A 53,446-nucleotide genomic window follows, 5' to 3' on the forward strand; every position below is an offset into this window, starting at 1 on the left:
ACAGACGCCATAACTTTGTCTCATTGGTGATTACGTGAAGGTGATGGGTGTTATGTTATATATATATATATATATATATATATAAGGGCAATCTATTCAATTCTAAGTATTATATTTTAATCTTATGTAAAACTTATAAAAGAAGTGAATATATATTATCGGAAAGAGTTTCTAGATTGACGTGGGAAAAATGAGATTAAAGAAGCTAGAATAGTTGGAAATAAGGAATATAACGTAGTATTTGTAAATTGATTAGTGATTATCTGAAAGTTTAAATATATTATTTTGGAGGTTGTCAACTTATTAGTATATATGATTCATCAATCAAGGCAAGGACTTTGATTTTGAAGCCGCCATTGATAGATATTTAATTGTGAAGGTTCGAACAAATTTAACTAAGAAAATGTTAGAGTACAATAATGTAGTGTTGTTTAAGTTTAGAATGGTTTCTTCCTCTTAAATTAGTTCTAGTTTAATAATAGCTCATGGAATTTATATAATAATTTTAGGATTGGGGTATCAAATGATTATTAAATTATAAATATATTAAAGTTATGAAAATTATTTTTAAAATATTAAAATTTGTTCAATTTCTTCTCATTTTATTAAAGACGTGGCAGTCCTTTAATAAATAATCCGAATTTTAAATTGTCTAAATAAAATATTTAATAATAAGTGGTTATTAAAAGATGTAACTAATTATTTCTCTAAGTTACATTATTTCAATTAAAAAGAAAAAGGAAACAACTTATAGACAATATTCCACTTTATCACAAAAGTCAAGTTGAAAAAAGTGTAAAAGAAGATAAAACATAGTTGTTCAAAAATATGTTCTCGAAGAACTACTCCATTATAATCCTATTAGATGCAGGTCTCTATCAGAACTTCAGTGTTTTGGGGCTTAAGAGAGGGATTTCTTGTTTCTGCATATGATTTATGAGTTTAATCTCTATTCCTTTTGTAAATTTATTTTTAGCTATCAAATACAAAAGATTACATAGCTTCTTTTATTTTTTTGCAGAATTTATATTGCTATGTACATATTTATATTACAGATTTCAGAGTGTACCAACTCATGTTACCAACTCATATAACAATTGTGAGCTTTGAGAATAATTTGTAGTACTTGATGAATATTTTTTGCTAGTTTTTCTTGACTAATACTGTATTTGAATTTAAATTTTAATGTGTATATTTGTTATACTTTAATATAATTTAGTTATCTATAATAAGTGTTATATCTATCTTTTATAGCTGAATATAGATAAACAAATACAATAAAATGTAAATAATTGTGGTTGAAAAAAAAATATATGAATGCATAAATGATAAATGAGTAAAAAAGTATTAGTAATTTAAAAATCTATGGAACTTAATGGAAATTTTGAAACTTATGATAATTTATGAAAGTAATTATTTTGCAGAAGTTCTGAAACTCATGATATTTTACGGAGTTTTTGAAACCATGATATTTTTTACAGAAGTTTCAAAATACATGGTAGTTAACCAGAGTTTTAAACTCACAGAACTTAATGGAGGTTTTAAAAACCTTCGTTCAATATAAGAGGATAAGAAACCCTTGCAATTGATTGAGATTCGTAAAAATCCCGACAAACACATTTTCCAAGAATAGTTTAGCGGAAAAAATCGAAATCCTGAATAAATAACTTAACAAAGGTTTTAACCCTGATAATATAAAAACAAATCTTTGTTAAAACAATTTTTTCTTGTACTGATGTGTCATCTTGCAAATTGTTGAATAAATTAATTTGATCATTTATGCATATATATTCTTTATACAGTTGGATATCCACATTGACTAATAATAAAACTAATTTACGAAATATAAATGGACCAATCCTCTTTTTACAAAGTTAATTTTATAATATTAAGCCTAACTTTAAAGTCTAATCCTTAACCTGTATACTTGTTGGAATGTTTTTTCGTGAGAGAGGTTAAGAGATTGTGCACATAAAAAAATCCAACCATATTTCCAACATAAAACTTTAAAACACAATATTATTTGGTTTTTCAATGTGTCACCCACCTTTTTTTTTTTTGTTACTTAATTTGAGAATTTCAATTTATTCTCAAATTCTTAAAAAAATAATATATGATGTGTTAAGGAGTTACCTGAATTCGAAGGGAAGATACGAATTTAACCTCATTGAATATTTCTTCATTTGTGGCTGACCCAGTAACTATTGAAATTATTTAGCTATCGTATTTCAGAGGCTTCATGGGAAAGAAATCAGAAAGTTTGCTTAATGATTTGCTTCGTTACTATTCATGGCCACCAAAGTCCTCCATCATGAAATTCCAAAAACAGCAAGTCATTAGACATATGCAATGCAACATGATTCATCACCGATCACTTCTCAATTAAATAAAACTTCCAACAACAACACTTAACTAGTGAATAAGTAAACACATATAAGTACCAGGTTATAGGTAATTTTAATTCAGTAACTGAAAATTAAAAGTAAAAACAAATGAAATCATTTTTTTTTCTTTATTTGTTTGGATGAACATAGTGTTAGGTTTATAGAGAAAGTTTTATTAAAGAAATATAACATTAATGAGATCTGAGTCCAATTACATAAAACATTAACACCATTTTTAATCCACCAAAACTTTTAAGACAATAGATTTAAATATAGAATAGACAGCTACTTTGATCTTATTAGTCAATAGTTACTGTTTGAGATAGTTTTGAATGCCGTGTCTTTTGTAGTCAAATTGAAGAACGACAAATTCAGAAGTGAAGAATATGGTAAAAAATATTATTATGTGGAACTGATCTTCGAAATGGTGTTTGAAATGTACTCACCCTAGAACTTGGACCTGAATCTTCAAATTGTTTAGAAAAATGTCGCGTTTTTATACAGTGAAAATATAGTTATACAGAAAAGTCACACCTCATTAATTAACGTAAGTATTTGTTTTTCTAAATAACGACTAGTGTGGGTGCCTCTCATTTTACTTTAAAATTTAAAAGAAACATAATTCTACTATAAGTTATGATGTAATAAATGAGAAAAAATAATTTAAAATATTGAAGAAAGTATCTTAAATTGAATAAAATATTATATACCAGGATAGAATTTTAAAGTGATAGTACATGAGAGAATAAACATTATAAGGATGTACTTTGTTATTCTAATAAAGATTAGTAAAATAATATAATGTTAGCATATTATATGATAAAAATAATGTTATGGATTATGAAGATAAAATATATATATATATATATATATATATATATATATAAATTTAAAGCATATTGTATGATAATCATATAATAAATTTTCTTTTAATAAGACTGAAATAAACATTTCGTGTCAGTCAAAATTCAATAATAACAAATAAAAATCAATGTTAACTAATTCACTATAAGAAAATTTTGGATTATCATGGTAAAACTTTTCGGTAATCCAAAAATATTGTTAATAAATAAAAATTTATTGATAAGTGACCAATGATAGAAAATTCATTAGAAAAATGGTTGTCTATAAATATAAATTTTACCAATTGATAGGAGAAATCTGTTAATAATTACTAATTACAAATAATAAAAATCCATAAATAAATATTAATGAGATTTGGTAATCAATAATTATCTAATGATAAATGTTGTGATTTAGTTCTTCTCCTCCTTATCTTTCTTTTCTTATTTTCACCCAACTCCAATTATTTATAAAAATATATCATCCGATCTTGACATAAAATTTGACATTCACTTTACCAACAAATTTTCAAAAAATTTTAAAAACTTTATCGACATATTTTACCACAAAAGGATCAAAGCTCAAAAGAATTTGTTGATAGACTTTACCAACGTAAATATTTGTTGATAATGGATATTCAAATTATCAGTAGAATTTATTAATGTTGTGTTACGTGGTAGTTTCAACATTTCTTTTGAAGAGAATTAAAAGTAAGAGAATGAAACGATACGAGATTTATCAATTTTTTTTTGTTAGGAATTCAAGTGTGATTCTAAGTCTTACATTAACTATAAATGAGAAAGTGGAGCACTATATAAGAATAAAGACCCATAAATCAATTGCCTTAAGGTTTTGGGTTGAGAGTGATGTCAATGACTTATGTGGTTGGGCTCAGATCTCATTGGTGTTGTATCTCCCCAGTGAAACCCCCTCCTCTGTAATCCTAACAAGTGGTATCAGAGCCAATGGTTAAAACCGACTAAGACGAGTGCAGGTCCTAGTATCGAAAGTCTTCCTGGCAAGGGCTGGAGGGGGCTGTACCAATGTGGCTGAAGGGACTCACCCTTGAGGGAGAGATTGTTAGCTAGAAATGAGAAAGTGGAGCACTATATAAGAATAAAGACCCATAAACTCATTGCCTTAAGGTTTTGGGTTGAGAATGGTATCAATGACTTATGTGGTTGGGATCAGATCTCATTGGTGTTGTATCTCCCTAGTGATGCCCCCTCCTTATAAACCTAACATTTTTCGATCTTGCGTATTGGGAGGTCATATAAGCTTATTCATAAATGAAATACAATTTACCCTCTTTGGTTGAAGAGGTGGATCTTATCCCACCTCAAATGAAACATATTTGTGTGGGCATAAAAGTGAGAGATCTGATCATACCTCAAATGGAATGGATCTATGTGGACGTGAAAGTGAGAGATCTGATCCTACATGACATGAAACATATTTGTGCGCTTTAAAGGGAGGGGATTCAATCCCACATGTGCAGATCGAATCCTAAGTACATGAACTTTATGTTATCATGTACTATTGGTGGCTGCTTGATGGGTGAACCTTATTTTTCTTTGTTAATTTTGTTTTTTCAATTTTACCGGTTAAAAAAAGTTTTACTCATATAAATATCAATTTATACTGCTTATTACATAAAGAGCAAAAATCGTAATATCACAAGTACTCCTATTAAAACATATTTTTTATTTTATCACACCAATCAAATATCTCACAAACTTATAAAAATCCGTTTTAAATCTACTCACAATTACCTCTAAATTTCTTTAAAAAATAACATATAATTCACTCTTAAATTCACTCAAATCTGTCCACCTCTCAAATCTTGTCTTTCAATTGAACGCAGCATAAAAGATAGTTCTGTTGCATGAAAAATTAATTTACTAACTATTGCTAACAAATTCATTGTCAGTGAATATTTCTAAAGATATTTTAAATTTCATAATCTGTCAAGAAAATTTTTCTTTTATCGATGAATTGTATTTCGTTGTACTGAATAAAGAGTTATAATTTCTTGTTTTTTCCTCTTTTACAATTGTGATTTTATTTATGTGTTCTAAAGATTGGAAAGGGATGAAATCATTCGATATATAATTTCATGTTAAGTATTAAAAATTTGCGCACTTTGATAAGATTCTAGAAGTGTTTTGAGAGGCGGCTGGAAAATGTAAAGTTTTGGTGATGGTAACAAGTTGCAAAAACATATATCTCAATCTTTGCAGGAAGCACTAATAAACTTTTTAAAATTAGTATAATGCTCTATTAGTTAGTACTATTCTAATTCTTTCAATCTCACTTTCCCATCTCCATTTTACAACATCTAATTAAATCACTTTGAAAGGAACTGAACTATGGGTGGTGACTCTCTGCTATAATATACTTGAAAAAAATGAGTACTTTTATACGGCTTTTATCAAACAGATTTAAATGAATAATAATAACAATGCTTGGAATTAAATAGATTGCTATAAATTCTTTTGATGTCACTAAGTGCCGTGTGTATTTTTTCTTCACATGTCTCCTTCAAATCTAAAGAATGCTTCATGCTTCACTCTGTATGGCATTCACAGGTTTCATAAATATTTTAGTAAATAAATAGTTATCGCCATCTCCATCAGAGGGTCAGCTAGGAAAGTTATGCAGTCGTCTTTTACCATCAAAATTAGGCACAACATTTCTACATTGACTCTGTCTTCCTTCAATATTAAATACTTTCTCATCTTTTTTACTGCCTCCACCTCCCACTATATATACACCACTGCACCCGTGCCTACTTCGCTACCCTCAATCTTTTTAGTTGCACATTGCTTTCTGTTCATAAACAAACTACACCCTTTGATTTCGCAGCCACAAATTAAGCATGCAGATATCAGAGTCATCCGTTGAACAAATTCAGCCTCCAACTTATGGAAACTTGGTAACCATTCTTAGCATCGATGGTGGTGGCATCAGGGGCATCATCCCCGCCACCATTATTGATTTCCTTGAGTCTCAGCTTCAGGTATATGTATATCCAAAACCTAATTCATTACCCATCAAACTATACTAATTATTCATTAATCAAGTTCCATTCATGAGAAATGAAATTAACTGACATGTTAAATAAATAATGATATTGATATATACATGTACACGATGAAAATGCAGGAGTTGGATGGTCCAGAGGCAAGGCTTGCAGATTATTTTGATGTGATATCAGGAACAAGCACGGGAGGTCTTGTAACAGCTATGCTCACTGCTCCAGGAAAAAACAATCGACCACTTTTTGCTGCCAAAGACATCAGGCCCTTTTACTTGGAACACTGTCCTAAGATTTTCCCACAGCAAAGGTCATTGTCGTTCATTAATGTTGTTGCATCATGCATGCATCTCTGTCTTTCCTTATTCATTTTTTTGATCATTTAAATGTACTTGTATATGCAGTGGCCTTGGTGGGACTATAATAGCAAACTTGGTAAGATCTTTGGGAGGACCCAAATACGATGGCAAATACCTTCATCAGGTGGTCAGAGAGAAACTTGGAGAGATTCGATTGCATCAGACTCTCACCAACGTTGTCATTCCCACCTTCGACATCAAATCTATGCAACCCATTATTTTTTCTTCCTATCAGGTTAACCTTCCTCTCTCTTTCTCTTTTCTTTTCACTTTTCAAAGGAATTTTCTTTCCACTTTCCTGGTGTTTGGGACCTATATATATTTATTTGTTTATGGTTCTCGTTGGACTCCTGGGGTTGAAATTTTGACTAAACAATTTTCCCCTAATAAAACAAAAATAGTTGTCTTTCAGTTTTTCAAAATACGTTGATGATATCAGTTTAGGAAAAAGTAAAACTAAGTTGGTTCCGGTCTTTTATTTTCCCTTTTTTTAAATGTATATGTCAATGTTAATATATATATTAACACCGAAGAGAATTAAATTGATAGAAAGGTGAGAAAGAAAGTAACAGAGTAAGGTTTGAAATGAATTGATGCAGATGAAGATGTCTACTTGCTTGGATGCTAAACTCTCAGACATATGCATAAGCACTTCCGCTGCACCAACTTATCTCCCAGCACACAATTTCAAGAACCAAGATTCTGAAGGGAACATACACGAATTCAATCTCATTGATGGTGGCGTCTGTGCAAATAACCCGGTACGTATAACCATAATTATTCACTAATCAATTCTTGTTTTCACATTTATTACTGTATATTGGAATGTATCAGTAACTTGTTTTGTTTTCCGAATTTGACGATGATGCAGACCTTAGTTGCCATGAACGAAGTTACAAAGCAAATCATGAAGCAAAACTCTGATTTTTTTCCCATGAAGCCTATGGAATATAATCGGTTCCTGATAATTTCAATAGGCACTGGAACAGCAAAAAATGAGGAAAAATTCAATGCTAAAATTGCAAGCAAATGGGGGTTGTTGGATTGGCTAACCTACGATGGCAGCACTCCCTTAACCGATGTTTTTACTCAGTCGAGTGCAGATATGGTTGACTTCCATTTATCTGCTGTCACTCAAGCACTTCGCTCAGAAGATAATTACCTTCGAATTCAGGTAATTAATTAATATTTTTATGAGCATGCATGCATAATTGGTCAAATACTATATATATATATTATGAAGCTAATGGATGAAGAACATAAATTGCAGGATGACACATTGTCTGGAACGGATTCTTCAGTTGACATTGCTACGAAGGAGAACCTGGAGAAGCTTAGTAGAATCGGTGAAAATCTGTTGAAGAAAGCAGTCTCTAGGGTTAATTTAGAGAATGGTCTCTTTGAGCCACTCAAAAACGGGGAAACTAATCAACAAGCTCTTACAAGGTTAGTTCAAAAACAACAACATTGTTCATAACAACTACATTCATCTGGTTGGTTTAGAATGACATCGATTGTTAATGGTTTCTGGTTTTCAAAAATACTGTCGCAAGAGAGGAGGCTCCGTCAAATGAGATCCCCACACACTAAGAACCCCTTCTAGTTCTCTTCATTCTGTACTCATCATGTTTTTTTTTTTCTTTCTCGTAACTTTTCTGTGGCATTTCTTAATAGAACTCGTGTTTGACGTAGAGGGAAAAAACTATAACCTCAGGACTGGTTTATTATCTTTTTGTTTTTGCTTGCCTTTTGTACATCAGTTGTAAATCAACTGCAGTAATATAAATTCGTATATATTATTCTTGATTTCATTGTTATTCCCAAATTCTTAATTCGGTATACCCTAAAACTAAATAAAAAACAAAATTAAAAGTAAAGTAAACCAACATTATGAATTATAGTAGTTATATAATAATTATTAGAATAAAAAACCAAAGAGTTATTGAAAAATTGCACAATCTAAAATTTTATTGAAAACCAATGCAAGCATCATCATTTTGTTCAGAAACTATGAAAAAAAATACCGGTAACAAAATGAGTCCCTGACCCTCAAACTTTTAAAAACCTTAATCTTCAACTAATTCCTTTGTCAAAACCTTAATGTCCAATGCAACTAAGAGAAAAGAAAAGCAGAAAAATTAGCGGATAAGCAGAAAAAAAAAATGGGGCTACGAAGGTTGATGTATAAATCACAAAGGACAAAATAAGTAATTTAAAAAATCTGGCGTGTACAAGAAAATCTGGGGTACAAAAAGAAATTGATAACATTCTAGTACTAACAAAATTTATAAATGGGCCGTTTTTGCATACGGACCCAATTACCGTATGAGACTTTCTTTTTGATTTTTATTTCTTTTAACAATTTCTTGATCGAAACGTCAACGTAAGTCGTATTTAATCATATCTCCGTCTTCACTGAGGAACCATAATTATCAGTAACATAAGGATAGTTTCCAAGAGAGGAAGCAATCTTTGTTTTCGTGAAACAAAAGAAAACTAAGATTTGAGGTTCTTCTAGCTTCCATCATCATCATCGTCATGTCGGGGATGGAGAGGCTTCAGAGGATGTTCGCCGGTGCAGGCGGAGCCCTAGGGCACCCCCCACCAGATTCCCCCACCCTTGATTCCTCCGAGCAAGTTTACATCTCCTCTCTCGCGCTTCTCAAAATGCTCAAACACGGTACTTTTTTCTTCTTTCTCGATCCCTTTTCTTGTTTCGTTAGCCCGAATTTATAAAAAACCCTAATTTTCTGTGCAGGAAGAGCTGGGGTACCCATGGAAGTGATGGGTCTGATGTTGGGGGAGTTCGTGGATGAGTACACCGTGCGCGTTGTGGATGTGTTTGCGATGCCTCAGAGTGGGACCGGTGTGAGCGTTGAAGCCGTTGATCATGTTTTTCAGACTAATATGCTTGATATGTTGAAGCAGACTGGAAGGTACTTTTTGGGTTCGTTTAAAGTTTCGTTGTTTTTGTGAGAGAGGATTTGCTTGTGGTACACATATGGATGGTTGAAACGCTGTTGGTTTGTCGTTGCAGGCCGGAGATGGTTGTGGGGTGGTATCACTCGCATCCGGGATTCGGGTGTTGGCTTTCTGGAGTGGATATTAACACCCAACAGGTTTTTGGCTGGTTCTTTGATCTTTAGTTCATCATGGTGGCATATGTTTGTGCTTAAAAGTTAAATTTGAAACTAAGTGAGCAATTAATAGGTGTGTATGACATTTACTTCCTTTTCTGAAATGAAAGATCTGTAATTGAGCTGACTGACACTGTGTTATCCATATAACATTTGTTTTCTTGTTGTTCTTTACGAAAAAATGAGGCACATGCTAATTGTGATACATCTAAGGTTTTAAGCTATGATCTCAGTCACGGTTTTGTTGTGATCCTTGATAGTGCATTAGTTGTGAACAAATATGTTTTTATATATTTATACAAATTAAAACTTTATTTATGTGGAACTTGTGATGTAAAAGTGAAGATGGAAAATTACCTTTTGTTATTGGTAATATGGATGTATAGACAAGTGATATCTGTGCTTTGGCTCAAATAAAGAAGCATTAATTGATTAAAACTAATATATATTAAGTAGATGCTTGGGAAGTGCTAATGGGGAGAGGGATGGATTGCTTGGTGTAGGATTGTATGTGTATCTCATTGCATCCCAATCTTAGATTGGAATGATTCTAGTTGTGAGGGTTGGAAACTCGAGAAGAAATAATGCTCGAGTCATAAAACTTTACTGTACTTAAATATTGATAGAAGAATGCTTAGTATTTTCATTCTTGCAATTTAAGTAGGTACAATGGAATTAAGAAAAGTTAGCACAATATACTCTGTGATATGAATGAATGAATGAATGAATGAATGAATGGGACAATTAATGGTTAAAACTTAATGTGGTTTTAGACAGGTTACACATGGGATTTGGTTAAGTTAGCCATTATAAACCCTTGTTCCATTAGGGATTTTGGTTTTACATAGTTATATGTAATATGTATGTACTTTCTAATGCAGAGTTTCGAGGCTTTAAATCAACGTGCAGTGGCTGTGGTGGTGGATCCCATTCAGAGTGTTAAAGGCAAAGTGGTAATTGATGCTTTCCGGCTGATTAATCCACAAACTATGATGCTGGGTCAGGAACCACGACAGACAACTTCCAACTTAGGCCATTTAAACAAGCCATCTATCCAAGTGAGTGTTCCTTTACTTCCTTATGCTGCTCTGTTTTTGCCTTTTGTTGTTACTTATTGTTTTTGCAATTGTTTTTGCAATCTCCTTTTTAGGCTCTGATCCATGGATTGAATAGACATTATTACTCCATAGCAATCAATTACAGAAAGAATGAACTTGAAGAGAAGATGTTGCTTAACCTTCACAAAAAGAAGTGGACCGATGGTTTGACACTCAGACGCTTTGATTCACATTCGAAAACTAATGAACAGACTGTTCAGGTTAGTTAAGAGTTTTCATTGTGAAATATGAATGTAGATCATTCAACCTTTTAATTTCTGTTTTCTTCTCCCCAGTTTAACTTTTTATTTGTTTAATTTATTGCATACATGAGCCTTGCACAAATAATACACAAGACAAAATACTGTTCAAATGTTACCACGCACTTTCTTGACTTTTCACACTGCAGTAAAGGATTGATATGGCTCTCAATTGGAAATTCTGTGACATGGTTTAGTAAATTTCAGAAACTTAGTATACTAATTGGTTGATTTTTTTATTCTTTCTGTCGTTTCCTTGTCTCTCAACTTCTTTTCCCCTCTCACTCGTAAAGAGATATAAAATAAAATGGTTTTCACTGATTATTGTCGTATAAGGTGCATGATAGTTATAGAAACATTTAGGAACATGAGAATACAAAATTAGCTAACAAACTTTAATCTCCCTATACGAATGAAAAGGACATTGGATGCACTACATTAAGTTATGGTTAGGTATTGAAGGAAACAAATATTAAGCTGGTGATAAGTGACACGACCACAATACACATTAGATTAAGGGGAGAAGGGGACTAGTTGTGGACATCGATTTAGTGATGGGCATGGCATCAATCAATGTGGCCACATAGCTTTATTGAGCTTATAAGCATGGTTCAATAAAGTTAGATCAAGGAAACCTATTGGTTAGTCTGCTAGACATCTATCTTCAAGGAGAGAGTGCCATACAAAACGTTTTTGTTGATGTCCATTTGAATTATATAAATCATTCTTGTTAAAGTGCAATTCAATGAACTATACCAATAGGTTGAGGTCGAATGACTGGACGAACTAAAGGTGTTTTGAAATAAGAACAATAAATTCATCATACATTGTTAGCTTTGTTTTAGAATTTTCTTTGGTGCTGTTGAGACACATAGAGTTTGGAATGGAAATATAGTGATTTTGGTATTAAAAGCTCCATCCTCGACATGAAGATGTTGCAATAGCAGTGTAGTGGTGCGGAGCAGCCTTGTTCTGTGACAGAGTACAGACACTTATTAAGTGTTAATTTCAAAACGTTGAATTAAATATATAATATATTTGAAAAGAAACAAGATAAAACTCCTGCTGCCAGGAAAATATTCTGTTATAAGTTGAAACCTGCTCGTAACGTATATATAAATACTGCCTGGTTGAAAAAAAAAATCAAGGAAATTATCACTTTTCAAAAACTCGTTAAAAGCTGACAATTTCAAAATAAGTTAAACTACAGGTTGGGATTATTTTTAGGAAATACTTGCCTTTATTTCAAAGATCCTCTCTCTGATGAGTAAAGGGGGGGAAACTAGCAACCGTTTATTCAGAAAATAAGCTGAATGAGAAATTCAGGAGATAATGTTTTTATTTCTGGTGATGCAGGAGATGCTAAATTTAGCATCCAAGTACAACAAGGCAGTGCAGGAAGAAGATGAGTTGCCACCTGAAAAACTCGCAATTGCAAATGTGGGAAGGCAAGATGCGAAGAAGCACCTGGAAGAGCACGTTTCCAATTTGATGTCATCAAACATTGTTCAGACTTTGGGAATGATGCTCGACACTGTTGTTTTCTAGAGTTAGCATTGTCCAATGTATTCCTCCTTACAGCAGCATTTCATTAAATACTTCTGACAAGTTTGTCAACAGAAATTGTTTTATCACGGGTATTCGTATTTTTGTGTGTTCTTTAAAATGCAGGAGTTACATGTTAGAGGATGAGAAAGAAACATATTTTAATCCCTCTTCTTGATCATGAGCTAAAAGTTTTATTTATTTGTTTATTTATTATTTGCCAAGAGTAGGATCTTCTACATAAACGTGTTGATTCAGGTGTATCTGGAAACACGGATCCATTAAAACTGCATTTGAGCTTTAGTTCAGTCTTTGAAATTTATAAATAGTCTACTACTAATCAATTTTAGAGACATTTTCACAGTTTTGAAAGCATACTTAAAACACGAATGAATTGGAACCAATGCATTAAATTGAAGGAGGCTGATCTCTGTTGAAGAAAAGAGCCAAGCGTTTGATCAAATCCTGAGCCTTGTCACTAGCCAAGTCAAGAAGATGAAAGACATGACCCTCCCCTTGAGTCTCCTTAATTTCCACCACCCCCATCCACCCACTCCTACTCAAAGCATTGTAATAAATCCACCCTCTCTCCTTCAGCACATCCTTCTCCGCCACACAAACCAGCACCCTCCTGCACCCTAGCCATGCCAAGCTTGGTGCTTCCTCCCCCACCGGGTTAACCCGTGGGTCATCATTGTCCGGCGACTCCGGACACACAAAGGGCCAGCCGGTCCAGCACGGCCTTCTTATCCAAATCCATGGTCTCGGATCCGAAAGGAACCGAACCCCAAAAATACGGGTGGACAAGACAAACTCCTAGGATGTCTATTCCAATGTCCCAATCCGGGTCCCCAAGTAACATTGTTAAGTTATGCACTATGTTGGCACCGGCACTGTCCCCGGCCAAGAACACTCTTCCGAAGTCTACATTTTCATTCAACCAAGGCTCTGGTCCAGCGTTACTGCGGTGTGACGCGACCCATTGCAGTGCAGCCCACGAATCCTCGTACGCTGCCGGAATAGGGTGCTCCGGGGCCAGCCTGTACTCGACGGAGACGGCGACGAGCTTGGCTTCGGCGGCGACAGCTGCGATGTAGTGGTGGTAGGTTGACGTGAAGGGGGAGGAGGTGCAGAAGCCACCGCCGTGGAAGTAGACCAAGAGAGGGAGGCTGCGGCGCTGGTTGGTGGTGGTGGATGGAGGTGTCGGGAGGAAGAGGCGAGCGGAGAGAGTGGAATGAGGGTTGAGAGTGACGTCTTTTGATGAAACGGGGTGAGTGGTGGGGGTGGAGGGTGGAACGACGTCGGTTCCTTTGAAACGTTGGATGCGACCGTCGGTGAAGACACGGATGAGGCCGGGGAAATCGTGTGCTACTTCTGCCTCTGCGGTGGCCGGCGCGTGAGTGTCGTTGTCCATTGAAGTGAGTGAGTGATTGAGAGAGAGAAAGAAATGGCGATAGATAAACTACATGGAGAACTATCACCATCCACTTATGTTTTGTGGCTACTTCTTGCACTATTACGATAAGGTTTCATCATGCAAAATTTCATATCTTATGTTCTTCATGTAGTAATATCAAAGTACAATATTTTTACTCACATTCAAATTCAAATAATATTTTGGAATTAATTACCATCGTATCTTTAAAACACTCTGTCTCACGAATGATTATTTTTGTTTTTGAATTTAAGATTTCATTTCTGAAATTAATAGCTTATATCTTCCTCTTCGTCGTTAAGCTCTGAAGAAATTTGAGGATTTGAATAAACAGTGTTGGTGTTCCTCTTCGAAGAATTTTGAAGCTTCTACTCTGATTCAATTAGTGAATCCCAGTCACTTAATCATCTTGCTTTAATATGTTTTAATCCCTAAACCTAATTATTGTAGTCTCCTTACACGTTTAGAGATTAAAATGACAACAAGGGATTATGATTAAGAACTTATTTTGACAAATGAATAATTCCACGTTGAAAATGACTTAAGTTAATAAACTTCATGAATCAAAATGACAATAATGGTAAGCACTTGAATAGAATTTTTTTTTTCTAACGACAAGACTAAACAAATAGATGAATTACATTTTCCGAATTTCTTTCTTTAATTGTAATACTTTCAAGCATTTGATTAACACGGATACTTTTAAGAATCGAAGTGATTGTGTGTTTAGTATCAAAGAAAAATAATATTTGGACATTTAATTTGTGACTTAGTCCAAAATATAATAAGTCTTTTTTATTGTTTTTTCTTTTAAATTAGGGCTATTGGTTCAGTGTTTAAGGCATTAATTCTTATTTATTTTCTTTCATTATGCATGAATAAATTTATTTATTATTAAGTATATTGAAAAGTTGATATTATAGGTGATATTATCTTTTTGTTATAATTTTAGTATTTTAAGTGTTATAAATAAGTTTTCATTCATTGGTTTTGGTTAGATTTTATAGAAATTATTTTAGAAATGTTAAGAACCTTTATTCAATTTTAGTTCATTAGAAAGTACTTTAATGTTGTTTTGATGGATTTGTAAGGTACAATACTTTTACCAATTAACCTTTTTTTTTTAATTGACTAAAACTGTTTAAAAATTTAATAAATGTAATTGACTTCGTTTTGATCATTAAACTATATTGTTAATTGACTAAAGTTACTAATTTTTAAGTGGTTTTAGTTTATTAAAATATTTTTTTGATCAACTAAAAAAATTGTGCAACTTCTTAAGAGTTGTCTTAACTAATTAAGTTGTTTTTAAATAAATAAAACACATTTATTTTTCTTACTTGTTTACTTTTCTAATATGATATAAGTTTAATACATTTGGGATAATAAAATGGGTTGGGTCGTGTTAAAAAGGATGAGTCGATTTAAGATTTTAATCCATCAATCTATTTTGGCTTAATTTGTCCAATCTATCAATTTGACAGACTAAAATCCATAGCAATCTGTCCCGATTTTGGTTGATTTTAGTTTACATTAAAAATTAAATAAATAATAATTTTTTTTTTTTATTTTTTATCATATTTTTGAAAAGGTATAAATATATAATAGTATTGTAATTTAAATTTAGGTTTTAATTATTAATTATAATATAATAATATAACATATAAATGAAATAATTATTTTAATTTATCTCTAATTAAAAATATTAACTAATCAATTAAAAGTTTAGAAAATATTTTATAAGATTAAATATGTTTTTAATATAATTTATATGTATACATAAACAAATTTTAAAATAAAAAAAAATTAAAAATTTTGAAAATAAATTGAGAAAGAATAGACCAATTCGGTCGTCCTATATAAGGTGTGTTACTATTATTGGTCTGTTTCTGTTTGATATCGATCCTATCCTTTTTTTCACGGATTACGGACAGATCAGATCAAAATGATTGAACTGACCTGTTTTGTAATCCTTAAACACACATGATTTTTTTTTTGAAGAGTAATTTTTTAAAAGTAGAAGTTAAAAATTAATAAATTTAATTAATGGTGATAAGTAAACAAGAAGATACATTTCCTTGTAAAAGTGAAGGTAATTATATAATTTTTTGTATTTTTCTCTTGCCCCTTTATCTCATACAAATCTCATCTATATTAAACTTAGATTATGTGCTTTGAAAATTCAAACAACTTTTAATATAGTATTGTAAAAAACCTAAACCATTTTTTCTTTAAAAAATTGATTGATTCAAAGTTTATTATTTATTTATTTACAAAAATATTTGACTTTTTTTTTTGGAAAAGTTTAATTCATGAACCTCCAATAGTTTTACATCATTTAGTATCAATAAGATGTGAACCTATACTTTTAAATTGTTTGGTATTAATATGATCAATCAGTATAAATGAATTACATGAATTGCTCTCACCCTTTGAGTTAATGGTTCTTGATCTGAAGGTGAACAAGTTCTTAGTATTATAATTCCTACCATTTTCCTTTACTTAATTATAATCAACCACCTTATGTAATAGAGAGATGAGAGAAACTATAATATGTTGTTAAAAACTAATTTCTCAATATATTAATATTGGGTGGTACAGTAGTAACAACTTGTGCTTCTTAATTAAGTGTTTCAGTGTCCAAATTTTCTTAATTTAACTCTAAATATAGAATAAATTATCATTAAAAAAATGTAAGTTAAGGATTTTCCATACAAACATATTCTTATACTAAATATATACTTACATAGCCTAAAATTAACCAATAATATAAATACGTTTCCACTACAGAAAAAAATAGAGGGCGAAAAAAAAATAGTTGCAGAAGTTTTGTTGTGTTAGTGTTGGTAGGTCGCGTGTGTCTTCTGAGTTTTCCCTTTGCAGGCTTTGAACTGTGAACCGAAGAAAGAAAGAACGAACAAACGAAGATGGAGAAAATGATGCGTCTCAGATCACTGTTCCGATCACTGAGTTGCAGATCTTATCACGCTTTTTCTTCCACCAACCATATCCTTCGTTCAACCTCGCTTCTCTCTCCTTCTCCCAATCCCTTTCCTTCTCCCTCTTCCTCAGGTACTCTCTCTCTATCCTACCGTTTCGTCTTTTATATTCTGTTAGGTTTTCCTTCTGCATCTTCTATTGTTAATTCGACGTCGTTTGCACTTTTTCCCGCACAATTTGGATACGATTTTTATCGAATTGGATTAATCTGACTCATTTTCAATGTACTGGTAGATGACGCTTGTACGGACAATAAACTAGTGTAATAGTGTTCGTGTTCCGTTTATTGTGACTGGAATAGCATGTCTCCGTTATTTTCGATACTTCGATTGGTATCTGACTCCACAATTGAATCATTCCGTTGTTATAGTATCGGCTTTGTATGCTGGTTAAAATATTGGCAGTGATTTTCATGTTGTTAGTGGCACCGTTTTCTTTTCGTGATGAAATTGGTTATTCACATCTTCATTAAAGAAAAAAAAATGTTGTATCTGGTTCACTCTCGACGTGCTTTGAGGTTTTTTTGAGACTTTGGTTTGTTTGGTGGACTTCTCAATTAGAATTAGAAGATGCTGGAAAAGAAAATAAGAAGAGAAAATGAAGTTGCTAAGTTTCTGTTACGAGTTGAAATTGGTTTTGCATGAGATAAAATCAACTTTTGGAGAAGCTGAATGAGAATGTGCATAAATTAGTTTTAACTAACGAGAGAAGATTAGTTCAGTTTGTCTTCTTGTTTTATTCTTCTGCAAGTGTTTGTTGAGAAATTTATCGAAATAGAATCTTTGCTGATTGAGTTAGAGTGTTCTGTTCGAGGATGGCTGTTGTATGCTGAATTGGTTTTGCTTGGAAAAATATACACAGAATGCAGGTCTCCTTTCTCGATGGGTTTAGGGAGCATGCGATTCTTTAGCGAAGATGTGACTCACCTGCCCAATATTAAAGACCCTGAACTTTACAATGTTTTCAAAGATTTGTTGGCAGTAAATTGGAGTGAGCTTCCGGATTCTGTTGTTTCTGACGTTAAGAAAGTGTTGTCTAGAAACACTGATGACAAGGCTGGCAAGGAGGTTGTGGAGAATGTGTTCCGGGCAGCTCAAGCTGTTGAGGAGTTTGGTGGGATTCTAGTCAGCTTGAAACTGGAAATTGATGACAGTATTGGAGTGAGTGGCGAGGTATTTCTCGTTTAAACTTGTACCTGTAAAATGTTGCACCATTGCATTGCATTCTATTCTAATTTACCCACCTCATTTGGCTGCTGATGATTGGATTTCTTTTTGCAGGATGTAAAGCCATTACCTACTCATATAAAAAGTGCTCTTAATCTCATTTTTGATCGTTACTCCACCTATTTGAATTCCTTTGGACCCGACGAGAATTATCTGCGGAAAAAGGTGGAGGTAGAGTTGGGCGCAAGCATGATTCACTTAAAGATGAGATGCAGTGGCCTTGGTGCTGAGTGGGGAAAGGTATCATCTTATATTTTCACTTGTTATTGCCCGTTTATGTAGTAGTTTGTGCATGGTAGCCAATGGGATTTGCATTGCTTCTCTCTCTTTTTTTCACATGACCTGGGCATAACATTCTATTTCCATTCACTGAATGAGGAATATGAGGTGAGACATACCCAAAATCTGCCACTTTCATGATAATTGGCATCTGTCATTCCCTGTGGTCGACACCATGGCACTGCCATTTGAAGATGGTAACACCATTGGAAGTTTTTGATGAGGGTTCCTCAAAACCATCATGGCAGATATCATCAAAAAGTCTGATTTCCTGTTTTTGTGTGCACTTGCAAGTTGCAACATGGTTTAGTTCTTTAGATCTTTTAAGATGTGTTGTCAAATGTTATTGTGTCTTGTTTGCTGGAATGTCTTTTAACTTTTTGCGTGTGCTTTCTTAAATTACTCCATGCATTTTGTACTCGGTAGTCTATCCTATATGGTTATTAGTAAGAAAAATATAAGTAGCAAGAATATGCCTTCAGAAAATAACTAAAGAAAAAGAAAAAATGTCAGGAAATTTATTTTGATCAGTCAATTGCGTTTTTATTTGTGTTTTTCAACTTCACTTTTTTTGTTCAGTTACTTCCATGGCAAATAGCATTGCTACATTCAAAATTGCATACCAATTCCCATTCCCTTGTCTAATCCGAGGTTACTGTTGCAGGTTACTGTTCTTGGAACTTCTGGACTTGCCGGTTCATACGTTGAGCAAAGAGCTTAGAAGAAATATTCAAGAAACAGTGCATGTAATTGTTTGTTCGTGTTTCCTATCTTGCTTTTGATGTCCGTAGACCCTTCCATTGGTTTTCTTCTGACCTTTCTGCTGTCAAGCGTTTGATAGCGTAGAAATAAGAGCGCTTAACTTTGTTAACTGGGAATATCCTTAAACAGCGTTATATTTCATTTTGAATGTCATTTCCACAAGTTAACAAGTAAATGACAAGTCAAGAAGTTAACTAATTATATCGAGCTACTCATTTGTATATGCATCTAGTCTGCAAGAAACACGGAACAGAACAAGAAAAGCTAGCAACACTTTTTCATCATATTTATGCTATCGATTAAAATTAATTGAAATCCACAAAAAAATTGCTTCTCGTAACAAAAAAGTATACATCGTACATGGAAGCAGCTATAATGGTTTTACTGGAATGCGTATTTATTAAAGATTGGGAGACACCATATGCATGAAGAACTGCTCCTAATAATCATGAAGTTTACAAACTGGGATTGTAATGGACATATTAATGAGTTGTGTCAATACATCAGAGAAAAAGATTAAAATTACATTTGTTTGAGCCAAACACAGCTTGATATTCTTTTAATAAAACGATCTGATTGAATGAGCAAATAGTTCGCATCATTTTGGTCAAGATTAAGTAGTCAAGTATTACGCAATTGTGCAAGAGTTTGTTTATCTCATTTGACGTATATGTTAAAACTAAATGTAGTCTATATATGAATCTTGAGCCATACATCCATTATTCCAAAATCTTCAACCAACTTCTCTTACAAGTCTACAAGAGACACAACTGGAACTGAAAAGACAGAGCAAGTAAAATAAATTCAGATAACTTTGGTACTTCTTTGTATTTTGCGTGACAACCATGACTCAGATGGTGACTTAGGCAGCGGTGGAAGTAACACAGCTTTACGGCACAGCCCAAAAGGCCATCCTTCGCAGTGGCAAAACTCTTGAATTATCGAACGCCTCCAATGCTCTGACATGTCAACCCCACTCATGCTTGAACATCTAGACAGGTTAGTCTTCACAGAAAAAAATGCCTTGTCACTCACAGCACTCGAAGAACAGCATGACAGACAACTTTTTACGGAAAAAAACTCTTCTCTTTCCTCATCTTCTCCATCACCTATCACCACCCTTGGTTGTGGTGCCACTGTGACAAACAGTTCTCTTGTTGCAGGAGAATATGTCCAGGAAAAACCATCTCTCAATGGGCTTGGCTTCAGCTTCTGTTTCTCCATAGCTCGGCTTCTCACTGCCGAAACAACCATCTGAGAAAACAGTACACAACAGAACAACTCAGATTACTTCATAGTTCAACATGGAACTCACCTTACATTAACATACTCGGATTCATTTCAGGCGATACAAAATCATGTTGAAATATCAGCTAACATGATTTTACCCAAATGTTCACATATTTGGTTTAAGGTAGAAGAAATGATTCTGGATTGAGAATTGATTGAGCTGAAACAACTTAGCAGATATCACTCAAGAACTATTCAAAAGGGTTTGATGAAGGTACTTGATGTACCTCATCAACATCATCGATGATGGGGCATTCCTCCTCAAGGCTTGCAGTTGAAAGCCTCCGGGTAAAAGTTTGACAGTGGAAAAATACTTCTTTCAGAGACCCTGCAAGGAATTTGCATCTCTTGTTCTGGTTCGCTGGCTCCTCATGGTAGAAGACACCACCCATTGTTGGAATTACTTGATCAACTTTTCACATGAGAGGATATATAATACAAACACTTTGTATGTGCTGATACTCAAATTAATATGCTTCACTGATAGTGGCCTGGTACTGAAACCCCCACTAAGCTTTCCGTTCTTTAAGGTAAAGGAAAGTTAAATGGGCTACAAACACTTTCAATAAATGGCAAGAAAATCAACCCAGTGTTCAAATCTAAGTTTGACTGCTTCAAGTAGCAAACCCTTTGGTCCATTATATTTTTTAACCAAGTATTTGTAAATTTTATTGATTTCTAATATCTGTCAAGAAATATAACTGGTTAAGTGAATTTTTTTCTTGCAAACACCTTTTTTTTTATCCCTTGACTCTTACATTCAGAAATCTTATCTAAGAAGATCAATCCCACTTCTTGTTTCAAAACAATGACTTCTTGCAAACTTTGTTGTATTTATTTTTATCTAATTGTCTCTCTGTGTAAGTAGTGGTGCTTATTCAGAGTAACACTTGAAGCTAAAGTCATGCTTAACAGGACGTGCCACCCAACAAAAGGAACTGCTATATCTCATAAATTTGAGTTAAATGGTAACAGTAATCTTCCAATTGAAGCTATTTGGTACAAAAATAATCCAGAAAGGGACAGGAGAATCGCTACGTTTTGCCCTAAGTGACCCTGTTGCATGCTTTTCAAAGTTAAAATTGACTCGCATGATATGACATCAAAACTGATTCTGTTGTACGTGCAAAAGATTAATTTCGAGAAAATGAGAGAAGTAAAAGTTCTGATGAGTCATTGAAAAAAAAAGTAGTAAGGAACGCCTTACTTATTTGGATTACTAATATAAAAAGAGATAATTAATGAAAAAGGGAGAAGAAAGAAGAAAAAAAAACGAATGAAAATATCATCTTTTAGACTCAGTAAAAGAAATTAAAATGAACTTTTTTTATATTAATTAATGGACATGACCTCTTTTTTTATTATTGTAAAATAAATAGTGTTTGAAAGATAAAATAATAAAATAATAATTTTATTTATAAAGTAATTAAATTTATATTAACCATTATTTAAGTGATAAAATGGAATGTAATTATTTTAGTTTAAAATAACGCTTATTTAAAAGATAAAAGTAAAAAAAAAAAGTGTGCATAAAAAATCTCCTTTAAATAAAGATATATTTAAATATATATAATTTTTTTATATTATTATTATTATTATTATTATTAGTATTTATAATTGAAAACGTTACATTTTAATATACTAAATTTCAAGATTATGCAATTTAAATAAAAAATATTCTCTTCTTTTTGTGTATATAAATTCTTATTAATTTTATCTTTTAAGGAATTATTTTTTAAATTTAATCATTTTTTTCAAATTTATCATTTTTTAAATTTAAATTTTCCTTTAAATTAAAATAATTATTTATAATAAAAAATTACCCATAAATAAATAAAAATTATCTAATAAAATTATAACAATTATTTATACTTATTCTAAAAATTATAATAATAATTTTGTTATGTTTGTTATTATAAGAAAAGGAAGAAGATAAATTATTTAATTAAAAATTACAAGATAATTAAAATTTATCTCTATTAAATGATAAAATTTTCAAATAAAAGTAGTATGGATTTTCAATTGATTTTTTTTTATTACATGGAAGATTCTGTCGCCTTTGTTTTTGTTATGCTTTCTCCTTATATCAACAAGATACTGTAGTTGACCAATTATTTTCAAGCATTAAATGTAGAAAAGATTCCAAATTGACATTTTTTTCCCTAGACACAAGACTTGAGTTCTTTTAGAATAATATAGTAAAAAAAAAGGTTACCCATAAGTTCTTTTAAACTAATGTGGAAAAAAAATGATTTATGTTATGGAAAAAAGTGACTGAAGTTCTTTTAGAATAGGGTATTGACAGCATTCATTTATTAATATTTTAAGGAAATGGGAGTCCCATTACATTATTTTAGTGAAAGAGCAATAATGTCATTATAGTGTAAGATATTGTTATAAAAGACTATGTATTGCTGTTAGGATTGCACTGTTTTTGTTTGGCCTAAAATCGTATAGTCCCTAAATCGTATTGTGGTGCTCAAATCGCATTGTTGTTCTTCTCTATTGAAGTTGCGTGTGTCCTTTTATGTCATAGCACTGCACACCCCAAAACAGTGAAGCTCTGCATTGTCTCTTCTCTATTTTAATGTTTCAAATACATATACAAATCTTTAATTCACAACTAAACATTTTAAAATATTCATTTACCAAGACTTAAAACAACTTTATCAATTCAAAAGAATGCTAACTATTTATTTCCAACCACTAACTAATACAACAATAATCTCTATTGTCTTCCAACGGATTGCAAACAACAATCATCAAATTCACAAAATGAAATACATACAATATTATTTTAATATTTTAAATACACATTCAAATCGTCAATACACGACTAAACTATTTCAGTACACTTACATTATTTTCTCTTTCACCTATTAAAGTATATGCTGCAAACTTGCATACACCACATTAATAACAACAATCAATAGTAAAGTACTAAAGTATTCATTTACCAACACTTAAAAATAACATTATCAATTGAAAAGAATGTTAACTATTAATTTCCAACTACTTGATACAAAAATAATTCAAATGTCTTCCTACCGTATGTTTTGGTTCCTAACAAATTCACACCAAAGGCTTTTCGAAAAAATTATATTGGAAATCACTGCTCACCCAAACTGTTACTTTCAACATCCATTTGGTTTTTTTCAAAAAAGTGTTCATAAATATTATCAAAACACAAACCAACATCCTATACGAAAAATCCATCCCCATCTAACTATATTTTTATATATAAGTCACTATTTCCAAACATTGTCATCCTTCCCTCTGTTTTGAAATATCCATTTTCAACTTAAAAAACAATTTTCCAAACCAGTTCTCAAAATCATAACAATTTTCAAAACATTTTCACAAAAATAAATGACCATTTACATCTTTTATTATCAAATCAAAACTGAAACCCTGTATAATTCTAAAAATCATTACCTGATTTTTTTTTTCCACTCAATGAAACCACCGAAGCACACATACCACCAACAAAAACAAACACACCGCAAATCCTCTCAAAATCCATCAAAAACAATGCAAGCCACAAATCACCACAATCCGGAAACACGCCCTACAACCTAACAACCATCTTCAACAGCAAGGGGAGAGTGAATAACAAATTGCAAACAATATTCTACAAAACCACAAAATGAAATACCCCCATAACACTGTGATCTAAGACTCTAAGTCAGGGACACTTTTATTCAAGTCAAAGTCATGTATTTGACATTCTCAACTATAGGTCTCTACCATAGAGCAGCACCAGACTCAAATATATAAGATTAGGAGGAGAAAATAAAAAATTTTCAGATACTATAATTTTAACAGGAGATACACATCTCCACTCTCGTGGATATATATAGGTAAGCCATTGCCCACATTCGGGCGAATGAAGACGAGGAGGAACAATCACAAACCTGACTGACCGGGAGATGGAGTGACAATGTGCATGATTAAAAATTATGAAATTCACTTTTGAAGCCATAAAAATATAGATGAGCAAAAGAATTAAGGTGGAGTTGTTGAAGATTGAGAAATGCAAGCTTTGTTCTTCAGTGTGGGAGTTAGAGGAGTGAAAATGAAAAGGGATGGGTTCATTGTTGGAGGGATAATTCTCAAAACATGTATACGCCAGCTTGACTTTGGTTGCAAGTGTCACTCCTAATCAACGAAAAGTACCACGAGTGAAAACCCTCAGAACATCCTTTGTGATCCCCTGAAAATCAGCTCAAACAAACCATTACAATTATCTCTAATCCAAAGCTAAATTTGTAAAATTAACTATGGATTTAACTTATATTTACAAACTGAGTTTCTGAAACTAATTTTTCTTCTGCAAAATTGAGTTTCTGAGTCAAACTTAAATGTGAAATTATTAGGTATGTTGCGATGATCTTCGTTTTATTTTTTTTATGTTAAAGACCAGCGTCTCCCACTGTATTTGTCATTGATTCTTCATGGTTGCTACATTCTACGATGTTGTTAATATGAAATTATGATGAATTTTACATTATTGCTTGTTTCTCTTTGATAGGAACGGGGATATTTTGTTCTTACTTGGAAAAATCCATTTCCTGTCAATGTTGCTATTGGTTAGAATTTAGAAGTAACAAAACCAGATATCATCGATCACAATCATATTCCAAACAATATTGATAAAGAAAAACAAGATCAATTCGAAACAACTTACAGTTCAAGATTCACAAGAATCGCGACGAAACGAGACGACGCGTTGTCATTTGGAGGAGGCTTGAAGGTGCTGAGAAGCGAGATCGATCAGCGAGTTTAGTTTTGCGAGCGCGGAGGCTTTGTCGGGAGGGCACTTCGCAAGAGAAAGGTTCAGTGATCGGAGCGCCTCGTCTAGATTCCCGGCGGCGAGGGCGGCGCAGCCCGCCTTGTAGGCCTCGTCGGCCACGTGCGCGTCGTATCCCTCGTCTGCGTCGAGCATAGCGGTGGCGCGTGAGTGTTCCATAGCCGAGATCGCAGAGTCGATCTCCGCCATCAGCGCCTCCGGCGTCGCCGCGATTATCTTCACGCCGTCGAAAACGTTCCAGTGGTGAACCTTACTCGAACCCGAAACAGAACCCATGTCCACGAGATCCCGTTAAGCGGTTAGAGTGTTGGTGAGAAAAAGAGACAAACGATCGAGAAAGTATTTTGCGTTTCTTGCATAGAAAACCGTTTAACAAAGGGAAAATATTGCTTAACTTAAAAGGGTCTGAATTATTTATTGTGAAAAAATTTTGTTTATATTATACGATGGTAACTATTTTTATTAAAATAATTATAATAATAATTTTTTAATTTTAATAATTATTTCTTTTTATGGTTATAAAAAACATATAAATACACAAGTGAAAATCAGTTTTCACAAGTTTTGATTATTAAAATAATAATTACAATAACCATAGAGATTTATATATATATATATATATATATATATATATATATATATATATATATATATATTCTAAAACTGTTTTATGATCATCTGATAAAATTGACAAAAGTAATTCTTTTAATTTAAAAAATAGTATTTATTTATTTAAAAGATAAAAACAGTAAACAAATATGTGTATTAAAACGGAAAATTCTCTATATATAATAGTATAGTATAGATAACACCTGAATAGAAATTTATTCAGATTATACAATTTTACATCTTATCCTATACGTACTTAATTTTAATTAAAATGTTTTTGTTCTTTCCATTCCTATATAATAATTATTTAATATTTTTTCATTCAAAGAATATTATTTTTGTATACAATTTTAAGTGAATAATCTATCATACTTGCTTTAGTTTTCATATTTCATGTACATCTAAGTGTGTTAATATATTTTTTTTTCTTCTCTTACCACAACTAATAATTCTTTCACCATGTAAATTAAACTGATTATAATTTAAAATAATACTATTTTATCTTACAAATTTTAAATGACAAATATAAAAACAACTTTTTTATAAAAAAACAGCAATTAAAAACGAACAAAAGAGAAAGAGTAATCAAGAACTTCAAATATATTTTAGTCTTCAACCCACAGTTCATTCCTAAAGAGCTAAATCTTATAATGGAAACCATTAAGGATCTGACTGAACAAATTCTTGTAATGCTTCTATGAACAAGAAATATAATAAATATTTTGATTCCAATAAAATAATTATATTACTTTCTTTCTCTATTCCACACGATTATTTAAAGAGCAGAAGACAAATGGATATAATTGATAAAAAAAAAAGTAATTAATGTTACATGAACATTGTAACTGACAAATACATAAAAATAAAAATTTCAAAACAATCAAACACCTAAAAATATCTAATAAATGGAATACCTATTTATATATTCACATACATGAACTATGATTATAATGGATCATATGAAAGGCAAAGAAGAGACAGAGGATTTTGATGATCACCACCAACATGAACAACATTATAAATCCCAGATACAAGTGAATTATGATTTCAGCTACCTCACAACAAAACAATTTCCTCATCAGTTAGTGCATGTTAGCTTCACCTTTTGGTGAAGACTCAACAGGAAAACAACACTTCCCATAGCACTTTCAAAGGAACGAAATATTTGACCAAGAATCTACAAATCCCATTACATCATCTAAGAATCTATCTAAGAAATAAAACAAACAAACCTAATTCACCCCACCTCAGTCTTGGACTGGTCTTCTTGAGGGAAAAATCCTTGGCAATGAGACAGAAACCAAGTCTTAAATATGTAAATGACCATAAGGGAGAACTCTTTGATCCCCATCTCAACCATTGATGATAAAGGCATAAACATGAAGAACAAACAGTACAATCCACAAAGCATGTCAAAGCCAGCTTTGAGTGTCTGCAATCTACAAGGTAGGTCTGCACTCTATTTGATCATGTTAACTTTGATTGTTTATCTCATGTGCTGACAACTCCAGAGGCCCATGGAACCACCAATGGTGCAGTTGGGTGTGAATTTCGATACCATTCAGGATACTCATCCTTAAAATTTAGTTTGGGTTTCTCAGCCTGTGTTCAGAATACCAAGTACATCATTGAATGTTAGTATGAAAAGCTATTACAGTATGAGTGCAGTATGAAGCTTCTTATACCTTCATTCAATCACAAATTGCATTGTAAGGTGACTTTGTTGAACATCAACAACTTTAAAATTCAAGAGCATTTTGTATGAATCACATTCATAGATTGCAACTTACATATTTGAGCCAGCATTCCTGATATTTGTGCTGATAGATATCTGGTGAATGACACCCATATTCTGATGGGCAATAAACCCAAATATTGCATTTCTTTTCACCTTCTTTGGCACGTTTAGCCTGGTCCAAGCAAGCCTTACAGCAATCGGCTGCACTATCTTTATGATGAGTAAGGCCCCATCTCACGGCGGCGCCACCATAATCCGTATGAAGTTCGTTATTGCATTCAGGTGGAAGAGGCCTACCAGGAAGAACTTCCTCCTCTGAAGAGAATGTGGACTTAGTACATACAAAAATTAACTTTCTGCATGCAAAAATATGTACACACTTCCACATTCTAATTAGCAACTTTTTTACCTATCTCTGACTCATCCTCAGGTTTGTCATTATGTTCTTCATTAGCAACCTCAATAGGTATCCAAAGGCCAATTTCTTCAGAAACCACAGCCCAATCAGACTCCAAAGCTCTTAGTAGCATTCCTACGAAATTGAAAAAAAAAATTATATACGAAAAGCATTCATTGGTAATGTGTAAAGGAACAAACTTCGCCTAAATGTGTCAGCAACCCATTCAAACGGCAAAGAGGAACATAATATTTTGTTCATACCTTCCTCATCATGTGGAATGATCGAGTTTGAAGTCCCTTTGACAACAGCCAACTTAACTTCTTCCAATTTTTGTTTGCGCCAATTTTCAACTGCTTCTGTATAAGTTAATGTTAAAAATATATCAGCATCAAAATATCTTCCACATTGTACACAAATTACCATTTACATAACAACTTGATATAAAATGGCCTTCAATGCAGAAGATGAATCGCATTCTAAGGCATAATTTGACCATGTGACAGTGAAATAAATGATTAGTTATGCAATAAAACAAACAAAATACAAACATATAAATGTTCAGAAAAAAATATATAAAACATCTCAATACAACAAAATGAAAGATTTCCTTTTCTTATTTTTTTTTTGGCCCAACACCAAAGGCTGTTGTCTATAGGGGTTTACAGTAGGAAACCAAAAGGGGAGGTTTTTACCTTCAACACCATGAACACAGTCATTTTAAATGAATTAATCTGTACAAATCTACATAACATGCAATAGTATGAGGAAAAGAAACAGTTATATAGGCCTCCTGCAATAAGCTATAAAATAATTGCTCTTATGAATGTTTTACATCCTCCCCTTCCCAACCCCAAAAGAAATGATAGATACATCATTTCTGTAAATATAACGTGAAAATACTGAATAATTTCGTTCTTTCATAAATCAAAGGCATAATGAAACTTTTGGACATTCATTAGTGTTAAAAATGTCCCAGACCAAATTAGGAATATGGCCAAGGTACTCATTATCAGGCTTGGACAATCCTTACCCCTTCAGCTAAATTTTAAACAACAAAGATCTAGTTTCCTCATTAAACAACAAAATACATACTATATGACTAATCAGCAAGAAACAAACATTTAAATAAAAGAAAACGTCTATTAACGCATCATATCTGAGAAAATTCAAGTTTACTCTAGAGCTTTTTACAATGCATCAGTTATAAATGCAAGTGGCGATAAAAAACTCAATGTTTTAAGGACAGAAAAACGACAAAACTAGTGTTAACAATACTATTCCTGAGATCCTGTTCCTCTTGTCTCACATGGCAACAACATTAATTCTAACAAGAAATTCTTATCGGCACACACTCACCTCGCTCCTTAGCCATGAACTGGGAGTGGGAGACATTTTCGCTGTTTCCCTTCAAGCTACCTAGTTTCTGCATAACCTCATCAATTATTTTCTGTTTCAAATGCCGTGGCAACTCAACCACCACATCTTCTCTTGAAAACTCCCCTCCTAACTCCTCCACCTATTTGCAGAAGTTTCACAACATCAACTTCAGATTAACTTCACAAAAAATGTTTGCTCCTGGCAGGTACAAAAAAACGGTTCATACTTCATACCAATTTCACTAATTCCGCCGGTTTGTAATCCTTCCTGATTCGGTTAGACTCTTCCATCTTTCGAATCTGATCTGGCTTATACACCGCAACTGAAAACACAAACCAAATTAAAAGCGAAAAGTGTTGAAAACAAAGAAATTGAACATTTTCCTGTCTCAAACAAAAGACCTTGTAGGGAAGGTTCAAAATTTTCCATATAGGATAAACTTTTTGCCACCATTTCTTGTGTTATTAGGAGAAACAGAAAGAAAAACATCCTGAAAAGATTGACATGACTTACTGTTTCGTGCAACTCTATCAGAGTAGATATAAAGAGAAGCATAGAGAGAACGCAGAGTGTAGAGAGCAACAACAATGTTGAAAAAGCAAACTAAAAGAGTTATTTTCGTGCAGGAACAATTCCAGTTCCCTCTATGGTGAAGTTGAAGCCTCCACTCCCCTCTCGCCATTTCCCTCGCTTTTTCTTCCGTTCCCCTTCTATCCTCATCCCACCATTGCCCACTTTCTCTTTCCGAATCAAAACCAGGAAAAGGTTGCAACTTTGGCAAGATTTTGCGACCCCAAAATGAAATTAGATCGTGGGTGCCTAGTTTTGTTGTGGGTGCTGGAGCATTAAGACAGAACTGGTCGTGTGCTAACGTACGCTTTGTCGTCTGAGAACGGTTGGAATTGGATGGATCAGTCAATCATTTCGGTGGTTCCCCCTCATCATTCGTGGTGGACCTGCTGCTCCTGCTAAGGTGCACACCGATTCAAAGCACTGTGTTGTTCCTGTGCATGGCAGCTAACGTGCGCCTATCTGAAAACATTGATGGAGTTCTGTTACTTTCATGCTTTTTATTTATTTTGATCAAATTAGTTTTAATTATTATTAGCTATAAAAATAATTGTATTTGTGTTTGTTAATTGCTGTCATTGATTAAAACAACGATAAATAACATCATTGATATCAATAATTTGTCAAAATTAAACTTTATGTATCGATTTATGTTGAAAAGTAATTAATATATTGGCTTAATTACTTATTCTAGTTTACGTTTTCCACTTTTGATGTGATATTTTTCATTTTTTTTAATAAATATTATGATCTATTTCATTTGTTTGTTAGGATGATTAGTTACACATGCAACGTAACTAAACATTAATTGAATAATGTAAAATAAATAAGTGTATGTTTAATCATACCATCCATTTCATGACTAATTATCTTATAGAAATTGTAATTTCATCAACTGAAACATTAAATTATACAAATATACATGATTTCGTTTTTGACTTTTAAAAAGTATTTATTAATTTTAAATATTTAACCTTTTATAATTGTTTTCTTTTAGTCTTTATTACTAAGCTAACAAACAATAATTTAAATTTGGATAATTAGATAATATGTATGCATAATTTAATTAAGTAACACGTATATTATTCAACATGAATATGGTAATTATATATATATATATATATATATATATATATATATATATATATTACTTTAACTTTTACAAATAATTTAATTTTAATATTGTTTCAGGTTTAGTTAAGACAAACTCTACACGAAGAATTTAGTTAACTTTTATCTTCATTTTCATTTTATCTTAAAATCATGGTGGTAAGAAGTGAGTCATTGTAACTTTAAATAAAAAAAAAAATGTTATATAGATAACAGAAGAACATTTTAATATCTTTTTACAGGTGAATATGTTTTTCGATAATTATACCATTAATAAGTGTAGATCTTCGTCCGATAATTTCACCTAAGGGACTGGGAATAAGATAAAACGATTGTATTCTAATCTTTTTAGCAAGTCAATTTTCGGGAACGAGGCCTAAAAAAAGAGCATTATTTTAAGATGCATACTTATGATAATTTTTCATTTGTGAATTGTGTAAATTTTTGCATTGATATACATAAATTAAACTTTGTTAAATAGGTCCAATTTAGCTATTATTCTAATAAAAACAAAAACTTTAATAGTTAAACAGTGTCAATGTAAAAATATTATCTAGAACTAGCGTAACGCTATCCCGTATGTGTGTATGATTGTTTAAATATGCATAATATTATATTAGTAGCAGGTGGTAATATTATAATGTTATTAAGTTAATATATATATATATATATTAAAATTATATTTATTAAAAATAAAGTAAAATATATCAGAACAGATAAAAGAATACCCATTGATAAATAAAAAAAAAGAAAAGAAGCAGAGACATCTGATTTTATAAAAAATTTATAAAAATAACAATCAATTTTTAAAAATTTAATAAATTATTATATTTAAAGGATAAAATCGATATTTTAAAAAATAAACACAAAAAATGAAATCCTTTATATATAATTATAGATTACAATTAATTTGATTTCTACGATATTTATTATTTATTATAAAAATAATAAATCATCATCAGGTAATTTTGATCGAAAAAAAAAAACCATGGATAGCCTATATTTTTCATTTTCAAATAAAACGGAAAGTTTTGTCAAAGACGCAAATCGGGTATATATAAGGAACCGTCAATGATTTAGGGAAACCCGACCCGGTGGAATATGGCGGGAAAATCGCCTAGGGTACAAGAGCATAGAGAAGAAAGAAACTGTATCACAAATTTTCGTCAACACTGTTTCCTTTGTTTCGTTGATTGAAGAATGGATACCAACGGCAGTTGGGACGAGGACGAGGACGAAGAGTTCGAGTTCTCAAGAAACTATTTTCTGGCGAAGGAGCTTGCTTCCTCGGCCAAAAAATCGAAGCACAAACTCACAGACATCGACGTTGTTGACGAACAGGTATCACTCATAATTGTAATTTTTAAAATGATGTTCCATTCCCCTTCATTATCCTCCCCAATCACTGCGATTTCACAATTTACCAGGAATTGAGGGAAGCTGCATCGCGAATTCAACCCAAGCATGAAGACGAGATCGCTCTCTTATTGGACTCCTATAAAACTATGTACCCTGAATGGCTTTTGGCGCTAAGGTTCGTTTGAATGTGGTTTTATTTTTTCCAAAAGTGAATTTTGTTTTTTTTTCTTATTTTTTGTTTTTTGTTTTTTGCTACATGGATGATTCAGGTGTGGTTTCGGGCTTCTAATGTATGGATTTGGATCTAAGAAGACTTTGATTGAAGATTTTGCTTCGACGGCTCTGACTGAGTATTCTGTAGTTGTTATTAATGGATATCTTCAATCCATCAACTTAAAACAGGTTTTTTTTTTTTTTTCTTCACTAACTTTTTTCCATTTATATGATATGTTTGAATAGAACTCTTTCTGTTGTGTAAAAAGAAGGAGAAAAGTAAAAGATCAAACTTAGGCATTATTTGTTTACTATAAAGCATTTGTTGTAAGATTTGTCTGTCTCTAGAGCATATTTGCAAGTGTTTTTCTCCTTAGCAGATTTTTTTATTTTTTTCTAAATGTCTGGTTCCTGAGCACTCGAGTAGAACATGTGAAGAAAACAGAAGAGGATGATGAAATATCCTCCAGTTCTGCTTTTGTTTTTTAAAATGATTTCAAAACTTAAATACACACTCTGGATGGGAGATTGGCTGTTAAGCACTGTGGAATTGTTTTACAAAACAATTTTTTTAAGAAAAAGTGAGAATAGAATCAAACATGCCCTTATATTTTGCTCCTTAAGCATATTTGGAACTGTTCTTCAATTAGAATTTCAGTTTCACTTTGCATTAAAAAATAAAATAGGTTACTAAGGTAAAACTCTAAATCAAATAGGAGAACAACACCAAAAGCACGCAAGGGAAGTCTTGTTCTATAGTAAATGCTTGTATGAAGTTGATGAGTGTGATGTGCCCTTCTAAGCATGTTCTTCTCGTCGTACATCACTAATACATTATATGTTTTCTTAAAATATATTAGGCTATGATAGCTTTAGCTGAAGTTCTGTGGGACCAAATAAAAACAAAACGAAGGGTTTCACATCGGGAATTGCCAAAGAACCAATTTAATTCTCAATCAATGGAAGAACTTCTCACATTCTTGGATCAAGCAGAAATAGATGATGTTGATTTTTTTGTTTGTGTCGTTATTCACAATATTGATGGACCTGGATTGAGGGACTCTGAAACCCAACAGTACCTTGCTCGACTAGCTGCCTGTGCCCGTATTCGCATTGTTGCCACTATTGACCACGTCAATGCTCCACTGTGTAAGTATAGTCAGCAGTGTTACTCTGTCTTTGCAGAATGTTTTATCTCTTGTAAATTGTAATTTGTAAGTGTTATCTTGGATGTGCCTTAAGCATGGGTATAGTTATATATTATTATTTCAAGGTTTATTTTGTTCTGCTATATTTTCTATTTGTGGTTCATTGAGTGCTTGAATAGAACTTGAATGATGCAATATTAATTTGCAAATAAAGGTATAAATGCCTTTGTAAATGAAATGCTATAACTTTTTTTATCTATACTGCACATTCTTAGAGGTCGTCTGAGGTTCTGATCATATTTCATATGTTTAACTGACAATAGGACTAACTAATATCACCCTTTCATAAAGTTGAAGAATCCAAACACTTATTGGTCATGGTACATAAAATTGAAACTGTTAATAACGTGCACTTCTTTGAAGTTGTTTGTAGGAAAAAGAAAATGATCAGGTAATAAAATTTGGAGTCCGCTGTCTGAGGAAAAGATGGTTAAATAATTCATGGGTTTGGTCATGTGAGAAGAGGACCTGCAGAAATGTTTATAAGAAGAGTCGATCAAGTGGGGAGTAGTCCAATATTTAGAATTAGAGGTAGTGGAATACCTAACGAAACTCGGTAGAAACATTGAAAAGGACTTCTTAGATCTAAATGGCCTCTTTGAAGACCTGATTCTGATATAATACAAGGCTGTGGGAAGTTTTTTATGTCTTTTTAGCAATAGAAATGACGGATATTTCACTTAAAGGTTTTTTGTAGTCTCTGTTTATTGCTTAACAATTTCATCTTCTGATGCAGTTTGGGACAAAAATATGGCCCACACGCAGTTCAATTGGTGCTGGTATCACGTTCCTACTTTTGCCCCTTACAAGGTTGAAGGCATGTTTTATCCTATGATTCTTGCTCATGGCAGTGCCAGCCAAACTGTCAAAACAGCCACAATAGTTTTGCTAAGTTTGACACGTAATGCTCAGAGTGTATTCAAAGTTCTTGCTGAACATCAACTCTCTCACCCTGACGAAGGCAAGTTTATATCATTTACTTGGATTTGATGTTCTTTTCAAACCCAAGATTTGTTAAATATTTTTCTTTATTTTATAGGAATGCCAATTAGTGATCTCTACTCAGTGTGTCGAGAACGTTTCCTTGTTAGCAGTCAAGTTACCCTGAACTCTCATCTAACTGAATTTAAAGACCATGAGCTGGTCAAGATTAAAAAGCATTCTGATGGTCAAGATTGCTTGCACATCCCACTGACAGCAGAAGCACTTCAGAAAGTGGTGCTTGAGATCAATTAGTGAATTCAAATGAAATTGAATGTGGAAGCAAACTAGTTAAATGGAAAATTTCCACTATTGGATGATTAAGCAGGCTCTGTTTATGAATCAATGATAACCATGGAGATTTAGGTCAAATATGTCTGTCTCCTCAAATTGAAGGTTGTAGGATTGTTGAATATCACAAGTTTTAGGCGGAGAACAAAGGTGATACTCATAGGATGTTGTTCTTAACTTTGGGAAAATGTATAAAAGACAATGGTTTATTAAATAAGTTATTTTGGTAACTCCAAATTGAAATTGGTACTTCCAAAAGTTTTAATCTTTTTGATATTCAATGTTTAGTAAATATATTAATTTGGTCCTGCAATTGTTATTTCTACATTAAAAATATTGACATGTTAATTTTGATAACATCTCACACACAAGTAATACAGATTTTGGAGATACTAATTTTAATAATAATAATTGTGTAGATATCATTGAAAAACAAGAGACAATTATAGTGTGGCTACAGCCACGTTCTCTGCCGTGGTAATAAGACGTGGAATTTGAAACATAACAAGAAAAAGAAAGAAAAAACAAGAAACGCGTCCCATTTGTGAACCTTGTTGGATGGGGGCAACATGTCAAGAGAGTAGAGACCATGTGTTTTGGAATCCAAATCACACATAACGTGGGAGGATGTATTCATTAATGAATTATTAATTCATGGTTTTGACACGGTCTCACCCTTACCCTGCATGGCAATATAATCACTGCATTTTCATGGAAGACATGTATTACCAAACCATTGTTCGCACATTAATAAGCAGAAAAAACATGATTCAACCCCTTGGTTTTGGCTTATGATGTCTGAAAGCAGCAGAAGCAATGAATGAGGTGTAGTGAGCTGTACCCAATACGCGTATTTGAAATTTTGATGGCAACACTTGCTTGAGAATGTGGAAGTTTACAGCTTCCAAAAAGCACGTTCAAGTCCAAGCCTTTCTGGCTTGACTAGTTGGTGGAGCATCTTATACGCCTAAAAGTAATAAAAAAGAAGAATATCATAACTTTGGGTTCGGGTCTACCCTCTTCATCTCATCCTCATTATAATGCGTTACAGAAGGATGGAATCACAAAAAAAAAAAAAAATTAGTAGACAATTTTATTTATTGCATGGTTAGCAAAAAACACTAACCTTTTATGAAGAAAAAATGTCTAATTTCTATTATTAATACTTGTTTAGAGTTTAGTCTAATAAAAAAATAAAGGGTTTAAATATGTTTTTGGTCTATTAACTTTCAATGAATTTTGAAATTATACTTTGGACCAATTTGATCATTTATCTTTCGAAATACGTGGATTTAACTCTTTTAATCAAATTTTGTTAAGTTTATTTGATGTTTCGCACGCATTTCATGATTATATTTAAGTTATTTATATTGTTTGACATATTTTTGCTTTAATATTAAGTCAAATACTATTATGAAACACGTTTGAAATGTTAAATAAATTTAACAAAATTTGATTAAAAAGACTTAATCCACGTATTTTCAAATATCAAACACTAAATTAGTTCAAAGTTTCGAAATGAACTATTCAAAATTCATTGAAAGTTAAGAGTTAAGAGAGTAAAAACATATTTAACCTAAAAATAAATATCATATATCTTACTAAAAATGCTTCTCATACCACTGAAAACCTTTTTAAGAAATTACCATTCGATATTACGATATTCATTTGAAAGTAACTAATTTTATTTACCGTCAAGTTTACAAACCCTACTTTTTTGGGACACTGCCCCTGTTCTCTAAAAAGCATAGCCATGACTGTGTGAGATGAGCCATGAAAAGTTAGTTGGTTGGTACAAACTTCAGCTTCAGCACATAAACCACGGCTCCGCAAAATTAGACTATCAAAAGCATAAAAAGCACTAATAAAAGTTAAATAGGTATAAAGAATAATATTTGCAAAGCTTTTTCTGTGGGAAAAATTTATAAAGTAATTTAATTTTCTACAATTTGTAAAGTATTTTATGATAAAAATATGTGAAAATTTTAAAAAGCATAGGCGAATAAAATAATTTAATTACTTACAACTAAATAAAGTTAAGCTTGGTTTAAAATTTGAAATCCTTAATACTCTTCCTTATCTCTTTTATTTGGATAAGAAAATTTAAATAATTCCAAAAAAATTAAATTCATAAGTTATGAATAACTAGGAAAAGGATTATCTTCCTTCTTCGAATGTTTATTTGGATAAAATAATTAAAATATGTTATATTTTAATTAAAGTAATTAAGTTTTCATTAACATAAAAATTCATTTTAAAATGCAAAGTTTAATATTAAATTTTTCTAAAAAAAGAAATATTAGTTTATTTAAAACACTAAAATAATATTTAATAATTCGATTTTGTTAATACTGGAATATATTTAATAATTTGAAAATATAAATATTAATATGTTTTTATATTAGTATTGATCCATTTAAAAAAGAAAATGTGAAAATCATAATTATCGTATATAACATAAAGTGAAATCCATTGGTAAATATAATTTAGTCCGTAATTGGAATATAAACATGTAAAATCACTTTCGTAGTGTATCTGTTAATGGGGTTTTGTTTAATGTGTGTTTTGCAATCGATTATTATTCAATTAATAAGTTTTCAACATTTATTTTAATCATATTCAACATATTTGTTGTATAAAAAAATAACCAAAATGTTCTACAACTAAAGAAAATGATACATACACCAAAAAGAAAATTATAATAGTTATCTACTATTATAAAATCTCAAGATTTATACCATTTATATAAATGTGATTCAGCATTCTTGTATACACATCTCTTTTTCAATTTTACTTTTTAATAAGTAACATTTTATTTTTTACATTAAAATAATTATATTATTGATTTTTATTTTAATTATAAAAAGTCAGAGTGGTCGGATTGACCAATTAGTCCATTTTTAATTAAAAATTAAAATAAAAAATAATTTCAAATTAATTTTTTAAGATGAAAATATGCAATAATATTATAATTTAATTTATTGACATTTTTAAATTAAGTTTTAATTATTAATTATAATAGGATAATTTAACATATAAGTGTAATATTTATATGATTAAATATATTTTTAATTAAAAACATTAATTAATCAATTAAAAACTTAAAAAATATTTATATGATTAAATATATTTTTAATGTTATTTTGGTGGGGTGGGTCACAAAATGTAGTCCGTTTTGTTACGGTGATTCGAACTTGCTCTACTCGTTTTTGACAGACCAATTACAAGTTGAGTCAAAACGAGTTACACTTGTCATTCCTACTCTTAATTATAATGGCGAATAATCATGTCTTTAGCACACCAACCCATTATATCATCCAATTTGAAATTGTTTTGAATTGATTATATCTAGCCTTTTTATAAGACTTGAAAACAACAATAAATAAGTCAATAATAATATGAACAACTACAAATGTGTTTTGAATAATAAAAATATAAAATAAATTATTTACATTAACATACTCATCTCATACTCAATAAAATTCATAATGGCCAAGGATGTGACTAACAACTCTATACCATGATCTCCAAAGTTTATTTCATTGGACTTTGAAGTAGATGGTAATACTACAACTATAACATTATATATAACATTTTTTCAAGTTTTGTTGCTCTTTGGTAGAAATCACGGAATGGAAAAATAACTTCAAACAAAAACACATCTACGAATAAGAACAAAAAACAAAATAAAAGCACATAACTCCAACGTGATTTGACACCTCGAAGCCTACATCCACGAATACTCAACAAAAGTATTATTACTTCACATACAATTTTTCTAACAAAAACTGCAAACCTTCATACAAATTTTCTAAAAAAAATTGCAAACATTCTCATGCAATTTCCAAAACAAAAATTGGAAACCTTTTAATGTAATTTTTTTTTTGGAGAAAATTGCAAACCTTCTAGTGCAATTTCTCAAGACAAGATTGGAAACACTCTGATGACGTACAACAACTCAAACTTCCCATACATTCAAGAAACTTATTGAGTTATGGTAGTCATTCTCAAATCAATTATTCATTTTTATAATAACTTTCTTCTACAACCTTTCTTCATATTACTTTACGTGGGACTTTGGTGAACATCCACTTACCAACCAACACATCTCCATTTACTACAAGTCTCACATGCTTTGAAACAAACATTTGACACATTGCCAACCGATATGCTCCTTTAACATACGTCCACGTCATTGTCACTGACAACTTACAGATGCTCAAGGTGCAATCCATCACCAACATCATCTCGGTCAAACTAAACTAAACTACACATGCATCAACAAAGTCATTGCATAAAAAAGAAATCATCAAGACTAACCTCTCTCCAAAGACACAACACACGCAACATTGATTACGGTCAACATTTTAAAATACTCATCTTCCTCAATTGATCAAAAGTTAAAATTTTATACTATTGTTGACAATCACACAATAAAAAAAAAAGTAATATCTTCAAACACAAACACACAAATAAGAGCATAAATCTAAATTAAAGCACATGAGATAATTTGGTATTTCACTAAATAATCCAAACATAATTCAAACATAACAATAAGTTATCAAACTCTTTTGACATAATTCAACGAATAAACTTATCGTTTTAATCATTCATATTAAAACTTATTTAAGTAATATTTTTATTAATATTTGAGAAATTAAGTTTATAAAATAAACTAATAATAGTATAAACATATATTTTTATTTTTAAGAGCAGTTAATTTTAAATATTACTGAAAAATTTTAACTTTAAGGCATTATCAATTATTTTTTTATTCATTTCAATTAGAACTTCTTTTACTGAATATTTTTTTTATATTTAGCTAACAAATAATTTCAAGTAATATTAACTAAAATATATAACTTATGTTTTTAAATAATTGAATATTATTTAATATTAAATTCATTTTTTAGTTGGTGGTAGCTAAAATATTTTATAAAAAATATAACAAATTTAAATTATTTTATTTAAATAAAATATTTAAAATAAAAATTATTCAAATTTGTTACATTTAAATTTCTTTATAAAATTTATTATCCAAATACACTCTCACTTAATTTTTGTTTGGCATGACTATGATTTTTCACGAAAAAACTATTATCTCAAGTTGAGTAATACAATCAAAGGTGATAGAAGTAATGTAATTATATATTAGAAACTCTCAATATTAAATATCTGTTTAGTTCACAACCCGCAAATTCTTTAGTTCAAAACACAATAATTAAGCTAGAACAATCCTGCATTACTTAATTCATATTAAATTAATTTGATAAAAAATATGAAATATATATATATATATATATATATATATAAAGAAATTAATTATTTTATCCCTATTCATATTTACTTTAAATGTTTACCTTTCATCTATTTAGTTATGCAATCATGTTTTTGCTTTTTTTTTTTTACGGATAATTCCTTGTTCCAAACAGCCTGACACATAACAGTAAAACACAAAAGCACTTCAGTCAACGCCACAACCGTGATTATTTCTGAAGAAACTTTTTTCTAATCCGGCCAAATAAACTTTTGATGTGTACATTAATACATACTTTTCCAAGAAGGTTGTGTCTTGCATGACACCCTATGCCAAATGGATTTCTGCCAAATAAGTCCTTCTGGCCTTAACTGGCGCCAATTCGGATAATAAAGCAACAAAAACAAAGCAATCAAAAGCACGTTTCCGAACCATTATTATTATTTTTTTTCATTTGATTTGATTATAAGGAATCACGTCAGAAGCAAATTTAGGACCAATTCAGCCTTCAAACTGTCCAAGAATTCAGTACACAAGTCACAACAATCCACATAAACATTTTTCTTTCACTTGAATATTTTTTTCATTCTCTTAAAATATAAACATGTATTTTAGAAAATCTATAATTTTGTTCTAATATATAATTTTTCTAATTTTTTTATTTGATTGAGTTTTTTTGACGGTACATTAAATAAATATTTTACTTTTAGAATTAGTTAACCCAAATAAAAAAGATAAATAATTAATCTGAAATACCGTGCATCACTTGAAAACAAAAATTAAACATTTAGATTAAAAGGAGTATTATTAGATTAAAACAAATAAAATCGAATCCTAATTTTATATCAAAATTTATGAATTAAAAATATATTTAATCATATCGATAAACTTAAATAGTGGATATATAAATATGAATCCTCTAATAATCTATAAAAAAACTAATATCACATTTTTTAAGAAAATCATTAGTAATAAAGTCCATTTAACTTCATTACAAGAAATGAACACAATACTTTACTTTTTATCTAATTTTTTTTAAAAAAATATAAAGTTTAAGAAACATAACAATTTTTTATTTTCTTTTTATATTACAAAATATATATATCTGTATATTACCATAAAATTTAAATTATAAATAAATTAAATTAATTTTTTTGAACAAATAAAAATGATGAGTAATATTTAGCAAGTAGGTGCAAGAGAAAGTGAATACTCTCCAATCTCTAAGCTCTGGCTCACACAGAGCCGAGCCAAGTGAAAACGATGCGTTTTTGCCACGTCATTGCATCATGCTTTGTGTAATTTTTCTTCTTTCAAAATGAAATGGTTCATTTTTATGCTTCTATTTTTCCTTCTCTTTCTTTCTTTGTCTGTATCAACGAAAACCAACAATGGAATATTTGCAGGACGTTGGGATCCGTGTTTCTCGATCACACAGAATAATCCAATTCAGCGTGTCTCCACATTTTTGCGTGTGAACCTCATCGCCGTTTTTGTTCTCCACTGTAAATCCTCGATTCCGATTTGCAATTCAAAGATATTCTATTTTCGCCAATTTATTTCTGCCTCATTGATGTATTTCTATCGGTTTAATTGAATCTCTTGTTGCGTTTCTCTTTATCTGCTCGAACAACGATGAACGTTCGAAGTTATTTATTTATTTGTTTATTTGTTTATTAATTTATTTATGTTTTTTCATGTGGTGGTGTTGATATGATTGTTTCCTCACTCTCTTCATTCTGAATGCATTGCGATCTTGATTGTAGCCACATAGGTTTTTCTCTTAATTTGCATGAAAATGTTGGATTAATTGTGAAATATAGAAATTGCCGTTAAAGTTTTGATTTATTTGCTTATTAATTAACGCGCGTTTGTTTGTTTCCTTATTTAGGATTGCATTTAATTGCACGGAATGGAGGAGGTTTAAAGTTGCAAAGGACGTGTTGTTATTGGTGTTGTTGCTGCTCTACTTCTTATAATTGTTGTTGTGGTGTGGTAGAGGTATTTGGAATTTAAAGATTGAGTGGGAGCGAGAGAAATGGCTGCCAGGAGTGAACAGCAATCAGTTCCTCTTTCGGTGCTCCTGAAGCGTGAATTGGCTCATGAGAAAATTGAGAATCCTGAGATTGCTCATGGTCAAGCTGGCCAAAGCAAGAAAGGGGAGGATTTAACCCTGGTGAAAACAGAATGCCAAAGGATGGTGGGGGATGGGGTGTCTACATATTCAGTTTTTGGGGTATGTTTCTGACGGCCTTCCTTTCCAGATTGAATGACATGTTTTTTATATAGGATTTGAGGCCTGAAACTTGTCACTAGATTTTAATATGATATATCATTCTATGGCACGGGACATTATGAACGAGAGAATCCTTATAATTTCAGGCTTATGAACTTTGACTTATTTTCGTAAATTTATTTAGAATCCATTATGTTGTTTTCATTCTTATATTTGATTTACTTGAGTTTATGGCTGAATTAGACTGTGGAAAGACTTTAGTAAGTTACATATTGATTTTATGGCCACGTTTATGTGAAGGACTGACATTTTCAAGGTGTTTTTGCCTCAGTTTTCATTTTATTTTCCAGATTTGTTTTTGTGTAGTGATTTTAGTTGGATCACAGGAAGGACTATAGCCATTTACCCTCTGAACGTTTATAACTCTTTGCACTGTTATTTATTTATTGTTATTGTTCTTTTTTTCAGTTTTCTGTGGTTTCATTTTCTGATGTAGAGGTTTTACAGGTGTTTGATGGACACAATGGATCTGCTGCTGCTATTTATACTAAGGAGAATCTTCTAAATAATGTTTTAAGCGCAATTCCTCCAGATCTTAACAGAAGTGAGTGGGTAGCGGCATTGCCCAGGGCTTTAGTTGCTGGCTTTATAAAAACTGATAAAGATTTTCAAGAGAAAGGTACGAGTTGTTAATTCCTTTTAGTTTGATTTGTCCTTTGTTAAGTATTTGTGTAAGAGGGAATTCATGTACAGCAACTTCAATATCCATGTTACTATCACTAAAAATATTTATACATATTTCTCACTTGAATTTTCATCCAACGTTTGAAGTTAAAATGTTAAACAATAAATGATAAGGAAAAGCTTTGCCGATATATACGGTGAACATGCTGACCTTATTTTGAAACCTTGGTGTAAATTTCATATTTCTAACCTCTATAAGAAGGTTTGCTACTGGCGCTGCTTGAAAACAATGATAGGTGCAACTTGTGCAGTTTCATACTTTCTTGAGTCTGCTAGTTAAGTGTGTTGTTACCTTTGTGAAAAATATTTACGTAATTTCCCCTTTTTGGAATTTTAATGAATTTTGCTTAGTTTCAGATTGAGAGATTCTAGAATTGAACATACTGAATTCATTTATTGCTTTTGTAACATCTTTCCCAAGTTTTTTTCCCCTAGCTCTTGTTGGGAGAGGGGCGGTAATTGCCTTATGTTGTTAGAGGGGGGTTAATTGGCCATATTGGTAATATTTTTACTTAAGCTTGACCATTAAGATTGTCTAATGCATGATTACTGTTATTTGTTTATTTACATGGACAGTAGAGTTGGCTTAGGAGTTAAGTTAGAGATTGCATCACATGATACACTGCAGTTGCTGGCACCGTTTGATTTGCATCAAACTGCAACATGATTGTGACTACAATTGCACTGCGACCAAGATCTAAAACATAATGCTAGTTGTTTGCATATTTTGTATTAGATTGTTGATAAAGAATGTCATTTACTAATAAAAGTAATTAGTATGGAGTACCTGAGCTTGACTGATGATAGTATTTAAATTTTCCTCTTTGCTATAATGTTTTTTTCAGGACAAAAATCTGGAACAACTGTTACCTTTGTGATTATAGAAGGTTGGGTTGTAACAGTTGCATCAGTTGGCGATTCCCGTTGTGTACTTGAATCTTCTGATGGTGAGATTTATTACTTGTCTGCAGATCACAGGCTAGACACGAATGAAGAGGAGTACGTTGTTAATTGAATGTTTTTTCCTTTTCAACAACTATTTGGAATTTCTCTGTTATAACACAGACTTGCCTTCTTTTACTTACATCAGAAGGGTGCGGATCACCTCTAGCGGTGGTGAAGTTGGTCGGCTAAATACAGGGGGAGGTGCAGAGGTACATTCCGTTTTAATCATGAGCCCTTTTAACTTAAGTGGTATTTACTCCATAATAAGCTTCAACTACGCTCCCTATGGCCATAAAATAAAATAGAGAACGGCTTGTTTTGTATTCGATTCCTTCTATTTTTGGTACATATACTTGCCCTATTACGCTACATAAAAAAGAGGTTAAGAAGTAAACTAGACGAACCTGGAGAACTGAGAGGCAAGGGTACATTGGGTGATAAGACCATATCAACATAAAAGCATAGTACCTCATTAAAACTTCTACAATCTTTTGGGAACACTGTTTAGGTTTTGTACTATACAGACGATATTTGTTGTTTACCAATATTCTCTTTGTAAGAAGTGTTTGTCATACCAATATGCCTGACTAGATTAACTTTTATTTTAGGTTGGTCCTTTGAGATGTTGGCCCGGTGGCTTGTGTCTCTCACGATCTATTGGAGATATGGATGTTGGTGAATTTATTGTCCCTGTACCGCATGTAAAGCAAGTGAAGGTTAGTCACTAACACTACGTCACTTCAAGCAGTTACTTTTGTTGATCAGTAACTTTTCTCTTGCACACTTTTTGCTTTAAAGGGTTTACATAGTTCCTTTATGTTCTTCTGTTCGATTCTACTCGGATTTTCATTTGCTTCAACTCTTCTAAGCAAGTATTTCTGCCATCGGCATGATGGTACAGGACATTGTGTGGATCAAATTATTGGATTCTTTTGTTGTGAATTTATCTTTTGTGTCAATGTTATCCATTGGTCTCTTCTTTTTTTAAACGAAGAATTTAATTTATTCCTTTTCCTCTCCCCATCTTTTTTTTTATCTTTATTTAGTTGTCCACTGCTGGAGGCCGGCTTGTTATCTGCAGTGATGGTGTTTGGGATTCTCTACCTGCAGAAGCAGCACTTGATTGTTGTCGTGGAATGCCACCTGATGCCGCAGCACCACATATTGTTAAAGTGAGATTAATGTACAAATTCTGAATCATTTTGCTTCCTGGGGCTGGTTTCTTGATTGGTGTAATAGTAATCTTGACTCAAACATCATAAGATACATTGTTTGCAGATTTGCTTAGCTTCCTTGATAACTGTTATATGGTGCCGGTAGTTATGTTTTTGTCCCGTTTGTACTTTGTCTCTTTCTATCTTTAGGAAGCTGTACAAGCAAAGGGACTTAGAGATGATACAACCTGCATCGTTGTTGATATATTACCTCAGGAAAAGCCATCTGTTTCTGCATCACATACAAAGAAGAAGGGAATGCTCAAGTCCATGTTTCGTAGAAAGTCTTCTGAATCATCTTCTTATAACGACAAAGATTACGTTGAGCCAGATGTTGTTGTGGAATTGTATGAAGAAGGATCTGCCATGCTTTCTGAGAGGTCTACTTTTGCAACAACTCGTCTAAGTTAACCACTTGCACTCTAGTTTTTTCTCCTGACAGTATAATGTTTGTCTAAATCGCAGGTTCCATACTAAATATCCAATCTGCAACATGTTTAAGTTGTTTATGTGTGCAGTGTGTCAAGTAGAGATAAAACCTGGAGAGGGCATTTCAATACATGAGGGTGCACCCAACTCTGGAAAATTTCGTCCCTGGGATGGTCCTTTTCTGTGCTCAAGTTGCCAAGAGAAGAAAGAAGCCATGGAAGGGAAAAGATCATTAGGTGTTTTGATAACCCTTGGATGTTGCCTATCTTCCTTTGATAGACGTGTCCAAATATAACCCAATATTTGTTATTCTAATTTCAGGTAGAGTTAGCAGTGGAAGTGACGACTGAGCTCTCATGTACATTTGCATTTTGAGAGTGATAAAAATTGTTAATATGATGGCAAGGTCAACCATCCAAGCAAGAAAGATTCCCTTCTATTATCAAAGGGGCTTTATGGATATAATTTGGAATTCCAAATGAAAATGCATATGAAAGCGAATAGCATCCCGTTAGAAGATTCTTGACTTGAAAGTAATGAAATAGCAACAACCAAGTGTTGTGAGCGGTTGTGTTAAATGTGGCAGTGCACACCAAGCTGTCTGAGGTAATGCATTCTTTTTTATATCGTTTTTTTTTTTGGGATCCGTTCATTTGTATACGGATCTATTGGAATCACTATTGACCTTTAATGAAAGTGGCCTTTGTTATTGTAATGTAATATAGGAAGTTTAATTAGAATTCATGGAATCAATTTATTGTAGGCTAGATGTGTGTTTAAGTCTATTGAATGATTTGTTCCTTCATTGGAATTTGACATTTCCTTTTTCCACGCTAACATTAGGTCTTTTGTAACAGATTTTGTTAGGTAGAAGTACCCCTTACCTTCTTCAATTCCCCTACTCTCTCCAAAAGTCTCCCAGAAAAAGAGGGAACGAAACCACATTAGTACATTACACATTTACACCCCACCCATCATTTCTGTTTTTTTTTTTTGTTTACCTATTAGATATATGAGCATCATTGCACGCATTTGAATTACCACTGTCAAAATAAATATTGTAAAATACACCCTACTCTTTAAAAACGTTTTTACTACTATTGTGTGCTTTTACGACATTTCCTTTTTGGAGAATTATATTAGAATCCAGGAACCAAAAATAAGAGCAATTTGTTTACTATTATTGTATCGCTTGAATTGTACTCTAAATAGAAATTTGGTAGTTACTTTCTCTGCTAACTAAAAGTTAGTTTTAAAATATCACAATTTTTAACATTCCGTTGTCCATTTACTAAAAGTTTTAAAACTATTACACTTGGACATCTGAGAGGAAGACAAATGTAAATGTGAAAAAAGGAAAGATATAAGCATAAAAGTTGCAATCTAACAGGTAACTATAAATACCGATATTCAATTTGAAAGGACTACCCGAGAATGATTCACGAGTTTGGACTTGATCATTCAGCAAGGCAACTAAAACATCATCTATCAAGAATATTGACTCTACCTATTGAGTTATGATATTGGAAGAAAATGTTATGTGCACTGTGTAATTTTTTTATATGGCAGTGAATTGTCACATGTAAGTGCTCACATCGAGCATAAGCTATTTGTCAAAAAGAGATTGATATAGAAAACCAATGGAGAATTGGATATTGATCTGACAGTCACTTTAACATTTTACTGGTTATGATTTGCAATATGTCCAATAAATGAAGACATCATAATAAAATTTCTTCATCTCTACTCTTCCACCCTCAACGCTTGATCTATTTTTTTTAATAGAATCCAACTTACTATGAATGACCAACGGTTCCGGATTATAAAACACTTCCGGATTAAATAATTATCAAAGTTCCGAATTCACCGATCCGCCGGAAATATCTTTTCAAATATGTATTTCGAAATGCAATTTTTTTAAATACGTTTGAGATCGAAAGATATTTTAAAATATCTCAGGTTGTATAATTCAAAATGGGTTTTTTTAATATATTTTAGATTATACGATTTAGAAACTATTTCTTTTTGTTATAATTTTAATAAGAAATAATTTAGGGTTTATGAAATTTATGAGGTACAGGAAGAAAAAAAAAGGGAGGTGTAGCAATAAACAGTCTAGATGACGATGTTATTGAATCCAATTAAATACTTTTTTGTGTTTCCCAAAATGGAAGGAAAAGTGTTATACACAAATGATGGGTCACACAAGAATTTCAATCAAGTCCAATACAAACTGAAAACAATCATAATAAAGAAAATTAAAAAAAGTCTAACTTTCTACAGCTCACAAATATGTCATGTATTTTTAAAATGGGTTTTTCAAAAAGCAATAAGTATGTGTATGAAATTTTGAAATAAATAAAAGGTAAGTAAAAGATTTGTATGATAGTAGGAAAAGGCTCTAAAGAAAACAAGGTCCGTGAGGACCAAAGGGTATCAGATATGCGTTCTCAAGGGAAGATCTTGAATTTCATAAGAGAAGAAAAGAAAGTTGCCTAGTTCTGATGAAAGCTATGCTAAAAGGATACTCGAGTTCAAAGATTTAGTTGCGTTCCCTGTATTTATTGAGATTGGGTTAGTGTTCAGTGTACTTGAGTACAAAATCGAAAGGAATGAATGCATTTCAAGTGAGATGTCCAAGAGAAAAGGAACGAGGGGAAGAAGCGACGAGAACATAAAATCGTGAATGAAAGAGCGTGACGAAACTTTCTCAATTCGAGATGTTAGAAGGTGCAAAATCAGAGATCATCGTCCTTTACTTTTTGCGCGTGCTCAACAAATATCTATTTGTGTTCCTTATGCTCTATACTACCTATCACACGTTCCTTATGTGCTTAGTCATCTGGAACAATTGGGGCGTCCCATTGGATTTTTAGCTAGGTTGGAACGGGGTCAAAATCACACCCATATTGAAGTGAAGGACCCCCCCCTGGATGTAGGTCGCGCAACGAACCAGGTCAAGCCACGAGTCGAAGAAAGGTAGTTCATCTGGTCTGTCTTTTGCGCAGAGGTGCTGGTTCGAGTCCAACAAGTTTCGAGGGGAAGGTTCCGCTCCCAGCTATTGGAGATTACCCATGCTCGGCTATAACACGTTTCTTTTGCGCAGAGGATGTATTTATTAAATTGGATTAACTTTGGAATGTTATTAAAGATTGATTCAATTTATATTGTGTTTTGGATGAAAATATAAATAAAATATTTTAACTAAAAAGTAAGTATGATTGTAAGTGTTTTTTTTTTTTTTTTGGATTAACATTTTCAATATAGAAAAAAAAATTCTTTGATTTACTAAATTTAATTAAAAATAATTAATTTCAGTACTTAATTCGCTACTATAAGATTAAAAATTATATTATTATTATTTTTATTATTTTTATTAAATAGATATGAGTGAAATTTGATTACTTTTTGTTATTTTTTATTTTTGTAATAAAAATTTTAGAAATTGGAGAAAAATAACAGTTTAAACGAAAAAACTAAAGTAGTTATACAAAATGATAAAGATTAATTGAAATAAAAGAACAGTGAGGGTAAATAATGTATATGAATCTAATAAGATGTAAGAAGCAAACAAAAATGAGTTAAATGAATTTTTAAATAGCATGAAAAGAGTATATTGGACAATGAAGTTGGACAAGCAACAACAAGAATATATTGTATATCTGGACTAAGTAAGAACATTTTAACACTTATCGTAAGGCTGATGACAACTATGACAGCAGGGGCGATTCTTTGTAGTGATAGGAGTGATAGGAAGAGTCTCGACTCTCCTAATTTTTTTTCATTTTAATATATATGTATTAAAATTATATTTAGATATTATTATATTATTTATATTAAGTTAGTTTTTTTTTTTAAGTAAGTTCATTTTTTTTAGAGTCACGAAACATTTTGAACGAACATTTTTTTTTGAGTAAGTTCATTTTTTACCTTTTTTTAAGCAATTTGTTTTCATCTTGCATGTGACTTCTTTATGATCTAAGTAGATCTCTATTTTTAGAGATCATAAAATCATGCTCTATCGAATTCTACTTTGTATAAATAAAGCTATTTTAAGCTTTGAAGTTATGTAAGGGAAGAACAATATTAGGAATCTACTTTAAGGTTAGAGAGACTAATCATTTAAAAGTTGTTACTTTTCTTGAAATATTGAGTCTTGGTTTTGATATTTAATTTTGGATGTGATAAATTTATCTTTTTCTAAATAGGTGAGAGGTGATAAATTTATATTAGAAAAATTATGATAAAGAGTAAAAGAATTGATGCTCGTGAATTGATAGACAAATATTATCACATGGATTTCAATGACCAAGAGAAGATTAATTTGAATTTTCAATTTTAACATTTCATTATTTATGCTCGTGAAGATTCAAATGTGAAGAATTTATCAACAATGCAAGAATTATATGCATGTTTAGCAACAACAAAAAAGTCTGAAGTAGACTACTTGATTGATAAATTACTTCGTCTTATCATGACTCTTCTAGTTCCTACATCTATAACTGAAAAAAAGATCTTGTTCTACAATGAAAATAATCAAAAACAGGTAGACAAATAAGATGAAGACTGGATTTTTAGCAAGTAGTGTGATAGTCTATATTGAAAGGGATATTACAACAAACTTTAGTTCTGATTCAATTATTGAAGATTTCAAATCATTGAAAAAGCATAGGGCAACACTTTGACTAAAGGTAGTTTTTGCTTCTTTTATTATATTATTGTTGATGATAAACTTTATGCTACATTTTCATATATATATATATATATATATATATATATATATATATATATATATATATATATATATATATATACATCATACATACATACATACATACATACATATATATTATTGTCACATATATGCTTATTTTAAGTAGAGAAAATAGAGAGAAAAAATGTAATTTTTTTTAATTAGAAAAAATAATTTATATATAAAAAATATAATTTGGCTTCCCTGAGTATTTTCTTCTGCATGTCAGACCACATGGTAAGGACAAGGAACATGGCCGGATCAAAGAGACAAGGGTCATACGAAGAAGAGTAGGAGCATATTGGACAAACTTTGGTCTTATAGAACTATCTCAGTTTTGTAAGAACACTCTAATAACAAATGTCTAAAAATCTAAGACTCGAGGTTCGCTTAAGGCTCAAGCAGGTAAAGCCCTTGTTATAGGCCCTCTAAAAACAAACCTCCAAAAACTTCTTTTAACACTAATATACTTCTATTAAATTTATTGTAAAATTATGTTTGAGAATGAAATTTAATTAAAATATTATGAGTTACTATTAATTTTTATAATTACTAAAAATGATATTTAATGAACTAACAACTTTGTTCAATAAATCATAATTTGGTTAAGGATAAAGAGACTGATTAGTTATCTATATTCTCTTACTAATTAAATCTTATTTCTATGTTGTTCTTTTCTCTCTTCGTGGCTTCTGATCCACAGATTCTATTCCTTGTGTCTCTTAGTTTCTACTTCTTCAAAGTGGTAGAAAGAGCTAGTTGACATTTCTTCCTTATCACTGCGACAATACATCATATCAAGTAAAAGCCTAAAGTAAAAAAAAAAAATTAAAACTTGTTCTTTATTTAGTGTTAAAAAATTAAAGTCACTAGTGTGTATAATTTTGAAAGAAGAATTTTTAAACCTTGAAAAATCTTTGAAACATGATCATTTGTTGAATCTTAATGGATTGAATTTATTTTCAAAATTAAATATCTTAAACAAAGTTATAGGATGAAAAATAATAAACCAATTGACACTCTTAATTATATAAAAAAAGAATATAATAATTAAATGAATTGACCTTATTATCTATTAAAAAAATACTAAATGAAATTAATTACGACAATTTAATAGATAATTTTACATCAAAAATTTTTTGAAAAATAAATTTCAAATAAATTTAAGATACATTCCAATATGAATTGTTTTATTAATAAATAAAAAGGCTCGTTTTTAAGTTTGATTTAAATATTCTAAACTCTTGAGTGATCACTAAATAATACAAAATAATATCAATATAAAAATCTAAGATGGCCAAATAATAATTTAAGAATGTGAAGCAAAGAAAAACCACCATTGAATTAATACAAGAAAATGAAAGAATGGTTTTCCATTGATGACATGAGGGTAAAGTATTATAATTTGTCTTATATATCCATTTTTCTCACTCTTTACACTTTTAAATAGCATACAATTTTTTTTAACAACTAGTTCTCTCTTATCTTTGAAAAAAGGGACTTAGAATATGGATGAGTGAGCGTTTGCAAGCAAATAATGGCACCATGATTAAGATGTTGACCTAAACCATTCATACAAAATTCTTCCATGTTTGGTTGATGGACCCTCTTAACCCTATACACGTGTGTTTAGGTCCACAATGCAACCCCTAAGTCTTCTTCTTTCTTTTCCTTTTCTGCATTTTCATTCTTTATTTTTCCCTATCTATCAATGTCCTTCTCAGTCAATGTAGGGCCATAGCCACACGGACACACAAATTTCACCCTCATTCACATGGCCACTCTTTCATTAATGAAAAAATATTAAATATGTTTGTGGTGCTTTAACTTTAACTTTTAGTGAAAATTGGAATTAATTTCTCTATATAATTTTAGACTAATTTAGTTCCTCATCTTTAATAAATGAGTGAATTTAGTCATTTTAACCAAATTTTGTTAAGTTTATTTTACGTTTTAAACGCGTTTATAAGTAAACATTGAAGCGAAAATGAGTTAAACGATGTAAAGAACTCAAATACTATTATGAAATGCGTTTAAAACGTCAAATAAATTTTAAAAAAATTGATTAAAAAGACTAAATACACGTATTTTCAAAATTGATGGACTAAATTAGTCTAAAATTGATGGACTAAATTAGTCTAAAGTTTCGATAATGGACTATTTCCAATTTTCACCAAAAATTAAGGAACCAAAAACATATTTAACCCATGAAAAAAAAACTGCTGACAAAATTTTATATAATGATTAAGAAAATTACTCACTCTCATTGATACAAGTTATGATTTGAAATAAGGTACTATTTCTTTTAGATAGCCCCATTTATCAATCACAACATCTTTTAGTATAACTATGCCTAGTTACAAAATAAAAATCTAAAGTTTATTTAAATAAATTATTTATTAAAATATTATAAAAAAGCAAAAGATGATAACATATGTATTGTTTATTTATATTCATAAGATGTACGTACATCTTTATTTCAAATGAAAATAATAAGCTGTAATTAAGAACAAATAAGAAACACCCTTGATAACTAAAGTGACCAATA

General features: G+C 31.4%; 8 protein-coding genes and 1 pseudogene across 14 annotated transcripts; 5 read left to right on the plus strand and 4 right to left on the minus strand.

Moving 5' to 3' along the window:
- Window positions 1-6,011: 6,011 nt before the first annotated feature.
- Window positions 6,012-8,434, plus strand: LOC114193735 (patatin-like protein 2). Its single transcript, XM_085665484.1, has 6 exons — window positions 6,012-6,246; window positions 6,393-6,574; window positions 6,669-6,858; window positions 7,223-7,384; window positions 7,495-7,797; window positions 7,894-8,434. Exons 1-6 carry the CDS (start codon window positions 6,106-6,108, stop codon window positions 8,098-8,100), a joined length of 1,185 nt encoding a protein of 394 aa, XP_085521610.1. The 5' UTR covers window positions 6,012-6,105; the 3' UTR covers window positions 8,101-8,434.
- Window positions 8,435-8,991: 557 nt separating this feature from the next.
- On the plus strand, window positions 8,992-12,871 carry LOC114194127 (26S proteasome non-ATPase regulatory subunit 14 homolog). The gene is made up of 6 exons (XM_028084194.2): window positions 8,992-9,303; window positions 9,382-9,559; window positions 9,661-9,742; window positions 10,642-10,818; window positions 10,911-11,078; window positions 12,474-12,871. The coding sequence occupies exons 1-6, from the start codon at window positions 9,162-9,164 to the stop codon at window positions 12,663-12,665; spliced, it is 939 nt and encodes a 312-aa protein (XP_027939995.1). The 5' UTR covers window positions 8,992-9,161; the 3' UTR covers window positions 12,666-12,871.
- A 68-nt stretch (window positions 12,872-12,939) lies between these two features.
- LOC114194126 (putative carboxylesterase 12 pseudogene) lies at window positions 12,940-14,174 on the minus strand (annotated as a pseudogene).
- A 2,707-nt stretch (window positions 14,175-16,881) lies between these two features.
- Window positions 16,882-19,539, plus strand: SDH5 (succinate dehydrogenase 5). The gene is made up of 4 exons (XM_028084989.2): window positions 16,882-17,169; window positions 17,959-18,269; window positions 18,378-18,563; window positions 19,267-19,539. Exons 1-4 carry the CDS (start codon window positions 17,025-17,027, stop codon window positions 19,321-19,323), a joined length of 699 nt encoding a protein of 232 aa, XP_027940790.1. The 5' UTR covers window positions 16,882-17,024; the 3' UTR covers window positions 19,324-19,539.
- A 492-nt stretch (window positions 19,540-20,031) lies between these two features.
- Window positions 20,032-21,176, minus strand: LOC114194642 (uncharacterized). The gene is made up of 2 exons (XM_028084990.2): window positions 20,882-21,176; window positions 20,032-20,618 (listed from the first exon to the last, which is right to left on the minus strand). Exons 1-2 carry the CDS (start codon window positions 21,044-21,046, stop codon window positions 20,169-20,171), a joined length of 615 nt encoding a protein of 204 aa, XP_027940791.1. The 5' UTR covers window positions 21,047-21,176; the 3' UTR covers window positions 20,032-20,168.
- A 3,065-nt stretch (window positions 21,177-24,241) lies between these two features.
- LOC114193157 (uncharacterized) lies at window positions 24,242-25,841 on the minus strand. Its single transcript, XM_028082864.2, has 2 exons — window positions 25,342-25,841; window positions 24,242-24,867 (listed from the first exon to the last, which is right to left on the minus strand). Exon 1 carries the CDS (start codon window positions 25,738-25,740, stop codon window positions 25,387-25,389), a length of 354 nt encoding a protein of 117 aa, XP_027938665.1. The 5' UTR covers window positions 25,741-25,841; the 3' UTR covers window positions 24,242-24,867; window positions 25,342-25,386.
- Window positions 25,842-27,058: 1,217 nt separating this feature from the next.
- Window positions 27,059-30,640, minus strand: LOC114193751 (uncharacterized). Its single transcript, XM_028083666.2, has 7 exons — window positions 30,102-30,640; window positions 29,822-29,910; window positions 29,568-29,727; window positions 28,472-28,567; window positions 28,221-28,343; window positions 27,864-28,126; window positions 27,059-27,675 (listed from the first exon to the last, which is right to left on the minus strand). Exons 1-7 carry the CDS (start codon window positions 30,268-30,270, stop codon window positions 27,565-27,567), a joined length of 1,011 nt encoding a protein of 336 aa, XP_027939467.1. The 5' UTR covers window positions 30,271-30,640; the 3' UTR covers window positions 27,059-27,564.
- A 1,707-nt stretch (window positions 30,641-32,347) lies between these two features.
- Window positions 32,348-35,563, plus strand: ORC2 (origin recognition complex second largest subunit 2). Its single transcript, XM_028083143.2, has 6 exons — window positions 32,348-32,609; window positions 32,696-32,802; window positions 32,897-33,029; window positions 33,701-33,989; window positions 34,785-35,009; window positions 35,088-35,563. The coding sequence occupies exons 1-6, from the start codon at window positions 32,469-32,471 to the stop codon at window positions 35,282-35,284; spliced, it is 1,092 nt and encodes a 363-aa protein (XP_027938944.1). The 5' UTR covers window positions 32,348-32,468; the 3' UTR covers window positions 35,285-35,563.
- A 6,349-nt stretch (window positions 35,564-41,912) lies between these two features.
- Window positions 41,913-46,982, plus strand: LOC114195688 (Protein phosphatase 2C family protein). 7 transcript variants are annotated; one of them, XM_085666022.1, is made up of 11 exons: window positions 41,913-42,082; window positions 42,469-42,813; window positions 43,321-43,492; window positions 44,403-44,444; window positions 44,529-44,556; window positions 44,648-44,711; window positions 45,111-45,218; window positions 45,549-45,674; window positions 45,867-46,096; window positions 46,182-46,381; window positions 46,467-46,982. In XM_085666022.1, the coding sequence occupies exons 2-11, from the start codon at window positions 42,616-42,618 to the stop codon at window positions 46,493-46,495; spliced, it is 1,197 nt and encodes a 398-aa protein (XP_085522148.1). In that variant the 5' UTR covers window positions 41,913-42,082; window positions 42,469-42,615; the 3' UTR covers window positions 46,496-46,982. The 7 variants fall into 7 exon arrangements, 5 of the variants coding, with proteins under 5 accessions (XP_085522148.1, XP_085522147.1, XP_085522146.1 ...); XR_003606529.2 differs by having other exon boundaries at window positions 44,403-44,556; window positions 45,549-45,685; XR_014984282.1 differs by having other exon boundaries at window positions 44,403-44,556; window positions 46,235-46,381.
- Window positions 46,983-53,446: the final 6,464 nt, after the last annotated feature.

This window comes from Vigna unguiculata, chromosome 8 (assembly GCF_037176805.1).
Source record: "Vigna unguiculata cultivar grain cowpea cultivar isolate G323 ecotype 2 chromosome 8, ASM3717680v1, whole genome shotgun sequence".
NCBI classification, from domain to species: domain Eukaryota; kingdom Viridiplantae; phylum Streptophyta; class Magnoliopsida; order Fabales; family Fabaceae; genus Vigna; species Vigna unguiculata.

What these genes read in the sequence shown, in the direction of transcription:
- LOC114193735 (XM_085665484.1), top strand. Translation starts at nt 6,106, where the DNA reads ATGCAGATATCAGAGTCATCCGTTGAACAAATTCAGCCTCCAACTTAT. An exon ending in AAGATTTTCCCACAGCAAAG is followed by an intron (nt 6,575 to 6,668) that starts GTCATTGTCGTT and finishes TTGTATATGCAG; the next exon opens with TGGCCTTGGTGGGACTATAA. An exon ending in GCGTCTGTGCAAATAACCCG is followed by an intron (nt 7,385 to 7,494) that starts GTACGTATAACC and finishes ACGATGATGCAG; the next exon opens with ACCTTAGTTGCCATGAACGA.
- LOC114194127 (XM_028084194.2), top strand. Translation starts at nt 9,162, where the DNA reads ATGTCGGGGATGGAGAGGCTTCAGAGGATGTTCGCCGGTGCAGGCGGA. An exon ending in ATGTTGAAGCAGACTGGAAG is followed by an intron (nt 9,560 to 9,660) that starts GTACTTTTTGGG and finishes TTGTCGTTGCAG; the next exon opens with GCCGGAGATGGTTGTGGGGT. An exon ending in CTAATGAACAGACTGTTCAG is followed by an intron (nt 11,079 to 12,473) that starts GTTAGTTAAGAG and finishes CTGGTGATGCAG; the next exon opens with GAGATGCTAAATTTAGCATC.
- SDH5 (XM_028084989.2), top strand. Translation starts at nt 17,025, where the DNA reads ATGGAGAAAATGATGCGTCTCAGATCACTGTTCCGATCACTGAGTTGC. An exon ending in TCCTTCTCCCTCTTCCTCAG is followed by an intron (nt 17,170 to 17,958) that starts GTACTCTCTCTC and finishes AAATATACACAG; the next exon opens with AATGCAGGTCTCCTTTCTCG. An exon ending in TTGGTGCTGAGTGGGGAAAG is followed by an intron (nt 18,564 to 19,266) that starts GTATCATCTTAT and finishes TTACTGTTGCAG; the next exon opens with GTTACTGTTCTTGGAACTTC.
- LOC114194642 (XM_028084990.2), bottom strand. Translation starts at nt 21,046, where the DNA reads ATGGGTGGTGTCTTCTACCATGAGGAGCCAGCGAACCAGAACAAGAGA. An exon ending in TCATCGATGATGTTGATGAG is followed by an intron (nt 20,619 to 20,881) that starts GTACATCAAGTA and finishes CTGTTTTCTCAG; the next exon opens with ATGGTTGTTTCGGCAGTGAG.
- LOC114193157 (XM_028082864.2), bottom strand. Translation starts at nt 25,740, where the DNA reads ATGGGTTCTGTTTCGGGTTCGAGTAAGGTTCACCACTGGAACGTTTTC.
- LOC114193751 (XM_028083666.2), bottom strand. Translation starts at nt 30,270, where the DNA reads ATGGCGAGAGGGGAGTGGAGGCTTCAACTTCACCATAGAGGGAACTGG. An exon ending in TGATAGAGTTGCACGAAACA is followed by an intron (nt 29,911 to 30,101) that starts GTAAGTCATGTC and finishes TTGTGTTTTCAG; the next exon opens with TTGCGGTGTATAAGCCAGAT. An exon ending in CATTCCACATGATGAGGAAG is followed by an intron (nt 28,344 to 28,471) that starts GTATGAACAAAA and finishes TCAATTTCGTAG; the next exon opens with GAATGCTACTAAGAGCTTTG.
- ORC2 (XM_028083143.2), top strand. Translation starts at nt 32,469, where the DNA reads ATGGATACCAACGGCAGTTGGGACGAGGACGAGGACGAAGAGTTCGAG. An exon ending in TCGACGTTGTTGACGAACAG is followed by an intron (nt 32,610 to 32,695) that starts GTATCACTCATA and finishes ACAATTTACCAG; the next exon opens with GAATTGAGGGAAGCTGCATC. An exon ending in AATCCATCAACTTAAAACAG is followed by an intron (nt 33,030 to 33,700) that starts GTTTTTTTTTTT and finishes AAAATATATTAG; the next exon opens with GCTATGATAGCTTTAGCTGA.
- LOC114195688 (XM_028086232.2), top strand. Translation starts at nt 42,616, where the DNA reads ATGGCTGCCAGGAGTGAACAGCAATCAGTTCCTCTTTCGGTGCTCCTG. An exon ending in CTACATATTCAGTTTTTGGG is followed by an intron (nt 42,814 to 43,320) that starts GTATGTTTCTGA and finishes GAGGTTTTACAG; the next exon opens with GTGTTTGATGGACACAATGG. An exon ending in TAAAGATTTTCAAGAGAAAG is followed by an intron (nt 43,493 to 44,402) that starts GTACGAGTTGTT and finishes TGTTTTTTTCAG; the next exon opens with GACAAAAATCTGGAACAACT.